The following is a 72,089-nucleotide window of genomic DNA, read 5'->3' on the forward strand; positions in this document are numbered from 1 at the left end:
TAGCCAACAATGTTTTTTTATTTTTATTTATTGGGGTAGGTAGCCCCCAAAATATTGGGACAAATAAAAAATAAAATAATACAAAGAATCATTGCACTTGACTTGAGTACAAGAATGTATGTTTGATGGTGGTATAAATGTCTATTCTGCACAAGGTATAGACAAGTCTTGTGGGATCCAAGCCTGGTTCATTTTAATGAACGTGAGCTTGTCCACGTTGGCTGTGGACAGGCGGCTGCGGCTGTCTGTAATGACGCCTCCTGCCATTCTAAATACACGTTCAGAGAGTACACTGGCTGCAGGGCAGGCCAGCACCTCCAAGGCATACAGGGCAAGCTTTGGCCATGTGGACAATTTGGAGACCCAGAAGTTGAATGGGGCAGAACCATCAGTCAGTACGTGTAGTCGTGTGCACAGGTACTGTTCCACCATGTTGTTCAAATGCTGCCTCCTGCTAACACTCTCCATATCAGAAGTTGGGGCCGGTTGTTGCGGCGAGGTGACAAAGATTTTCCACATGTCGGCCATGCTAACCTTGACTTCTGAGGTGCTGGCACTGTCACAGCTGCATTGGCGACCTTTTCCTCCTCCCCTGCCTTTGCCTTGTGCTTCAACTTGTCTCCCGGCATCAGTCGGTAATGCTCTCAGGAGCGCGTCTACCAGCGTGCGCCTGTAGTCGCGCATCTTCCGATCACGCTCAAGTGAGGGAATTAAGGACGGCACATTGTCTTTGTAACGGGGATCCAGCAGGGTGGCCACCCAGTAGTCGGCACACGTTAAAATGTGAACAACTCTGCAGTCGTTGCGCAGGCACTGCAGCATGTAGTTGCTCATGTGTGCCAGGCTGCCCAGAGGTAAGGACAAGCTGACCTCTGTGGAAGGCTTATCGTCTGCGTCCTCCGTATCCCCCCAGTCATGCACCAGTGATGGGCCCGAGCTGCATTGGATACCACCCCGCTGTGAACATTCTTCATCCCCATCCTCCTCCTCGTCCTCCAGTAATGGGCCCTGGCTAGCCAAGTTTGTACCTGGCCTCTGCTGTTGCAAAAATCCTCTTTCTGAGCCACTTCTAAAAGACTGGCCTGAAAGTGTTAGAGATGACCCCTCTTCCTCCTCCTCATCCTGGGCCACATCCTCTTCCATCATCGCCCTAACTGTTTTCTCAAGGAGACATAGAAGTGGTATTGTAACGCTGATAACGGCGTCATCGCCACTGGCCATGTTGGTGGAGTACTCGAAACAGCACAACAGGACACACAGGTCTCGCATGGAGGCCCAGTTATTGGTGGTGAAGTGGTGCTGTTCCGCAGTGCGACTCACCCGTGCGTGCTGCAGCTGAAACTCCAATATGGCCTGCTCGCACAGTCTCTCCAGCATGTGCAAGGTGGAGTTCCACCTGGTGGGCACGTTGCATATGAGGCGGTGAGCGGGAAGGCCAAAGTTACGCTGTAGAGCAGACAGCCGAGCGGCGGCAGTATGAGAACGCCGGAAGCGCGCACAGACGGCCCGCACTTTATGCAGCAGCTCAGACATGTCGGGGTAGTTGTGAATGAATTTCTGCACCACCAAATTCAGCACATGCACCAGGCAAGGGATGTGCATCAAACTGGCTAGTCCCAGAGCTGCAACGAGATTTCGCCCATTATCGCACACCACCAGGGCGGGCTTGAGGCTCACTGGCAGCAACAGTCGGTCTGTTGTTCTATACCCCGCCATAACTCCTGCGCGGTGTGGGGCCTGTTCCCCAAGCACATCAGTTTCAGAATGGCCTGCTGACGTTTACCCCTGGCTGTGCTGAAGTTGGTGGTGAAGGTCTGTCGCTGACCGGATGAGGAGGTAGTAGAAGAGGAGGAGGAAGCCGAGTAGGAAGAGGAGGCAACAGGAGGCAAAGAATGATGTCCTGCGATCCTTGGCAGCGGAAGGACGTGCACCAAACAGCTCTCCGCCTGGGGCCCAGCCGCCACTAAATTTACCCAGTGTGCAGTTAGGGAGATATAGCGTCCCCGGGCGTACTTACTGGTCCACGTATCTGTGGTTAGGTGGACCTTGCCAGAGATGGCGTTGCGCAGTGCACACTTGATTTTATCCGATACTTGGTTGTGCAGGGATGGCACGGCTCTCCTGGAGAAGTAGTGGCGGCTGGGAATGACGTACTGTGGGACAGCAAGCGACATGAGCTGTTTGAAGCTGTCCGTCTCCACCAGCCTGAATATCAGCATTTCAAAGGTCAGCAGTTTAGAAATGCTGGCATTCAGGGCAAGGGATCGAGGGTGGCTAGGTGGGAATTTATGCTTTCTCTCAAAGGTTTGTGAGATGGAGAGCTGAATGCTTCCGTGTGACATGGTGGAGATGCTTGGTGACGGAGGTGGTGTTGTTGGTTGCACATCCTCTGTTTGCTGGGTGGCAGGTGCCAACGTTCCTCCAGAGGCGGAGGAAGATGCCGAGGCAGCAGCAGAAGAGGGAGCAGGAGGGGCCTGAGCCCTTTCTTGGTTCTGAAGGTGCTTACTCCACTGCAGCCCGTGTCTCGCATGTAGATGCCTGGTCATGCAGGTTGTGCTAAGGTTCAGAACATTAATGCTTTGCTTCAGGCTCTGATGGCACAGCGTGCAAACCACTCGCGTCTTGTCGTCAGCACATTGTGTGAAGAAGTGCCATGCCAGGGAACTCCTTGAAGCTGCCTTTGGTGTGCTCGGTCCCTGTTGACGGCCAGTAGCAGGCAAACTGTTTTGGCGACGGCTGCTCTGCTTTTGCACACTGCTCCCGCTTTTGCTACGCTGTTGGCTCGGTCTCACCACTGCCTCTTCCTCCGAACTCTGAAAGTCAGTGGCACGACCTTCATTCCATGTGGGGTCTAGGATGTCATCGTCACCTGCATCGTCTTCCACCCAGTCTTCCTCCCTGACCTCCTTTTTGGTCTTGGTGGGAGATAATGTGAACGTGCTAGATCCACTGTCGGACACCCAATTGACAAGCGCCTGTACTTGCTCAGACCTTACCATCCTTAGAACGGCATTAGGCCCGACCAAATATCGCTGTAGATTCTGGCGGCTACTGGCACCTAAGGTAATAGGTTCAGTAAGATGTGCAGCTGTGGCAGAACGGCCACGTCCTCTCCCTGCACCAGAGGCTCCACCAACACCATGACCATGACCGCGTCCCTTATTAGATGTTTGCCTTATAGTTAGCGTTCACAAAGCAAAGTAAAAAGTGGTTAAGTATGTTAAAAAGAATTAACCGCCAATATAAACCCTGATGTAGGGTATTGCATTCTATTTATTTTTTTTAACTCTATATGACAGCGGTATTTGTGGCCTAACTGTGTGACACTCACTTATGCACGTCTTATCACAGATGTGCAGTATATTAGAGGGTTTTTTCACCCCATTATGCCAAAGCCGTATTTATGGCCTAAATGTGACAATGACTTATGCACGTGTATTCACAGATGTGCAGTATATTAGAGTTTTTTTTCACCCCAGTAACCAAAAAGCTGTATTTCTGTCCTAAATGTGACAGTGACTTATGCACGTGTAATCACAGATGTGCAGTATATTAGAGGGTTTATTCACCCTAACCAAAAAGCTGTATTTATGTCCTAAATGTGACAGTGACTTATGCACGTGTAATCACAGATGTGCAGTATATTAGAGGGTTTTTTCACCCCAGTAACCAAAAAGCTGTATTTCTGTCTGTCACGAACCGGCAGGACAGATAGTGAATCCTCTGGACCAGAGAGGCGATGGCGCGGGTTGTACTAGAGGACCGGTTCTAAGGAGTTACTGGTCTTCACCAGAGCCCGCCGCAAGGCGGGATGGATTTGCCGCGGCGGTAACTACCAGGTCGTGTCCCCTAGTAACAACTCGACCGCTCTGGCAGCTGATAAGGCATGGTACACAGGGAGAAGGTAAGAGCGTAGTCGGACGTAGCAGCGGTCAGGGCAGGCGGCAAAGGTTCAAAGGCGAGTGGACGGTAGCAACGGGTACGGCAACAGGTAAGGCAAACTAACATCGTAGGGAACGCTTTCTCTGAGGCACAAGGCACAAAGATCCGGCAGAAGGCTGTGAGAGGAGAAGGTATAAATGGGCAGTGCACAGGTGCAGCCTAATTAAGTCAGCACTGCCTCTCACAACCTTAACCCTTAATAACCCCTTTGGACCAGGCACCAATCACTGGTGCACTGGTCCTTTGAATCTAAGAGTCCCGGCGCGCGCGCGCCCTAGAGAGCGAGTCCGCACACGCCGAGACGCTGGAGTGCTGCCTGGGGGCATACGCTGTGAGCGCTCCGAGGCCAGCAGGGGACCCGGAGCGCTCAGCGTAACAGTACCCCCCCTCCCTTTGGTCTCCCTCCCTTTTTGGTACCGAAGAACTTGCGGATGAGACTGCGTTCCAGGATGTTCTCCTCCTGCTCCCATGACCTCTCCTCAGGACCGCAGCCCTCCCAGTCGACCCAAAAAAATCTTTTCCCCCGGGAGATCTTGGTCGCCAAGATCTTCTTGACAGAGAATATATCGGAGGTACCGGCGACAGGGGTGGGAGAAACAAGCTTGGGAGAAAAACGGTTAAAGACAGCAGGTTTAAGAAGGGAGACATGGAAGGAGTTATGGATTCGGAGGGAGGGAGGAAGATGGAGCTGATAAGAAACTTGATTGATATGACTCTTGATTTTATAGGGTCCCAAGAAACGAGGGCCCAACTTGTAACTTGGGACCCTAAATGGGATGTACCTAGAGGAGAGCCACACCTTGTCACCCGGACGAAATTCCGGTGGAGATCTGCGTCTCTTGTCAGCTTGAACCTTCATACGGGCGGAAGCCCTGAGGAGAGCAGCGTGGGTTTCTCACCAGATGGAGGAAAAATCCTGTACAAGACTGTCAACGGCAGGTACAGAAGAAGGAGTGGGAGACTGCGGCAGAGGTGGAAGAGGATGACGGCCAAAAACTACAAGGAAAGGAGACTTGTTAGAGGCAGAGGATTGTTTGTAGTTGTAGGAGAACTCCGCACAGGGAAGTAGATCAGCCCAGTCGTCATGGCGTGAGGATACAAAGTGATGCAGATAGTCACCCAAAATCTGGTTCACCCGTTCTACATGGCCGTTAGACTGAGGATGGTACGAAGAAGAAAAGTCCAATTTGATCCCGAGCTGAGCCCTCCAGAATTTGGAGACTAATTGTACCCCACGATCCGAGACAATATGTTTGGGAAGGCCATGGAGACGGAAGATGTGTTGGAAAAATTGTTTGGCCAACATGGGTGCAGAGGGTAGACCGGGAAGGGGTACAAAGTGAGCCATCTTGGAGAAGCGATCCACCACGACCCAAATAACGGACTTGCCATGGGAGGAGGGAAGATCTGTAATAAAGTCCATGGCGATGTGAGACCAGGGAACTTCAGGAACAGGTAGAGGCAAGAGGAGACCCGCTGGTTTCTGGTGAGGCGATTTATCCCCGGGCGCAAATCGTACAGGCCTGGACGAAGTCCGAGACATCTTTCTACAGAGAAGACCACCAGTACCTTTGGGAGATTAGTTGGAGAGACTTTAGCACCCCTGGATGACCGGCAAAAGGGGAGGCGTGGCCCCACTTGAGAATTCGCAGCCGCTGACGTGGAGGTACGTAGGATTTGCCAGGAGGAAGAAGGCGCAGGTCCACGGGAGCGACTGTAATAAGGCGTTCTGGAGGTATAATATATTGAGGTGTTAACTCGTCGCCCACCACATCAGAGGAGCGAGACAGGGCAGCTGCCCTAATGTTCTTACAAGCCGGACAGAAATGGATCTCAAAGTTAAAGCGGGCGAAGAACAGAGACCAACGAGCCTGACGGGGATTTAATCTCTGAGCAGACTGGAGATAAGCCAGGTTCTTGTGGTCCGTGAAGATGTACACAGGATGTGTGGCGCCCTCGAGTAAATGTCTCCATTCCTCCAGTGCCAATTTAATAGCCAGCAGTTCCCTGTCCCCAATAGAGTAATTTCTCTCTGCGGAAGAAAATGTTTTAGAAAAGAAGCCACAAGTTGAAGTCTTGCCCCGGGAAGACTTCTGGGTGAGGACAGCTCCGGCTCCTACCGAGGAGGCATCCACTTCAAGAGAGAAGGGCTTGGTGGAATCTGGTCTAGAGAGAACGGGTGCAGAGGCAAAGGCGGATTTCAGGGACTGGAAGGCTTCCTCGGCTTGGGAAGGCCAGGATTTGGGGTTAGCTCCTTTTCTAGTAAGGGCCACGATAGGAGCTACCAGAGTGGAATAGTGAGGGATGAATTGCCTGTAGTAATTCGCAAAGCCCAGAAATCTTTGTATGGCTCGGAGATCAGAGGGACGTGGCCAATCCAGAACCGCCGAGAGTTTGGCTGGGTCCATTTGAAGTCCTTGGGCTGAGATAATGTATCCCAGGAAAGGCAGGGAGGTCCGTTCAAAAAGACATTTTTCAAGTTTAGCGTACAGGCGATTTCTCCTAAGACGAGTAAGAACTTGTTGCACATGGACCCGGTGTTGATCCAAATTGGAGGAAAAGATGAGGATATCATCCAGGTATACGACCACGCAGGTGTAAAGTAAGTCCCTGAAAATATCATTGACAAATTCCTGGAAGACAGCAGGTGCATTGCAGAGGCCTGAAGGGCATCACCAAATACTCGAAATGGCCGTCCCTTTTGTTAAAGGCGGTCTTCCATTCGTCTCCCTCATGGATACGGATCAGATTATAGGCCCCTCAAAGGTCCAATTTAGTGAAGATCTTAGCCCCTCGGAGACGATCAAATAGCTCAGAGATTAGAGGCAGAGGGTAATGGTTCTTGATGGTAATTTTATTAAGACCTCTGTAGTCAATGCAGGGGCGGAGGGAGCCGTCTTTTTTAGTCACGAAGAAAAAACCGGCCCCAGCAGGAGAAGAAGATTTTCTTATGAATCCTCTCTGTAGGTTCTCACGTATATAGTCGGACATGGCAAGAGTCTCAGGAGGTGAGAGAGGATAAATTCTGCCCCGAGGTGGAGTAGAACCGAGTATCAGGTCGATCGGGCAATCATAGGATCGGTGAGGAGGAAGAACCTCAGCTTGTTTCTTGCAGAAGACATCCGTGAAGGAATGGTATGGCTTGGGCAGCCCAGAAGGCGGAGAAACTTGCTGGATCTGTTTGACCAGAGCAGGCTTGAGACAGCGGTACCGAACAGGAGGAGCCCCAACGCAGGATCTCACCGGTGGACCAATTCAGGACAGGGCTATGACGTTGAAGCCACGGCAGACCGAGGAGGAGTTCGGAGGAACAGAAGGGAAGGACAAAGAACTCTAAAGTCTCGGTATGAAATATTCCGATGTCCATCTGCAGAGGCTGGGTACGGAACTGCACGGTGGCTGAGAGTCTCTCACCGTTAACAGTAGAGATGAAAAACGGCTTGGGTAGACGGATTACTGGAATACGGTACTTGTCAACCAAGGAGGCGTGAATGAAGTTGCCAGCTGAACCGGAATCCAAGAAGGCGGCTGCGGAGAAAGAGGACTTGGAAGAGATGATCAACTGCACGGGTATGATGAGACGTGGAGAGGAAGAATCCACACCTAGCAACGCCTCTCCCACGCTTACTAGGTGCGAGCGTTTCCCGAACGCAGTGGACGGAGAGGACAATCTCTAAGGAAGTGCTCGGTACTGGCACAGTACAGACACAGGTTCTCGTTTCTGCGGCGGCTTCGTTCTTGCGGAGTCAAGCGTGACCGATCCACCTGCATGGCTTCCACGGCGGAAAACCCAGTAGCGGGTTGGGGTGGATGCGGAAAAACGGGAGCCAGACGAGGAAAGCGTCTAGGACGAGCTTTTTCCTTTTCAAGGAGGAGTTCCTCTTGTCTTTCGGCGAAATGTTTGTCTATCCTAGTGGCCAGCAAGATGTGGTCACTAAGAGTGGAAGGAAGCTCACGTGCAGCCAGAACGTCCTTTACTTCACTGTTAAGTCCTTTCTTGAAGGTGGCGCAAAGGGCTTCATTGTTCCAGTTCATCTCAGAGGCCAGGGTGCGGAACTGAATGGCATAGTCACCCACGGAAGAACCTCCTTGGGTCAAATTTAGTAAGGCAGTCTCTGCGGAGGAAACCCGGGCAGGCTCCTCAAAAACATTCCGGAACTCTAGGCAGAAGCTCTGGACGGAAGCGGTGGCAGGATCTGCGCGGTCCCATAGTGGTGTAGCCCAGGCCAGGGCCTTCCCGGACAGTAAACTGAGAATAAAGGCTACCTTGGCTCGCTCAGAAGGAAACTCGTCAGACAGAAGCTTGAGGTGGAGAGAGCACTGCGACAAGAACCCACGGCACTGCTTAGGATCTCCGTCATATTTGTCTGGTAAGGACAAACGGATTCTGGAACCGGTGGTAAGTGCAGGCGGAGGTGATGCAGCAGGAGCAGACGGAGGAGCTGGCTGTTGCAGAGAAGGCAGGAGCTGCTGCAACATAGCGGTCAACTGGGCCAGCTGTTGACCCTGCTGGGCCACAATGTTGGTGAGGTCCTCCAGGCTTGGCAGGGGAACATCAGCGGGATTCATGGCCGGATCCTACTGTCATGAACCGGCAGGACAGGTAGTGAATCCTCTGGACCAGAGAGGCGATGGCGCGGGTTGTACTAGAGGACCGGTTCTAAGCAGTTACTGGTCTTCACCAGAGCCCGCCGCAAGGCGGGATGGATTTGCCACGGCGGTAACTACCAGGTCGTGTCCCCTAGTAACAACTCGACCTCTCTGGCAGCTGATAAGGCGTGGTACGCAGGGAGAAGGTAAGAGCGTAGTCGGACGTAGCAGCGGTCAGGGCAGGCGGCAAAGGTTCAAAGGCGAGTGGACGGTAGCAACGGGTACGGCAACAGGTAAGGCAAACTAACATCGTAGGGAACGCTTTCTCTGAGGCACAAGGCACAAAGATCCGGCAGAAGGCTGTGGGAGGAGAAGGTATAAATGGGCAGTGCACAGGTGCAGCCTAATTAAGTCAGCACTGCCTCTCACAACCTTAACCCTTAATAACCCCTTTGGACCAGGCACCAATCACTGGTGCACTGGTCCTTTGAATCTAAGAGTCCCGGCGCGCGCGCGCCCTAGAGAGCGAGTCCGCACACGCCGAGACGCTGGAGTGCTGCCTGGGGGCATACGCTGTGAGCGCTCCGAGGCCAGCAGGGGACCCGGAGCGCTCAGCGTAACACTGTCCTAAATGTGACAGTGACTTATGCACGTGTAATCACAGATGTGCAGTATATTAGAGGGTTTATTCACCCTAACCAAAAAGCTGTATTTATGTCCTAAATGTGACAGTGACTTATGCACGTGTAATCACAGATGTGCAGTATATTAGAGGGTTTTTTCACCCCAGTAACCAAAAAGCTGTATTTCTGTCCTAATTGTGACAGTAACTTATGCACGTGTAATCACAGATGTGCAGTATATTAGAGGGTTTTTTCACCCAAGTAACCAAAAAGCTGTATTTCTGTCCTAAATGTGACTGTGACTTATGCTTGTCTAATCCCAGATGTGCAGTATATCAGAGGCTTTTTTCACCCCAGTATGCCAAAGCTGTATTTCTGGACTTGCAGATAGCCTATGCTGGTGCACTATCGTTGCATAAAATGGCTGCCGATCATGTATTGTTATTGACTAACTGAAGAAAAAAAAGTTTGTTTTCAGCTGTAGTTGGCTCAGGGCAGGGTTAAAAAAATTGTGCACCGCACCCACAAAACACTTTTTCTGTAGATCGCTGAGTACATAAACCAGTTCTTGATCACATGCTGCAGTTGGTCAATCACAGCCATGCCAATAGTAGGCATGGCTGTGATGGCCTTTTTGGGCAAGTAGTATGACGCTTGTTGATTGGCTGCTTTGCAGCCTTTCAAAAAGCGCCATAAAAATCGACGAACAACGAACCCGAACTTTTACGTAAATGTTCAGGTTCGGGTCCGGGTGCTGAAAACCCTAAAGTTCGGTACGAACCCGAACTTTACAGTTCGTGTTCGCTCAACTCTAGTGACAAGCCCATACTACTTGAAAAACATCATTAATCCAGTCATTGTGGCTATGCATGAACAACACAGGCCTAATTTTATCTTCATGGACGACAATGAGCCAGCTCATCAAGGTTACATAATTAGGGAACGGCTGCTGGAGACTGGGGTACCTCACATGGAGTGGCCTGCACTTTCTCTAGACCTGAATTCCATTGACAACCTATGGGATCAGCTGAGTCACCGTATAGAGGCTTATAACTCTGTACCCAAGAACTTCAATGACCTGAGGGCTGCCATTCAAAATGAGTGGGATGCCATGCCTCAGTGAATTGGGAACAGCATGAGACATTGTTGTCAAGCTGTAATTGATGCCAAGCCACATGACAAGTTATTGAGACACTGAAATTTTTGTGGGTGTATACCCACCACTGTTGTTGGCTTTTGTTTTAATAAATTATGTGAGATGAGGAAATTACGATTGCATGCTTCTATTTAAATGCTCTATGTTCATGATATAACAGGGGCATTGCTAGGGTCTGAAAACATCCGGGGCACAAGCTCACGTGAAGCCACGTCCCCATCACATGAAGCCACGCCCTCATTGCCACCGGGGGGGCGCCTTCACAGTAGTTATTAACCCCTTTCAGCAGTCCCCCCTTCAGTGAATGGGGGACTGCTGAAAGGGCTTAATAACTACAGTGAAGGGCCTAGCCGTCTGGGCAACCCCACAGATCATCCTAACCTATGGTCAGCCTAATTTCAAATTAAGCAAACCCCCCAACTATAAACTAATCACAGAAGTTGGAACCCATCAACCCCCCTTGTACAAGGGGGGTTGGGGGATGATCTGTGGGATTGCCCAGACGGCTAGGAATAGCTTAATTTTAAAAAAAATCCCGAAAGGGGGGGCGTGGCCTGACCGAGCTAGATGGCGGCTGCTTGAGAGCGGAGCTCCCGCCACTAGATTCCCTACAGCCTATTTAATAGCACTACCCGTGAGCAGAAATGAAGATCCAACCTAAGGACTCTGCTAGAACCACCACAGACCAGAAGCGGGATCCTCCGCAGCAACCCGATATGGAGAAATACTTCCAAAAATCGACTCCCCAGACACCCGCACGCACAGGCAAGATGGCGCAGAAGCGGCATGGGGAAGACGGCGCATCTGGGGACCTGAGTCATGAGGCTCAACGTACAGAAATGGGAGAGGTATGTGGGGCATGTCCTGGAGACGATTCAGCATTACTCACCCGAAACTTTCTGGAGGAAGCACTTCACAAAGCGCTGGCCCCGATTGCAGCAGACCTCGCTACCATCAAGGCGGATGTACGCCATATTGGAGATAGAGTGGAGTCCTTAGAGCAGGTGCAGGAGGCCATGCTGACTTTCGATACAGCGGTTAGAGACACCCTGGGGGCACATACTAGAGCTATGAACAGTTTACTCCTACAGATGGAAGACCAAGAGAATAGGAGCAGACGATGCAACATCAGAATTAGAGGATTGCCAGAGGCTGAGGAGAAGGAGGATCTTATGAGCTCCATGGGCCTGCTCTTCACTTCACTGCTGGGGCCTGAGAGGGCCAAAGGTGTCATAGTAGAAAGAGTACACAGAGCCTTGCGGCCAAAACCTGGATCAGCGGAAAACCCTAGAGATATTATCTGTGGTTTGCTGAGCTATAGGGACACAGAGGATATCCTGCAAAAAGCAAGGGCTAAAGGAGAAATACACCTGCAAGGGAGAAGCATTCAAATCTACCAAGATCTAGCGGCCTCCACGCTTCAGAAGAGAAGACTACTTAAACCGCTAACTGACCTTCTCCGGTCCTCAAAACTGCCTTATAGGTGGTTGTTCCCATTTGGCATTTTGATCACGGCGGGTAACCGCCGGTTCACGGTCAGGACACCTGCGGACTTAACACCAGTTTGGGAGATGTTAGACCTGGCACCGGTGGATGTACCTTCTTGGCTACCCGTGCCCTCAGAGGAAGAGCTTCCACCATTACCTCTAGCCTCTCCCTGGCAGAAGCCGAAGCAACAGAGAACCGGTCGCAGCAGGAAGATGGCGAATAGAGATATAGACACCTGATGCTGAAGACGTGAAGCAGACGCTTACGATCCAGTAAGTATGAGGGGACAGTGTTTATTAAGATACTTCTTCAATGCAATTCCCTTCTCCCCCCCCCCCTCTTCTCACTTATGCTCTATATATGCTCTTTATATCTTAATATGTGCGCATATGCTTATGAATCTACTATTCATTATTTCACTAATGTAATCGTTTACTAGGCAGTGATATTGCCCTCATGGCAGTACTATGATTGGGTAGATAAATTCACCTTTACTATCTGCAAAATAGGCTAGTAGGAGAGTCTAGGCCGATCAGGGTTTACTGATGTTACTTAGTTCCTTTCCCCCTACTACTACTAGGAACTCATTGAGGGTTTCCTATCCTGTTTCATGTATGCAGGTTTCATGTTCAGTTAATAATTATTCTCAACTAATGTTTTGTGCTCCACCTTCTGGTCATACTTATGCTTGCAAGGGATTTTATATCATTATATTGGCACATGAATGGCACCTTTAGTTTTAAATATCGCCACATACAATGTGCACAGCTGCAACAACCCAATTAAAAGGAGCCGTGTGTTCCGGAGTATTAAAAAAGCAGCGATTGATGTTATTATGCTGCAAGAAACTCATTTTACGGCCCGACATATTCCAAATCTGAGTAACACTTCCTTTCATCATTGGTACCATTCTTGCTCCGATAATGCCGCTTCCAAGGGAGTGAGCATAGGGATTAATAAGAATGTTCCATTCACTCTCTACTCACAATTGGCGGATCCTGGAGGCAGATACCTCCTGCTAAACTGCGAGAGAGGGCATACTAAATATACGATATGCAATCTATATGCACCGAATATAAAAACAGTCCACTGGCTCATAGAAACCTTGGATAAAGTAGCCGCGTTTGCCTCTGGTGGGTTAATTATTGGAGGAGACTTTAATTTGACCCTGAATCCGTTATTGGACTCCTCATCCAAGAAATCGGCTATATCGTTCAGGGCACTGAAGTCCTTACAGACTCGCCTGCGGGATATTCATGTAGTGAATGTTTGGAGGTCGATTCATGGGGATAAAAGAGATTACACCTTCTATTCAAACCCTCATAAATCGTACCAGAGACTGGATTATATTATGATCCAGGACACGAGTCTGACATTGGTACAATCGGCTGATATAGATTGCATAGCGATTTCTGATCATGCAATGGTACAATGTGCCTTACAGGTCCCTAACACAAGAGGGAAGGAATGGTCATGGAGATTGAACCATACGTTATTGGACACCCAAACTGAGGTAAATACTATCATTAAGAAACTGCAGGAGTACTTTGATCTCAATGTGAACACGTGGGAAGCACATAAGGCGGTTATACGAGGTGAATTTATAGCTTTAGGGGCGCATCTAAAAAGAGAAAGGACAAAGCAACTGACTGAGCTACTGACCCGTATCTTCCAAGTTGAGAGAACCCATAAAAGATCTTTGGCAATTAGAGATCTAGAGACACTTATAAGGCTCAGACAGGAACTTAAGACACTGCTTAATGTTAAAGCGGCAAAAGCCTATTTAAGGGTGAAGCACAAACACTACATACATGGGAATAGAGGCAGCAAAGTCTTGTCCGCCATGATCAAAAAACGAACTGAGCAGACCTTTATTAAGCAAATGGTGACTCAAACAGGGAAGACCACAGTAGACCCTGGAGAAATTTCTAATGTGTTCACTAAATACTACCATGAACTGTACAACCTGCGGAAGGGGGAGACTAATGAGGAACAGCTAGTTAGGCAAGGGAAGACAGATGCCTTTTTACAGGAATTAGGATTACCGTCGTTGTCTGAGAGGAAAGTGAGAATTTAATTGCTCCAATAACGCTTCAAGAGGTAGAGAAAGTCCTAAAATCAACACCTAAAGGGAAAAGCCCGGGACCTGATGGGTTGACGGTAGCATACTACAAAAAGTTCTTTCCAATATTAGGCCCTCATATTGTCTCTCTCTTTAACTCATTGTTAAATGGAACCCCACTACCTAAGCAGGCACTAGAAGCCCATATTACAGTCTTGCCGAAGCCAGGGAAGGACCCTAACCTGCCTTCTAGCTACAGGCCAATTTCATTGCTTAACGCTGATGTTAAGTTATGGGCAAAGGTTCTGGCCTACAGAATCTCCCCCCTTCTCAAGAACTTGATCTCACCGGAGCAGTCGGGCTTCGTGGGTGGAAGGGAGTGCAGGGATACACCTTTCGGGTTATAATGGCACAACAATATGCTTTGTCACATGGACATAGTATCACGTTATTAAGCACTGACGCTGAAAAAGCGTTTGACAGAGTGGACTGGCAGTTTATGGCGGCCTCTCTTCACAGGTTTGGTTTTCCTCCCCAATTTGTGACCGCTGTGCTATCCCTGTACTCCTTCCCCACAGCAAAAATCCGCATAAATGGTAATCTTTCCGCCCATTTTGATATCAGGAATGGGACACGGCAGGGCTGCCCATTATCACCGACTCTGTTCATCCTTTGTTTAGAAACCTTCCTACAAGCGATTAGACAGGATAATGAGATACAGGGACTTAAGATAGGCCACCAGATGCATAAAGTTGCGGCGTTCGCCGACGACATGCTCCTGTTGTTGTCAAATCCTAGAGCTGCATTTCCTGCACTATTAAGGCAATTAGATAATTTTGGGAATATGTCTAACTTCAAGATAAACTTAGCTAAATCTGTCACATTAGGGGTTAACACTCCGCAGTCGACTATAACTCATCTTAAAGCACATTACCCCTTCCAGTGGAAAGTGGAGAGTATAGATTATCTTGGAGTTCAAATAACGAAGCACCCGGATCAACTCTTCTCCCAAAATTACCCTAAATTACTGGAGAGTATTAAGCTGCAACTAAAAGAACTTAAAATACCTTTTCTGACATGGTTAGGGAGGAAAAATGTTATTAAAACTTATATTTTGCCCAAATTATTATATTTAATGCAGACTTTACCAATAGCACTACCCTGTCAATTTTTAGGTCAGATAAGAAGAACCTTTACCTCGTTTGTGTGGAATCAGGCTAAGCCCAGGATTGCATATAAGCAATTAATACTTCCCAAACATAAGGGTGGGTTTGGATTGTCGGATGGGAACAGTTATTATAGAGCAATTCAAATGAGGTTACATTCTGAGATCATAAATCTAAAAGTGGGAAAGATGGACTGTCAAATAGCGAGGAAGCTGTTAGGACCCAGAGGACTAGCTAATTTGTGGGCCGTTGGTCAAAAACACCATAAGGGTCATAATGTTCCTACAATGCTTAAAGGTGTGGTTGACTCTTGGCACAAATTGTCTGAATTTTTGCATCCCACTAGTTGCATCTCCCCCTTGACGCCCATCAAATTTCTGCCTTACCTGATTAAGGCGGACTTCAGAGATGATATGGGAATGTGGGCTGTTTTAGGGGACGTAGCAATAGGAGATCTGTTAGTAAATCGTAAGATCCCAGATCTGTCATCTATGAAGGACACCTTTCGGCGAGTACCCTGGACCTTGTCACAATACTCGCAATTTAACAACATATGTCGACAATATTTGTGCACTACACCCAGTAATTATATCCCTTCGTGGTATGATGGGATATGGTCTCCGGCAGTCGGCAGGAAGGGGGCAATTTCCCGAATTTATAATAAAGTTCTGGAGATAGGTTCTGGTGCTAGACCTAGATTTATTGACCAATGGGCTTCTGAGATGGGCCTCACGATTAGCGACGATACCTTAGAGAGAATACTTAAACACTCGCACGGCTACTCGCGCTGTATAAAAATACAAGAGAATGCTTTTAAAATAGTTACTAGATGGTATAAAACTCCTGATAAGTTACATATCATTTCGCCCGCCTATTCTGCTGACTGTTGGAGATGTAGGGAAGCCATAGGGACCATGTTCCACATTTGGTGGGCCTGTCCAAAAATCATGAAGTTTTGGGACATGGTGTCGGAGAAAGTGCAAAGTATATGTAAGATTAATTTTTCTATCACCCCCTCAGTAGCGATACTAAATCTGCCAGACGGCAATTATAAATTGGCAGTACATTCTTTGGTGGTACAACTAATAGCAGCCGCAAAATTACTAATACCAAAATATTGGTTATCTAAGGAAGTGCCGATATTACGGGAATGGATGTACAAGGTTCAGGAGATATGCCAGTTAGAAGAAATGACAAGCTGGGAATCCTTATCTCATGATAGGTTTCTGGTGAATTGGAGTAATTGGAAAGAATGGTATAATTCCGCTTCTGTGTCTGATTCGTAAGGAGAATAAAATGCCCATAAATCTGAGTCTAATAGAAATGGGTAAGATTGTGATCCAGTGGGGAAAAGGCTTATCAGAGGAGTTAGATGCGAAAGCTATACCAGTACGGGTAGATAAAGTGGTTCACATAGGGTATATCGCAGTGTGCATTGTACTTTAGATGGTAGGTGATTTTCAAGTGCCTTTATACATGTGTTAATTTTTCATACAGGTGTTAAATTATGCACTTTATTCACTTTAAAGTCTAGATGTGATGATCAAATCCTTGCATGTATCTCTGCATTTATTCATGAAACCAGATATGTTTTGTTATGGAGCAATTATTGTTTTTGTGGTTTTCACTTGTACTTGTCATATGATGGAATCTCAATAAACAAAGATTTGATTAAAAAAAATAAAAAAATCCCACCAGCATAGGCGTGTGCAGCCTAAAGCACAAACACACACATACCGTGCGCGCATATGTATGTATTACACATACACACACGCACACATATATATACACAAATACACTCTGCATACATACAGACCCGCACTATCAATATAATGAAGGGAGAAGATATCATTTTTAAATGTACACGTATTTTTTGCCCTATAAGATGCTCCGGCCCATAAGACGCACCTAGGTTTTAGAGGGGGACATTAAGAAAAAAAAAATTTCATTACACCTGAGATCAGACCCCCAATGTTAATCAGGCCTCAGCTGACAGCCCCAATAAGACCCCCAATGTTAATAAGATCTCAGATCAGACCCCAATGTGAATGACCACCAATCAGACCTCAGATAAGAACCCCAGTGTCTCATATCAGACCCCCAGTGCCTCATATCAGCCCCCCAGTGCCTCATATCAGCCCCCAGTGCCCCTCTTCAGCCCCCCAGTGCCCTTCTTCAGCCCCTCAGTGTTCCTCTTCAGACCCCAGCAGCCTCATATCATCAGCCCCCCCAGCAGCCTCATATCTGGACCCCCCCCTCTAGCCCCGAATGTTTTGACCTAATGACGCCCATGTGATATAATATCACTGTAGCGTGAATTTTTCCATAAATTTCACCTGAAAGCCAAATATCCCAAACTTTTTGTGAATAGGGTATGTGTGCAGACTTTGATACTGCATGTTTCATATGTATTAGGTATGTACACCAAGATTTTACCCCTCACCCACGACAGCACCACGAGAGAGGATGGATCCGCCCCCAAAGACAGGAAACCTGCGACACAAAAAGGCGGAGACTCTTCTCTGCCCTCAGTATGGTTTCCTGTCTTTGAGGGGAAGCCTGTGGTTCGTCCTCCTCTCCCTAGGCTGCCCTGTTACCTGCGGTCCCCCGTTCTTGTGCGGCACGCGGTGCAACGGGGGGGGCGAGCAGAGGCGCGATGGCTCAGCGTTCCTGAGCGCTGGAGGGCACGATGCTTCGGTGCGATAGCAAGCACCAGTAAGCATCCATCGGAGACAGAGGACAGAAGATCCGGCCAGGGAGAGGAGTCTTGGCTGCGCTCACATGATCCACCGTCCGGGTTGAGAGTGAGGCCTGGAACGCACGGATGCACAGGCACATCACGTGCGGAGGGGGAGTGGTCAAAAAGTTACTGGAACCCGGAAATGGCTGCCGGCGTTTGTGAGACACGTGAGGGCTGACAGTGTGTCTGGAGACAAGAGCTGCAGCATGAAGGAAGAAAGAAAAGAGGCTATGGAGGACCAGGCGGCCAACCCGACCTCGGTACCAGGTAGGGGTGAGAGGCTTGTGTAGCCACATGTTTTATGACCATCTTTTGATGTACAAATATGTATGTGTCTTTGCAGGAAAAACCTAAAAAAGCATTATCTAAGAGGTGTCACAAAGAATGTGCCTAATGAAAATGTTCTCTGGCTTCTGACTATAGCAAGAGGTTTTGCCAGCAATGCATAGACAAAACGGTGCCTGAGGAAACTCCATCCTTTTATAGTTGTCTGCAAAATTTTGCAAGAGCTGAAATTAACGCTTCTTTATCCAATAAGCCTGATAGTTCCATAGAAGCTAAATCGAAGAAAAAGGAAAGAGTTTAAGGCGGTTTCATCGGGCTCAGATGGGGGGGGGGAGGTCCAGTCTTTCTGTTTGGACTCTGACGCTTCGTTCCTCTCTTCAGATTCCAATAATAATAATTAAGAGAGCTTTCTTTCCCGTGGAGGGTGTGGATAAACTCTTGAAAGCAATCAAAGCAACCATGGGAATAGAAGACGTAAAAGAGGCTAAATCGGCAGGGTATATTATGTTTGGCGAGCTGCAGATAAAACAGTCTAGGTCTTTTCCCTTTGCATAAAAATGTATCAATGGCGTAAACCAAACAAACGAGTGTTTATTTCAAAAAATTTAAAGAGGAAATATCCTTTTTCAGAGGACGTAGCCGCTATTTGGAATAAAGCGCCAAAGATTGACGTAGCCATATCTAAGGAAGCTAGGATGTTGGCTCTTCGATTCGAAGACATGGGGTCCTTAAAGGATTCCTTAGATAAAAAAGCTGAAGGGTTCCTGAAAGGAGCTTGGGAGGCCTCAACATCTTCCTTCAGACTTTCCATTGCCTCCACCTGTACTGCCAGGTCCCTTATTATGCGGTTCTCAGATCTAGAGGAACAAATAAAGAACAAGAGCCCTAGAGAGGACATTTTAGCTAGTCTTCCTAGTATTAAAAAGGCAGTAGATTTTTTAGCGGATGCATCTGCGGACACTATTAGATTGTTCACTCGCACGGCAGGACTATCTAACTCCGCTCGCAGGGCCTTATGGCTAAAAAAATTGGAAGTGTGACCTACAGTCTAAGAAAAGACTATGTGCAGTGCCTTGTGATGGAGAGTATCTATTCGGATCAGCTCTGGATGACCTGCTAGATAAGGCTGCTGACAAAAAGAAAAAAATTCCTACACAGGGCGCCTTTTTTTCCAGGGAAAGGTCCAACCAATCCTTTAGCTCCTTCTATTCCTTTCGGAATAACAGAGAAAATACTAAGGAAGAAAAGACTTACAAACCAAGATCCCGGAGAGAAGGAGCAAGAGGTTTTTTCTTCAACAAACAAACCAGAGGAGATAAGAAATCTGAACAGCAATGATGCCAGGGACCATGTAGGGTGAAGGTTAAAACACTTTCTTCTTGCATGGACCCAGATTTCCAGCAGCCCTTGGATTCTGGACACCATAAAAGAGGGATTCAAGCTGGAATTTCGTTTAAATCCTCCTTCAAGATTCGTGGTTACGGAAGCAGCGCAAAAAGATGGAGGGGCGATCAGGTCAGAAGTTCAGGTTAATAGAATAGGAAGTCCTAGGGGCAGTTCCAAAGCATGAAGAAGGAGCGGAGTTTTATTCCTCTCTCTTTTTAGTAAAAAAGCCAGATGGTTCCTACAGAACCATAATCAATTTAAAGAAACTAAACCACTTTCTCTTAGAGAAAAAGTTCAGAATGGAGACCATTAATTCAACTATAAACCTACTCTTCCCAGGGTGCTTCATGGCTGTTCTGGACTTGAAGGACACCTATCTTCATGTTCCAATCCATCAAAATTATCTGAAATACTTGAGATTTGCAGTTCAGATGGAAGGGGTATTGAAACACTGGCAGTTCCGGGGCGCTCCCATTTGGATTAGCAATGGCCCCCAGAGTCTTCTCCAAAGTGATAGTGGAAATGTCAGCTCACATCCGGGAAAAGGACATATTGTTTATACCATATCTCAACGATTTCTTGATTGTGGCAGAAACAGAGAAAGCTTGCGAGTTGGCAATCTTGGAAGTAATCCGCATCTTTAAGAAGCAGGGTTGGATTCTGAATGACAAGAAGTCAAGGCCAAGGCCTATTCAACGTCAGCAGTTCCTGGGCCTAATCTTGGACTCCAGATCATTCCCGGATCACCTTGAGAAAAGGTATGTCGATCCTGGTGAGTTTAACTTCCTGCATCCCAGCTGTCACTTGGGCACAATTCCATTTAAGAGAGCTGCAGTGGGAGATTCTAGAGATTTGGCAGAAGGTCTTCCTCTAGATATGAAATTCACGATATCTTCCCAGACCTTACTCAACCTAAGGTAGTGGTTGAAGACAGACAATTTAAATCAAGGTCTTCCTTGGCTAAAGAACGAGATTGTTTGTTTGACAACAGACGCAAGTCCATGGGGCTGGGGGGCCCACATTCAGAAGCTATCTTTTCAGGGGCGTTGGGAGGGAAGCTTGATAAAGGCTTCCTCCAACATGAAGGAGCTCATGGTGGTGAAACAGGCAATTCAGAAATCTCTTCCACTGTGTATAGGCAAGGATCTAACAATTATGTCCGACAATACAACAGTTGTTTCCTACATAAACAAGAAGGGGGGGACCAGGTGTCAAGACCTAGTGCTAACACTAAGTTCCATCCTCCAGATGGTAGAAGGCAGATGCAGGTCTATTTCGGCAGTTCACATCAGGGGAAAGGAAAATATCCAGGCAGACTTTCTGAGTCGCCATCAGATTTCCTAGGGGGAGTGGTGTCTGGACCACAAGATCTTCATCCAGATCTCGGAAAGCTAGGGTCTCCCATTTATAGACCTTGTAACGGCATACAAGGGAATGCTCCAAACTCCGAATGGAACCTCACGAATAGCTGTTAGCAGACGAATAGGAAACGCACCCTAGCGGCTTACACTCCTAGCAATCAGTCTCTAACAGTATACAGTGAATCCCTCCAGCAGTGGTCACCCAGAGCTGTGCGTTTATTGATCTTATATAACATTGGTACACATCAGTACCACCCACAGGGTTTAGTAAAAACAACCAATAAACACGTACAATACAGTAAAACACTCCCACACAAAATCCTCCCCTCTGCCTGTGATACAATGGGTTGATGTAATTATCACAAGCAGGAGAATACACAATGTCTTCTGTCCTGGAGACAACCGAGGAGTAATTCAATTATCTCTCAGGACAAAGGGAAATTGCCAATACACACGTGGGGACAATAGGACAGACATCACTATTTAAATATACAATGTCCCAACCATTACAGTAACATAGACATTTAACATATCCCCAGATGGCTTGGATCTGAGCGCTCAAAATATCCAAACAGCGCTCAGATGCCACAAACACAGTCAAATCGCCATGGGGTTTTAGTTTAGCATGGGCTGATGAGAGGGCCCATAATCCTGGGGCAAGAGGCTGGCAACCAAGCCCCTCCAAAACCCAGTGGCGAGGTTAGTTTCGCAACAGACCTGTTTGCCACGGCTCAGAACAAAAAGGTGAAAAGGTTATTTTCCCTGTCTCTAGAGGGATCCCCCTGTGGGTTGGATGCTTTCCTCCACAGGTGGGATTTTCCTCTGTCCTATGCCTTCCCTCCTTTCCCTCTGATTCCCCGGGTCCTGAGGAAGATCAGGGAAGATCAGGCAAGGGTAATACTAATCGCCCCATTTTGGCCGAGGAGGCCATGGTGTACATGGCTAAGGAAGTTATCGATTTAAGATCCTTGGGTGCTCCCGGCAACTCAGGATCTTCTTTTTCAGGGTCCGATTTTCCATCCGCAGGTGGACAACCTCCACCTGACGGCTTGGAACTTGAGATGCAGTTGTTGAGGAGTAAGGGATTTTCTGTCAACTTAACAAATACCCGTTTAAGAAGCAGGAAAAAAATAACTGTCTATTTATGCCAGAACCTGGCAGAAGTTTTTGTCTTTCGCAGGTCTTCAGTTTAAAAACCTTCCCGGCTCTCCTCCCTTAAATAAGGTGCTAGAGTCCCTTCAGAGAAGGCTAGAAATGGGTCTCTCTCCAAGCACTCTGAAAGTCCAGGTGTCTGCTTTGTTGGCCCTCTTTAACGAATGCTTAGCGTCAAATCCTTGGGTTATAGGTTTCTTTAAAGCCGTTTCCATATCTTCCCTTAGTGTTTTCCAGAGAATAGCCCCTTGGGACCTAAATCTGGTTCGGCAGGCCCTGACCATATAATATTTAAAACCGCGGCACTCGTATTAATAGATAAATAGTAATTATTTATTATTATCGATCCAGGAAATTAATAAATAAACACTAGCCAACGTTTCGGTCTCATCCCAAGACCTTGTTCACGGCCTAAGGCAAAAATGAAAGTATAAATGTATATATAACCATATAAACAAATTAAATTCCCGGATAGTAGAAATATACATCGAAATACATTGATTGAATAGGGTATACAAGACATAAAGACAAAAGCAGAAATTCAAAAATCAAATGCAGAGGAGACTCATTGAAACTCAAGGAGATTGGTTGTCAAAATATGGTGAGACATCATATACCTAAAGGAGGTCGCTATGTTATACAGGTTGCAGAGTAACACAAGTGTCAGAGGAGTCCTATTACATATAGTCAGAACCTGGTGAGTATAGAAGAAGTAGTTATGTCTCTGGATTAGTATGGATTAGTCCTAATTTCAGTAAAATATAGATAATATTTATGTGTAAATGTATATATATATCTGTATTCACATGCTAATAATTGATCACAGTATATTGCCACAAGGATCAGTTAGCGGTATATCAATAGAGATAGCAGGACTATAGACGTGTGACGTCATCGCGCATGCGCATAAACGCAAAAGGGGCAACTAAGGGCACTGGCAACAGGCGCTTATGCTGGGATAATGGAGAACAGTGATACAGATAACAAATTATGCAAATATTGATTGGCACTACTGAAATAGCTCTGGAGGAACATGGATCAGTATATCCAAATAGGATATAAGAGCCAACATGGCACCAGGGGGATAAAAAAGTGAATATAGATATATATATACAAGACTAATACTCATATATATAGTATAACAAAAATTCAGTCTATACGATATGGAGTCACGTACTACCTGTCGTTGTACTTTGGAAGTCATTTTTTCTGTAGGGAGTGAAGAAAAAAAGAGAGAGAATATTATTAATAATGAATACAACATGATATCAATAATTGTAATTACGAAGCAACATTTTGGCATATAACACGTATATCATAAGTCAACGATAATCAAGGTAGTATGCTAATGACCTATATGTATAAAATTGAGTTATAGAAAAATATAGTCTATATGATTTTTTGGACACAAATTCTATGTAAGCAGGATTGTGGGATACAAAAATTGAAATACCTATTCATTCCGTATGGTGACAAGGTGTTTAATTCAAAAATCCAAAAGGATTCACGTTGTTTTAAACGTGCAATTGGGTTACCTCCTCTTCTTGCCATCGGTACATGTTTCAAAACTTGAAATTGAAGTTTATTGATATGATGCTTCGCAGAAATAAAATGACATGGGATAGGAAGTTACATTTTTTGGCAACGAATATCAGACTTATGTTTCGAGATGCGATCTCGAACGTTCTGGATAGTCTCACTCACATAGGCTAGTCCGCATGGGCATTTAATCAAATAGACTTCATAGGAAGAATTGCATGTGAAGAAATCTCTAGAGTGGTACACTTTGCCTGAGTGTGGATGTATAATTCTATTGCCTCTAATCATATTAGTACATTGGGCACAATTAAGACAGGGGTATGTACCGGTTTTTTTTGGGTGCTAGAGTGATTTGTCTGAGTCTAGGTTTGAGTGGACCTATATCGGCACGTACCGATTTATCTTTTAAATTAGCCGGTCTCCTGTAGCACATGCAGACAGGGTGTTGGAATTTAGTGACGCTTGGATAAGATTGTTGTAGAATGGGCCAGTGTTTTTTGACTATAGACTGAATTTTAGGCACAAATAGATGGTAGGTAATTACCAAGGGAACACGTTGGGGAGATGTCGATTTTGGTATGGTGGATGAAATAGATTGAACTGAGGAGAGTTCCTGTTGGAGAAGTGTAGTAGGATAACCTCTCTCTTGGAATTTATGTGCCATTTCAGTCAAGCGCTGATTCTTGAGCACAGGATTTTCAACAATTCTAGCTACTCGTTTAAATTGAGAGCAGGGGAGGGACTATTTGGCATTTTTAGGATGGCAACTAGAATAATGGAGTAGTGTATTACGGTCCGTAGGTTTTCTATGTAGATCCGTGGTGAGTGTACCCGTTTGTGTTTTAATGACTACGGTGTCCAGAAAACTAATGGATTGTAAATCAACATGAGAAGTAAAGGTTAGGTCTGGGTCCTGTCTGTTGATATAATCAAGGAAATCCGAAAATTAGTTTAAATCCCCTTTCCAGATACAAAAGACATCATCTATATATCGATGCCAGGTTAGCGCATGTTTGGAAAAGTGGATGTGGATAAATAAAATCCTCTTCAAATTTAGCCATAAAAGTATTTGCATATGGCGGCGCTACGTTTGCCCTCATAGCGGTACCTCGTTTCTGGATGTAGTAATCATCCCCAAACATGAAATAGGTATTTTGTAATACATACTGGAGCAATGTCACATAGAAAGATTGTGCATTTGGAGAATAGTTTGAGGTGGCCAGGAGTGATGAAACAGCCTGGACGCCACTATCATGAGACATTGAGGTGTACAGGCTGTTAAAATCTAATATGACTAAAAGGAAATCGGGAGTAATATCAACCAGGTTGGAAATAATTGACAGAAAATGAGAGTAAAAAAGACTGTGTTTGTTTCACAAATGGAGTAAGGATTTTTTCCAGAAAAATTTAAATTGGAGACAGGATGGAGTCTGTTGAGGCCACAATTGGTCTACCTGGAGTATTAGTGAGATTTTTATGTATTTTCGGCAGTGTATAAAAAACTGGGGTAACTGGATTTTCGTTTATGAGAAAAGTGTATGTAGCCTTATTGATAGTAACTAAAAGTAGATGGTAATCAAGTAGGGTGCTTATTTATTTTTTAATACGAAAAATGGGATTACAAACTACCTTTTCATAGGTAGATGTATCGGCTAACTGCCTATTGATTTCAGATATGTATACCGAGGTGTCCATAATGACAATTGCCCCGCCCTTTGTCAGCTGGTTTTATGGTAATAGTATTGTCCACTATTAGTATAATGAGTGCAATATGTTCTTCACTCTTCAGGTTACGGGGGGTGTGTATGGTCCTACTTTTAAGTTGTTTGATGTTACTATTGGTGACGGACTGAACTGTCACTGGGGCTGCTGGAGAAGCCTGAGGGCCAGCCTCCTTCCTACAGACTATGGACCGAGAACTATGGAGACCCTCTAAGACTTTTTGGGGTTACAAGGAACTATGAACCCTGATTTATGTGTGTAATTTATATGCCACATATTTCCTATGGCCCATTAAAAAGGCATGGTGTGGATTCAGCAACACAAAAGAGTTAACTCTGCACTGAGACTCCCACTGATTGTGTTAGTGATGGGATTAAGATAGTTGATTATAATAGCATCTTACTTGCAGATTAGTAGATCACCATATGATACACTCAGGAGATAATCCCATCACATGTGTTTCCTCTTCCCATTCATTGATTATGGAGGGGGTGAAGATGTCTGTTTGCATGCTCATTGTTGATTGCGTCAAAGACAATGCCAGTGTGTTTGTTAATTGCGTCACAGACAATGCCATTGTGTTTGTTGAATAGGGTTAGTTTTTGTGTTTAAACTGTACAGGATTGGCTGCTATGTCATGTCCTTAGTTCCCAACCAGATCCATGGGGGTGGTACCCTTGTTGTAAAATGTGTATATAAGTCAATGCTGTGTGTTCAATAAATAGTTCCTGTTTTACCCTTCATCATGTTGAGGCTGGTGTTTGGGTAACTGATCGACACTGGGGATTGCTATACGCTGAAGATTTGCTATACTCCCCTGGTTATAACTACTAGCTCTTGTAAGAGCTGTTCCAGTTACTTGTTCCTGCATCGCTCTCTGAAGGAAGAGAGGTTCACCCACTGGAGCCTTGTCGTAGGTCCAGGGTGGGTAGGAGACGGCGAGACCTCAACCAAGCTTCGGCGGTTCGTGAGGTTTGCAGTGCTTAATGTGTCGAGGGGAGTGCTTGGAGACCTCAGGAAGCGCTAGGAGCATCCATCGACGGAGATACCCGGTCGGGGTGCCAGGAGATCCGTTACATTGGTGGCAAGCAGTGGGATGGCGTCCTAGTGTGAGGAGAAGCAGCTCGGAGACACCGTTCATGGAGTATATTGAGGGCAACGCTAGTATCCGTACAGCGCACCTGGCTACAGCAGGATGGAATCGGCTAGTCTTCGGACAGCGTTCCACTATGAGGAAGAGGATTACCTGGACTGGAGGGATGCAGTCCAGAAAGGCTTCTGGCACGAGGCCCTGGAAGATGTACAGCGTCGGCGGGGCGAGATTCTCCCCAGTGAGGAGCAGCAGTTGCGGATGCGAGTGGCCCTGTGAATGCCCCTTCTGGGAGAACAGCCCCTGGATGAGTGGGTGACAGAACTCGAGAGCCTGGTATGGAAGGAGCTTTGGCTAGACGACGCCTACCAGGCACTCTGGTGGTATGTCATTCGACACTCCCCCTGGATGGCTGAGCACGACAGACCCGAGGGTGAGGATTATGATGGCCCTGGCCTGTTTGAGTCCTTCGCAGAACCGGAGTTCAGAGATGCTTGAGAGTCCCGGTTCTGGGATATCTATGACTACAGGGAGGCTATGCATGATTGGGCTACAGGGAGAGAGGTGAGACAAGACCTGGCATCTCTAGTGACAATGGAGTGGGAGCTGGAGCAGGATTACCAATACTTCCTCAGCTCAATTCGGCCCCAATATACACTGCCGGAGAGCTGGGTGGCAGACCCAGGTCCAGAGCCCTTCAGCTGGGAGGATATTGTGGAGGTTTACTGGGAAGAACCCCAGGTGGCTGGTGGAGGTGGGACCGAGGTCTCTCCACCGATCCTGCAGGGAATTGGGAGGCCAGTCTCCATTCCCCAGCGGCAGGCTGAGTTACAGGGGGAAGAGACAATCAGTCCTGTCCCCCAACAGCAGAGTGTCCTACAGGGAATAGCGAGCCCAGTCTCCTTTCCCCAGCAACAGGACACTGTATTGGGAGCGGAGACAGTCGGTCTCCCTCCCCAGAGACTGGAAGTATGTATGGGAGAGGAGCTTGCTACCCCGTCTACCCAGCGGCAATGTGATTTATTGGGAATTGGGAGCCCAGTCTCCATTCCCCAGTGGCAGGCTGAGTTACAGGGGGCAGAGACAGTCGGTCCTATCCCCCAGCAGCAGAGGGTTTTATTGGGAGAGGAGAGCTTTGTCTTCCCACCCCAGCGGCAGAGTGTCCAGCAGGGAATAGAGAGCCCAGTCTCCTTTCTCAAGCAGCAGGACACGGTATTGGGAGCGGAGACGGTCGGTCGCCCTCCCCAGCGGCTGGAAGTATGTATGGGAGAGGAACTTGTTACCCCCTCTCCCCAGCGGCAGCTTAACATACCAGGGGGAGACAGTAAGCCCCACAACAGTGGAGATGGGACCGAGGTCTCTCCACCGGCTCTACAGGGATGCTGGGCAGTTGGCCCAGATCCCCAACGGCAGCCGGATTTTCAGGGAGTAGGGATAGTCGGTCCTGCTCCCCAGCGGCAGTATGTTTTGCAGGGAGAGAAGAGTATCGTCTTCATTCCCCAGCGGCAGTGTACCTTGAAGGGAGAGGAAACAACCGGTTTCTCTCCCCAACCACAGGGGGACAGCACCCCTAACTCCGATGGTGCAGATGGGACCGCAGTCTCTGCACCAGGCCTAACGGGATGCTGGTCGGCCGGTACAGATCCCCCACCAACCCCGCAGGAATGCCAGGAGGAGGAGGTAAGCGCTACATCCTCTCCACAGCTGATCCACAACAAGTTCCTGGGGGTAGGATTCCATAACCCAATCCCAGCGGAAGATCTGGCATCTGGGCAGAGTGCAGTTGGCCTCTGCCCTGCCCTATCCTCTTGTCCAGACGCTAACTCCCCACAGGCTACCCCAGCGGAAGAGCTGGCATTTAAGCAGAGCGCAGTTGGCCTCTGCCCTCCCCTATCCTCTTGTCCAGAGCCTGACTCCCCACTGGCTACCCCAGCGGAAGAGCTGGCATCTGGGCAGAGCGCAGTCGGCCTCTGCCCACCAAGTACCCACAGCTCCAACAACAATGAAGCAAGGAGTAGCAGATGCCCACTCAACAGCTGGGGACATGCAGGACAGAGCCAGGCCCCAGAGTTCAAAAGGACCAGTGTTTTTTTATGGGTGGGCTACTCGACTAACTCAGGCACCGACCGACAGGAGGTCAGGTACCGGGTTAGTCTACTGTTGGGAGGGGAGAAATGTGACGGACTGAACCGTCACTAAGGGCTGCTGGAGAAGCCTGAGGGCCAGCCTCCTTCCTACAGACTATGGACCGAGAACTATGGAGACCCCCTAAGACCTTTTGGGGTTACAAGGAACTATGAACCCTGATTTATGTGTGTAATTTATATGCCACATATTTCCTATGGCCCATTAAAAAGACATGGTGTGGATTCAGCAACACAAAAAGGGTTAACTCTGCACTGAGACTCCCACTGATTGTGTTAGTGATGGGATTAAGATAGTTGCTTATAATAGCAGCCGACTCGTAGATGAGTAGATCACAATATGATACACTCAGGAGATAATCCCATCACATGTGTCTCCTCTTCCCATTTATTCATTATGGAGGGGGTGAAGATATCTGTTTGCATGCTCATTGTTGATTGCGTCAAAGACAATGCCAGTGTGTTTGTTAATTGCGTCACAGACAATGCCATTGTGTTTGTTGAATAGGGTTAGTTTTTGTGTTTAAACTGTACAGGATTGGCTGCTATGTCATGTCCTTAGTTCCCAACCAGGTCCACGGGGTGGTACCCTTGTTGTAAAATGTGTATATAAGTCAATGCTGTGTGTTCAATAAAGAGTTCCTGTTTTACCCTTCATCATGTTGAGGCTGGTGTTTGGGTAACTGATCGACACTGGGGATTGCTATACGCTGAAGATTTGCTATACTCCCCTGGTTATAACTACTAGCTCTTGTAAGAGCTGTTCCAGTTACTTGTTCCTGCATCGCTCTCTGAAGGAAGAGAGGTTCACCCACTGGAGCCTTGTCGTAGGTCCAGGGTGGGTAGGAGACGGCGAGACCTCAACCAATCTTCGGCGGTTCGTGAGGTCTGCAGTGCTTAATGTGTCGAGGGGAGTGCTTGGAGACCTCAGGAAGCGCTAGGAGCATCCATCGACGGAGGTACCCGGTCAGGGTGCCAGGAGATCCGTTACACTATTAATGTCTTGTTGTGCTAAATTGATGAAGGCTTCTGCTGCATGATAGTGTTTTGTGGGCATAAAGCTACTTTTATTTGTTAAATTAAGTGATTTAATTGACTAGCCTATGTGGGTGAGACTATTCAGAACGTTCGAGATCGCATCTCGAAACATAAGTCTGATATTCGTTGCCAAAAAATTTAACTTCCTATCCTATGTCATTTTATTTCTGCGAAGCATCATATCAATCAACTTCAATTTTAAGTTTTGGAACACGTATCGATGGCAAGAAGAGGAGGTAACCCAATTGCACGTTTAAAACAACGTGAATCCTTTTGGATTTTTGAATTAAACACCTTGTCACCATACGGAATGAATAGGGATTTAAATTTTTGTATCCCACAATCCTGCTTACATAGAATTTGTGTCCAAAAAATCATATGGACTATATTTTTCTATAACTCAATTTTATACATATAGGTAATCAGCATATTACCTTGATTATCGTTGACTTATGATATACGTGTTATATGCCAAAATGTTGCTTCGTAATTACAATTATTGATATCATGTTGTATTCATTATTAATATTCTCTCTCTTTTTTCCTTCACTCCCTAACGAAAAAATTACTTTCAAAGTACAACGACAGGTAGTACGTGACTCCATATAGTATAGTCTGAATTTTTGTTATCCTATATATATATGAGTATTAGTCTTGTGTATATATATATCTATATTCACTTTTTTATCCCCCTGGTGCCATGTTGGCTCTTATATCCTAGTTGGATATACTGATCCATGTTCCTCCAGAGCTATTTCAGTAGTGCCAATCAACATTTGCATCATTTGTTATCTGTATCACTGTTCTCCATTATCCCAGCATAAGCGCCTGTTGCCAGTGCCCTTAGTTGCCCCTTTTGCATTTCCGCGCATGCGCGATGACGTCACACGTTGTGACGTCACTTGCATAGGCGCGCTGACGTCAGACGCACAGCTGTATACGCCGTACGCTCTATTTCTATTCCCTGGGAAGCGGCCCATTCTCACCAAGCCATCCAGCACACCAGATGTCTTTTACACTAAGGTATACCCCATATGGATTTCTTCATGGCGTTCTATAGTCCTGCTATCTCTATTGATGCACCGCTAACTGATCTTTGCGGCAATATACTGTGATCAATTATTAGCATGTGAATACAGATATATATACTTTTACACATAAATATTATCTATATTTTACTGAAATTAGGACTAATCCATACTAATCCAGAGACATAACTATGGTTATATATACGTTTATACTTATGTACTACATCTTTCATTTTTGCCTTAGGCAATGAACAAGGTCTTGGGATGAGACCGAAACATTGGCCAGTGTTTATTTATTAATTTCCTGGATCAATAATAATAAAGAATTGCTATTTATCTGTTAATACGAGTGCCGCGGTTTTAAATATTATATGATCATTGAACTTTCCGCTGAGCACCGGAACAAATCAAAAGGAGTGCCGTCCAAACAACTTTTACGGCAGGCCCTGACATTGAACCTATTCATCAGAATAATATGAAATTCCTTTCTCTAAAGCTATGTTTATTAGTGGCCTTAACTTCAGCACGTAGAGTCTCTGAAATCCAGGCGATTTCCAAAAATCCCCCGTACACAACTATCCTTCAGGACAGAGTCATTTTAAAACCTGACCCGGCTTTCTTACCTAAAGTGGCTACTAAATTCCATAGATCACAAGAAGATATTCTTCCTTCCTTTTATGATAATACATCTTCAGAAAGGGAGGGAGTTTTCCACTGCCTGGATGTCAGATGTCTCATTTAGTACCTGGAGTGGAGGAAATCTTCCTTGCTATTTGTTCTTTTTCAGGGAAAAAAACAAAGGACATCAGGCCTCAAAGAAGACTTTGGCAAGATGGATCACGTCAGCTATTTCTCTGGCATACTCTTCCTCGGGGAAGGAACCTCCTGAGGGTCTGCGTGCACTCTCCACAAGGGCTGTATCAACGTCATGGGCTAAAAGAGCGGCGGTCTCTATTGAGGACATCTGTAAAGCTGCAGTTTGGTCTTCTCCTTCTACCTTCTTTAACCACTACCGGTTACTATTAAACTCTCCTGATTTATTCTTTGGAGCTTCGGTGCTATCTGCTGTCATCCCACCCTAGTTTCCTTGTCTCTCTCTCGCGTGGTGCTGTCGTGGGTGAGGGGTAAAAGGAAAATTACTTACAGGTAATTGGATTTTCCTGAACCCACGACAGCACCCTTATTTTTTCCCTCCCTTCTTTCTTTTATCCTGGGTGGTGGAGTGTTTTCAGGGGTGTCGCAAAAAAAAAAAGAGTAGAAAAGTAAACTAACTACGACGGAGTTCCTCAAATCCGTGGAAACGTCATACTGTGGGAAGAGAGGAGTCTCCGCCTTTTTGTGCCGCAGGTTTCCTGTCTTTGGGAGCGGATTCATCCTCTCTCGTGGTGCTGTTGTAGGATCAAGAAAATCCAATTACTCATAAGTAATTTTCATTTACTTTTCTAAAGATTTGTTTTATTAGAGGTCTGCTAGGGTACAATTTATGTTGACAAAATTTTGCAAAATTTCAACATAAAATAATTGATACAAAGTGGCAAAAGGGCAGTTTGGAATGTGAATTATTGATAGTTGATAGTGCATTTTGATAGTTGCCAATTTTGTGCTTTCTACATTATGGTATTATGGAAGATGTTTGAAGTATCTATAATATTTTATTTTATTTGATTTGCATATGAAGACCATTGTTGTTTCAGCCTTTTTATAAAGCTCTTATGAATGTAGATATCTGGTATTTATGAATTTTTCACAACTTTATGTATGTCAGTTTTAGTCACAAAGGTAACTATATTTCCCTACAATTCTTGTTTTTCTCTAGAATTCTGCCTAAAGGTAATCATGACTATAAGAAAGCCTTTTACATTTTTCATCTGCCTTCAGGAAAAATAAAAGTTGTGTGGGTAACTAATAATCTTTATCTTAATCTTTATTTTCTACTAAGTTGTTTATTTATTTATTTTTTGCAGTGTTCAGCTCTATTCTGAAACAGCTTTTCTCAGAACTATTGGTTGTGTGGTTTCTCTGTTATTCTTTGCTGAAATGCATGAAGTTCTGAATTGCATTTATACAATGTGAAAAGTATATAGGCACGTGGTCCTAATATAACATTTAAATTTTATAATTCAGGTTTAAATTGTAAAAACTAGTGGCTGTGAGAGATTGAAAACAATTATTGTATTTTTCGAACTATAAGAAGCACCTGACAATCAGCTTTCCCTCCCCAGTTAAGACAACAGGAAATAAGACAATAAATATTTTCTACTAATAAAAACTTCCCTGGTAGTTTAATAAAGTGTGTGCGTGTGTGAGTGGGGGAACGTGACTGGAGGAGTTTGCAATATTACTTAGTTTAATAGTCTAAGATAGGGTTAATAGGTTGTAGTCAGCTCCGGTTAATCCTACTGTGTCATCTTTTGACACAAGCAGCAAAGGTGCATGTGGTCACATTTAAGGAATATAATCATCACAATAAACATCACAAGTTACAAAAATACATCTCATCCATTTGATCGCGGAGAGGCAGTCACGGCCATCTTGATTAAAGAAACCACACAAAATCAGTGATCACGTCACCACGTCTGACCATCGTTAAGAGGCCTGGGCAAATTAATAGGGTATGTATTTTTTTTTACGCAGATTAACCTCTGAAAGTCCTCCATTTTAACATCAGATGCCACAATCCGTAATGAACGTGGCATCTGGGGTGGTTCAATGAAGGGGGGTCATCGCCATTTCCCATCATTGTGCCCCCTACTTACAAAGGAATGCTATTTGTGGCAAAGTAATTTAAATTTATTTGTGTAATTTGGCGAAGCAGACGAATTTAATTTTTCATAACTTCGCTCATCACTTATAGTACAGCTCTCATTGATCCAGCAAAGCTCTGTATAGGCACTCTGCTGGATCATTAAATAGTATCTGTCACCCCAATTTTGGACCATTTTCTGCAGTAATACATGAGCAGTCCTTCAGATAAGGAGTCCAGATCACTATTTTGTATTTTCCCCGGCACCTCCACAACGGCACTGACAGGAGGGTATCCCCGCCCCCAGGACAGGAAACAACGCAGGAGCACATGATTTAAAAGGCTTCCTCCCCCTTACCTATCCAGCTGTTGTTTCCTGTCCTCAAGATACGTAGTAGCCGCTCTTGCAGTGCCAGGAAGATTCTCATCTCGCTCAGCCTGGTTTAGTTCCCCTCGCTGTGGGAGGGCTGGTGCAGAGATCGGGTTTCCCGGGGACGCGCGTGCCTCCCTTTCCCGTCCCTCGGAGTAAGATTTTTCCCATGAGAAGAGGGAAATTGTATGGTATCTATGTCGTCACCAGGCGAGATTCTCCTTGGGCAAGAGAATCTCGCAAGATTTCGGCTTACTTCCGGGAATAAGAGCGGGGCTGAGATGCCAGCATTTGCGATGAAGCCGGCCATCCAGCTCACGCTCACCACTTGCTGCCATGCTCGCTTCAGTAGAGGACGCCGCTAGAAAGCCTGTTGATCCCGCTGCCTCTGCCCTCAGTCCGGTAAGCCTCCTCCCCTGGGGGATGATTATGCTAATCTAACCCTGTTGTTTGAATCACTATTGGGAAAGTATTGTTATGGGAAACATTTTTCACTCTGGTGAGGTGGTGGCCCTAAGTGTCGGGTTTATGGTCCTACTGCCCTTTATTTTCTCTTTTAGGGCACTGAGACAATGACTCCCAAGCCAGCCAGTGGGGAAGCAGGACACAGAAAATGCACCATTTGCAAGAAATCCTTTACCTCAAAAAATAAAAAACCCTTGCGCCAGAAATGAACAGAAAAGGTGTTTTCTGAGGAGTCGCCCTCCCTCCTAGAGTCCCTGAGAGCGATTATTAAGGAGGAGGTTAATACGGCTGTGGACTTAAAAATTGCGTCTCAATCTCCACGACCATCCACATCCCAGAGATCCCATACCTCTGAATTGCCTTTTGATCTTGATGAGGGAGAGTTGGTTTCTTAATACAATTCGGCCTCTTCTGATGATGGCTCAGGCAGGCCCTTTTTTTCTCCCAGAAGAAACTGACGGTCTCCTAAAAACCATCCGTGCTACTATGCACATAGAAGATGTTAAAAAGTCACATTCAATTCAAGACCATATGTTTCAGGGTCTGGGAGAAAGGCGTAGAAGGGTATTCCCAATCCATAACAACATAAAATCTCTAATATCAAAAGAGTGGAAAGACCCGGAAAAAAACAACGGTCACAAACTCTTTTAAAAAGAATTACCCCTTTGAAGAGTCCGAAACTAATTTATGGGACAAAACCTCTAAAGTAGATGCACCGGTTGCTCGCATCTCCAAAAAATCTTCTCTCCCGTTTGAAGATATGGTCCTTTTACGGGATCCCATGGATAAAAAATCTGAGAGTGTACTGAAAAAGGCTTGGGAAACTAACACAGCCATGCTACTCCCTAGCATTGCCTCTACTTGTACGGCCGGAACTCTATCGATTTGGCTTAATCAGCTAGAAGAACACATTGCTGCGGGAACCCCTAGGGAAGAAATCCTTACATCCCTACCCATGTTAAAAAAAGCTTCAAACTTTCTAGCGGATGCCTCTGCCGACTTAGTCAAATCTTCCGCTAGATCAGCTACACTTTCAAACGTGGCCCGAAGAACTATTTGGCTTCGATCCTGGTCAGGGGACGCAGGCTCAAAAAGTCGCCTGTGTTCCATCCCCTGTGAGGGGAACAGATTATTTGGTTCTGGGTTAGATGACATCCCTGAAAAGGCGTCTGATAAAAAGAAAGGATTCCCCCTGGAAAATAGGTACTTTTATCAGAGACGGTCATTTCAGAACCAAAGAAAGGCCAGAGTGGACCCCAAAAAGAAAGAGGGCTCCATAAAGTGGCAAAATTCCAAAGGCAAGGGTAGAGGGTTCTTAACCCCGAAAGTTCTTCTCGCCCCACCCAATGATGCCTGAAGTCGGGTAGGAAGCAGGTTAACGGGCTTCATTCCTGCTTAGGAACAAATCCATGCCTCCCCATGGGTAATAAACACTCTAAAGGAAGGATTAAAACTGGAGTTTTTATCCCCTCCATTAAATCAGTTCACAATAAACAAAAAGCTGTCTCCTCTACAAAAACAACTTTGTCTAGAGTCAGAAATCTCCTCCTTAATAGAAAAGAAGGTACTCCTTCCTGTCCCAAAAGATCAATACGAAAGGGGGTTCTATTCTCCAGTCTTTTTAGTACCAATAAATCTAAAATCCCTAAACAGGTCGATTATATACAAAAAGTTCAAGTTGGAAACTATAAAAAACTACCGTAAATCTGCTCCCTAAAGATTGTTTCATGGCAACAATAGATTTACAGGACACCTACTACCATGTTCCAATATATCCACCCCATCAAAAATATTTACGAATCGCTGTTTTCATGGGAGAAAATTTGTGCCACTTCCAATTCAGAGCCCTTCCGTTCGGTCTGTCTTCAGCTCCAAGACTGTTTTCCAAAATCATGTCCGACGTCATAAAACACCTACATCTCCAAAAAATTCTAATACCATATCTGAACGACTTCTTAATAGCATATCGCTCAGAAGAACTCCTCAGACTCTATCGCTCCCTGGTTCAGGACTGTTTCACCACCCTGGGGTGGATCATAAACTTCAAAAAATCTGATCTGTCCCGAGACAGAAGAAAGATCTTCCTTGGGGTTCTATTTGGACTCTTATCTACTAATGTCCTTTCTACCCACATAAAAGAGGACCAAGTTGTTACTGGAGATCTCCTGTTTCTGCAGTCTAAGGACTGCCTCTCTCAGGAACATTATTACAGTTCTGAGCCTTCTCACTTCCACAATTCCATCAGTCAGATGGGCTCAGAGCCATACTCGAGTGCTTCAGTCCTTCCTTCTTTCCTAGTGGCACGGAACAATCTCTACCCTAGAAAAGAAGATTTACATCCCCAATTCTGTAAAAAAAATCCCCTCATGTGGTGGAAAGCAGGAAAAAACCTAAACACAGGGGTTTATTGGAGACAAAAAGATCAAATGATAATCACCACAGATGCCAGCGGATCAGGGTGGAGAGGCCATGCAAATGGGAAGATAGTACACGCAGATGGGGCCCAGATATGTTAAAAGCCTCTTCAAATCTAAAAGAGCTTATGGCCATTTACAAAGTCATCACTTCTCTACACACGCCCTCATCCTCAAAACACGTAAAAGTGTTATCGGACAACACCACAGCGTTCTCTAAAAGTGCAAATATCTGCCCTCAGTGCCTTCTTAGATAAAAAATTAGCTTACTCACCCTTTATTAAGCGCTTCATTAAAGGGGCCACAAGAAAGTTACCAACTGTCCATTCTGTAATCCCACCATGGGATCTAAACTTGGTCCTCTCAGTATTGATGGTGCATCCGTTCGAACCAGTGGACAAAATTTCCTTGAAGCTACTAACCTACAAAACTGTATTTTTTGTGGCAATAACCACCGTGAGAAGGATTGGGGAAATACAAGCCTTTTCCTGTAGACCACCTTACCTAATTATACTGGACATCCGTATAATCCTAAGGCATTGCCCTTCGTTCCTTCCCAAAGTGGTGTCTAGATTTCACTGTGATCAGGAGGTCTCGTTGCCTTATTTTGTCCACACCCAACTACCGAAAAAGAGAAGAACTTCCACAACCTGGATGTTAGGTGGACTGTGTTGGCTTACCTAAAAGCCACAGAGTCCTTCAGACTCTCAGATCAACGTTTCCTTCAATACCAAGGTGCCAACAAGGGAAACGGGGCCAGCAAGTCATCTATAGCAAGATGGATTAGAGATGTCATTGCAACAGCTTATATCAAAAAGGATCTCCTTCCTCCTACAGGACAAGAGCTCACTCTACAAGGGCCGTGTCATCCTCTTGGGCATAGTCGGCCTCGGTCTCCTTAGACCAGATCTGCAAAGTGGCCAGGTGGGCAAGCCCTATGACCTTCTACAACCATTATAGACTTGATGTTCAAAAAAATCAAAACTTAGCATTTGGTCGTAGAATTCTTGCTGCTGTTGTCCCTTCCCCCCCCCCCCCCCCCCCAGTGGATTACTCTGTTAATCCTCTTGTCAGTGCTGTTGTGGAGGTGTCGGGGAAAAGTAGAAATTACTCTTACCGGTAATTGTTTTTTCCAATAACCTCCACAATGGCACTGAATTTTTTCCCTCACTTGTGGATTTATATTATGTGATGTTATGCTTATATTATGTAATCCTTTTGTCAAATAATGTAATTTGATATTTAACACAATTTTTCTTTTTGCATCACTTCCGAGTCTCTCTTACTGACTGGATAGGTAAGGGGGAGGAGGCCTTTTAAATCATGTGCTCTTGCATTGTTTCCTGTCCTGGGGGCGGGGACACCCTCCTGTCAGTGCCATTGTGGAGGTTATTGGAAAAACCAATTACCGGTAAGAGTAATTTGTACTTTTCTTACCACCCCCAATCCCAAGCTGTCAGTGATATGCATTCGTACATAAGTCCTCTCCATTATGTTAAAACAGCATAGCGGTCGAGACAGTGTATTTCTCCACGGTTTTGAGAGAGAACAGCAGAGGAACGGCGGACAGTAGGAAAATAAAAAAATAGTTATCTGGAATTATCTGCAGGACTACTTATGTATTACTTCAGATAATAGTCCAAAATTGTGGTGACAGAGTCCCTTTAAGAAAACAGTTGGTGTCATCTGGCTCTGCTGGAGCTCACTGTCTGCAGACTGAGACATAGGCAGCTTTAATCAAATTGTTTTCCTTCTTAAAAGTGGGTATTATAGTTACAAAAACAGTGTATCTGTTATATATTATTAGTATTATTAATAATATTATTCTATTAACTTTTATCAGCTACAAGAGAATATCAATAATACACTACAGTACTGTAGTTTCACTGTTGGCATATCAATAAGTAATCTGCCTATTGATATTTATGGTCACCCACAGATTTTTAATGGGATATACACTACAGGCAAAACAGACAATAGTCTGCTGACAGCTATAGAGAAATTCCATTTGCACCTCACCCTGGCTGGCCTGCTCTATTATAAGAATGTTTTAATTCCAAATTGACAAAGCAGATAATAACACTTAGAGGAAATATTACAATAAAAGTCATGTGTTAACATGTATACACACACCTATAACAATTGTTTATTTTCATCATTTACTTTTCCAAAATAACAAAAAAGGAAAAGGACCACAGCTAAACTTTGGACACCCTGCATGGTTAGTGCCCAGTAGCACCCTCTTTGGCAAGTATCACAGCTTGTAAAAGCTTTTTGTAACCAGCCAAGAGTCTTTCAATTTGTTTGAGGGATTTTCATCCATTCTTTCTTGCAAAAGTCTACCAGTTCTGTATGATTCCTGGGCTTGCATGCATTGCTTTTTGAGGTCTATCAACAGATTTTCAATGATGTTCACATCAGAGGACTGTGAGGGCCATGGTAAAACCTTCAGATCGTGCCTTTTAATGTAGTTTATTGTGTATCATTATCCATTTGTAGAAGCCATCCTCTTTTCACCTTCAGCTTGTTTATAGTTGGTGTTATATTTGCTTCCATTTGCTGGAATTTCAGTGAATCCATTCTTCCCTTTACACCTGAAATGTTTCCCATGCCATTGGCTGCAACACAATTCCAAAGCATGATTGATCCACCCTATGCTTAATAGTTGTAGAGGTATTCTTTTCATAAAATGATGTGCCCTTTTTTCTCCACACACAGGGGTGGATTGTCCATAGACCTTACAGGCAAATTTCCCAGTGAGTCGATGCCAAGGGCGCTGCCTGGGTCCTCCTCATGGCCGTCAAGTTTTCGGGGATGTATTTTGTGCTGCTGGTAGTATTTTATGATGGACAAAGAGTTCTATTTTAAACTCATCGGTCCACAGGACTTTTCCAAAATGCAGGATTCCTTCCAATTCCAATTCCAAGCAGGAGTTTTGATTTGCATTTCTAGCAATCCTACAAGTAGCTGTCTGAAATCTTTCCTGATCGTCCAGACCTGCATACCCTGCATGCATTGTTGGAAGAACACAGGCTGGTGGTAGTATTTTATTAAACGTATGGTTCTGGCATAATCCTGTGGCCTTCAATAAATGTGTCTTGCTCAGAGTTAAAGGGATTTTCTGAGATTTTTATACTGATGATTTGTTCCACAGTTTCAGGTATTGAAATCTGCACTGAAATTCTGTTGCAAAGTACAGTATCACATCATGCTACAAATAGCCTAGTAGTAGCTCAGCCCCATAGAACTAAATGCGGATGAGTGTGGTACCAAGTACAGCTGCTATACTATGTACAGCGCTGTGCTTGGTAAGCTGTGAGAAAACAGACCGGGACCCACCATTTCTCATTTGTTAGGAGATGGTGGAGATACATAGATAACATCTTCCTCCTCTGGACAGGTTCGACACAACAATTGGATGAGCTTTTTCATTTTCTTTATCAGATTGACCCAAACATTAAATTCACCATGACGAGTTCAGATACTTCGATTCAGTTTCTGGACACCATGGTGTATAAGGTTCAACTGGATCAACACAGCCTTGTATTAGCAAGGGTGTACCTCCTTATTATATATACCAACAAAAGAGAACCGGTACTAAATGATACCCAATAAAATTAAATCTTTATTATAACATAAAAACATACGGACAAATACACATTTGCAGAGACCATACAGAGTGCCTACAGGGCACTCTGTATGGTCTCTGCAAATGTGTATTCGTCTGTATGTTTTTATGTTATAATAAAGATTTAATTTTATTGGGTATCATTTAGTACCAGTTCTCTTTTGTTGGTATACCATGGTGTATAAGGAAGGAGACAAGTTACGGACAGATTTGTTTAGGATTCCTACTGAAAAAATCTTTTTGAAAAAATGTTTTACTTTATCAGAGTTGCCATCCTAGACCTATCATTAACTCTTTGCCTCTTAGTCAAATGTACACAATGCCTTGATGAGATGAGCTCTAGATTTAGATGTTGTGGGTATCCCCACCATTTGATTGAAGCTCATTGACATAGAGTATTTGAGCAGGTTGATTTGTCTTCTACATCTAACAATCAGTCCCCCCAGATAAGGATTCCCTTTGTTTCAACATATGGTAAAATTAGTGGATGAATTTAATCTATAATACATTGGCAGATGGCAATTATTTTGGGGATGTTCCGGAATTTTCTCTTCCAGCACTATTTTTATACACAGACAACCCAGTAATTTTCAGGATAGTCTGGTACATGTCGATATTGGTCCAAGTTTTAGTCAATTACAATCTTATTTGTCTTCTATGTCTAAAAAAACGTTGTTTTACTTGCCTACATTACAACTGCACATTGATGTTGAAGGAATATACTTTTTGTGATCCTTGTACATCTCAGAAATATACAATCAGACCTTACTTGTAGGCCCGATTATGTTGTTTATGTTTTGGTCTGTCCATGTAATTTATATTGGTGAGACTACCACTGAACTGAGACTGCATTTGAATAATAAAAAATCTTCAATACACAAGGAGCGGATAGATCTTCCAGACATTTTAAGGAAGCAAATCATAGGGTTAACCAGCTTAGATTCTGCATTTTGGACCATATCCTGCTCTTGCAAAGGGGTGGTGATAGGGAGTTGAAATTGAAGAGACATGAAGCAGAATGTGTTATGCAAGTGGGTGGGGACCCACTGTGCCACTGATCAGTCAGGGCAAGCAACGATCAAGCAAAGTCTATAATCAAAGTCCAAGGTCAGTGGCAGGCAGCAACGTCTGTTTAATTGAGAATCGGGGTCTGGTACACAGTAAATCAGAAACTTACCAAACACCTTCATACAAGGGACTAAACTAGCTAGTAGCAAAGATTGCTCAGGTGCCTTCCTAAGGCAGGAAGCGCCATTAAATACAGGCTGCAACCCAGCCATAGTCTGGGGAGATAAAGGGCGTACATGTGCTGCCTCACAAAAAGAGGAGAGACATGCCCACACATGCCCTAACAAACAGTACAGGACTCTAAGCAGGAAGGAGGATGCCAGAGACACATACCTGCACTCGTGCCAGCAAGGAAGGAGGTTCCAGTATGGGGGCAGATACAACAGATTGTCAGCATGGCGCATGGCAGCAGGAGGGAGCCTGGTGCCCGTGCCCATGTGTGGGACAGCAGCACAGTCACAGAGCTCTGGACTAACAGAATGAGCAAACCTTATTGCAGATGCAAAAAGGGGGGACATGGTGTCATGAGCCCTCAATTGGCATGTGCAATTAGGCAGTTGTTATGTTGTATTACTTACCTTGGTTGCAAATGCCATGGTGCAGTCTGAGATCCTCAAGTTGCTGAAGAAGAAGCTGATTGGAGATTGGAGTAATGATTAGCACGAGTTACCTGTTAAAAGAGAAGCAGCAGTTAATTGAGGCACAGTCCTGTAAGGCACACTGAAGAATCCAGATCTACGCCAGTCAAGACATGGAATAATTACTTAAACAACTAATAGAAAAAGCATCCACACAAGGAGGGTAAGATTGGTTACGCTCCTGCTTACAGAGGGACAGTGAAGCCAGCGCTCCGCATCAGCAATCCATTAATTCAGTCTGCGCTGCTCATATTACTGAGAGCGCAGAGCTGGAAAGGATGACCGAGATCATCGCGATACCAGACGCCGGCGAAGCTCCTCCTCCATCTCTACCCAAAAAGAGAGTCCGCAAAGAGAAGTGGACTTTCTCTCCATCTCTACCTAATAGTAAACGCAGACAAACAATTTTGTGGCTGCGCCACACAGTGCTAGAAGCAACCAACAACATCGGCACCATACCTGCCAACGATCTCCAGAGCGAACGGCTGCAAGACAGCACGCACCAGCAACAGTAAAATCAACTGTCAACTCTCAGGAGGGTGAGCAACATTATACTGCTTTAGGCAGTGAATGTGCATTGCAGGGCACTGACAACACAATTAGTCACAATAGTAACCAAACTGAACATATTTCCCAAGAAAACATACACTATTTAGGTAGTTCATGGCATTTATGACTCAAAGGGATTCTGCTAATGTTCAAGAAACTGCTTGGTCTTTAACTAGCAGTGTTTATGGATCTGATTGATAACATTCTTTTACCATGACTGGAAGGGGGCAGTGGAATTAAATAAATTTCCTTAAAGGAACCCCATTGGGTTTTCATTTAAACAAACAAATAAAAGAAACAATATGCAGCTACTGCAGGTAAGAAAAGGCCTCATGATCACATTCGCTTAAATAGTCAATTAAAAGCTGATTCTTTCTATGTGGTTAAGTTTCTTAGACAATTTCAATGGCAGATCATTGTGGCAAGAGGAATTTGTCGATTCTGATTCTCTGAACGTGCATACTGACCCTGCTGCATCGATAGGTTACGGTGCTATTTACAACAGACAATGGTCAGCCGAGAAATGTCCCGTAGAATGGTTAGATAAAGCATTTATGAAAAACATACATTTTTTTGAAATTTTCCCAGTATTGGTTTCACTAACGATATGGAAAGAACTGTCTAAAAATAAATGCATATTATTACTTTCAGACAATAAAGGTGTAGTGTTCGCAATAAATTGTTTATCAGCTAAATCTGTAATAGTTATTAACATATTGAGACAAATTGTCTTATTATGTTTAGTTAAGAACATATGGATTAAAGCGAAATTTGTAGAAGGTAAATCAAACATAATTGCTGATTCTCTATCTCAACAGAACTTTTCTCGGTTCAGAAAACTAGTGCCAGATGCCGAAAGAAGAGGAATTCCATGTCCATCAGAACTATGGAAGTCGATTGGTCCATCATCAGCAAATTAATAAGTAAAGCGTTAGCTCCAAATACATGGGCCGCTTACATGGCTGCATGGAAGATGTGGAATACTTTTTTGTTCAATGCATGATTAGAAATGTTTTGACAAGAACCTTATCCCAGCCATACAATGCATTAACAATCTTGCAGGAACAGGCAAGAGAGGAGTTTACATCCAAAAAATCTTGAAGGGAATATCCTTTTTTCAAAATGTTGGATGTGTCCTTATTTTCCAATAATTTTTTATTCAAACAAATTGTTAAAGGAGTAACCAAAAACACTCCTAAAACTCATAGAACTAGACCTTTATTATTAGAATTGCTATTAAAATTCATAGAATACTTACAGTTTATCTGTTCTTCCAGTTATGAAGCTTTGCTATTTAAAAAAGCGTTCTTGATAACGTTCTTTGGCGCACTCCGCATTAGTGAAATCACAGCTAAAAACAGGATATCGGAGGCGCCATTACTATTGAAAGACGTTATATAATATCCAAATAAAATATGCATTCACATAAAAAGATCAAAAACTGATCAATCTGGTAAAGGAACTTGGATCATTCTTAACAAGATTCCCAATCTGAAACTATGGCCGGTCACAGCATTAAATTAATGCGTTAAAATTAGACACAAATCACAAGGCCCTTTATTTATGCATCAGAACGAATCACCTTTGACTAAATATCAATTAAATTTTATGCTCGCAAAATGTAAAATACATTTCAAACTAGAGGAAGAAAAAAATTTCAGCTGACTCATTTCGTATAGGTACAGCTACTCATGCACATAGGATCGGACTTCAGTAAAAAGCTATTAAAAAGATTGGCAGATGGAATTCAGACAGGTAAAAATTATACATAAGACCTGATTTATTGTATTAACTTTCTTTCAGAATTGATGATTATTTGGATTTTGGGGTCCGAAATTATCTTGGCAGCGTGTAATCGCTCAACATTCAGGTTTAATTTGGATAACAGCGGATCCGTCTGCTGTCTGCACAGACGGATCCGCTCCTATAATGCAGACGTTTGGATCTGTTCAGAACAGATCCGTCTGCATTATAGTTTAGAAAAAATTCTAAGTGTGAAAATAGTTCAGACGGATCCGTCCAGACTTTACATTGAAAGTCAATGGGGGACTGATCCGTTTGAAAATTGAGCCATATTGTGTCAACTTCAAACGGATCCGTCCCCATTGACTTACATTGTAAGTCTGGACGGATCCGTTTGCCTCCGCACGGCCAGGCGGACACCCGAACGCTGCAAGCTGCGTTCGGGTGTCCGCTTGCTGAGCGGAGCGGAGGCTGGACGCTGCCAGACTGATGCATTCTGAGCGGATCCGCATCCACTCAGAATGCATTGGGGCAGTACGGATGCATTTGGGGCCGCTTGTGAGACCCTTCAAACGGAGCTCATAAGTGGAGCCCCGAACGCTAGTGTGAAAGTAGCCTAACCTTGGGTTTGGTAATAAGGTAATTGTATTTTGGAGAGGCATCCAGGACACGCATGTAAAGGACATATACGATTTATGTTCACATTTCAAAAGGATTTGGCCACTACCGAATTTAGTAATCATTCATATAGGTTCCAACGATTTAGGTAAAATAAAAACACATTTACTTATTAATGAATTAAAAATCTATTTCTTAAATATACAAAAACGTATCCCTAAGGCAAGATTAGCATATTCTGAAGTTATTCCGAACTGGGATTGGAACAATTTTATGGATAAAATTAGAGTAAACAAAAATATTGAAAAATATATGAGAGACCACAATGGTTTGTCTTATAGACACTGCGAATTGGAAAGATTTGTGTCGGGCTTATATGCCAAGGGAAAACAAGCCTTGTCAGATATTGGCCTGGACATTTTTAATGTCGGGTTGCAGAACTTGGTAGAATGCGGCTGCAGTGTAGGCTAGTAATGTTTAGCCTTTTGGGCGTTGGGGTAACAGTCACTATAGGAGCGGACTAAATATGGATTGTCATGTTATGATTAGTAAAGTTTTGGATAATTACAGAATTGATGGTATTAGTTGATAATATTAAATTGACATAAGTTTTAATAACATAAAACACTGTGGCCAATTATTGCCATTAAAGATTAACAATAAACAATAAAATGTTAATAAGTAAGTTGGTGGTCTGGTCTTATTTTATTCACTATCAAGGTATAAAAAGATGGGTAAATGTGACTGTGGCGAAAATAACCTCGCCACTGGGTTTTGGAGGGGCCTGGTTGCCAGCCTCTTGCCCCAGGATTATGGGCCCTCTCATCAGCCCATGCAAAACTTAAACCCTATGGCGATTTGACTGTGTTTGTGGCATCTGAGCGCTCAGATCCAAGCCATATGGGGACATGTGGGGTTTTGAGGTGTGTGACAGAACCATCTGTCTGTGTAATTGTATTGTATGTTATGTGATGGTACCCAGATAGCTAATTTTATTGTATTTGTGTATTCTGAGTGCTATTCACCTAATGATATGCACTCAGACTTGAGCTATCTGGGAATATGTTAAATGTCTGTGTTTGCTGTGAGGGTGTGACATTGTGTGTTTGGGTGGTGATTCCTGTCCTTTTGTTCCCACATGTGTATTGGTGATTTCCCTTTGTCCTGAGAGATAATTGAATTGCTCCTCGGGTGTCTCCAGGGCAGAGAGGAGGAAACCATGATGCATTGTGGGGATGTGTTGTGTCTGTGTATCCTGAGTGCTACGTGTCTGTCCTGTGTCACAGTCTTCCTTCTGGTCACCTAGGGGCATGTACACCAGATGGGGACCTGCATAAATACGGGCGGGTAGCCCTCAATAAAGTGTTCCTGTTTTACACTCAACATAGAGCCTCGTCTCATGTGTGTGGGGATTGCTTTACGTGTATACTCCCCTGGCTATTACTCCTAGCTCTTGTAAGAGCTGTTCCTGTTCCTGGTTCCTGTGGTGGTATCGGTGTCGAGCGGAGTGCTTGGAGTCCTCGGGAGGCACTGGAGGTACCCGGTCGGGGTGCCAGGAGATCCGTTACAGTGACACCATGGATTAGTAGACTGGGGGGGGAATTTGCATCTATAAGGTCTTAATATTGATTATTTGCTACAAGCATTTATTTGATCATTACCCAGATTGATGCTTTTAACCTGCTATACTTTCCTCAGCATGATATGTGTTGATCTTTTTATTATAACTTGATTTTAATTTGTTCTTGTTTCTTTGGTTTTTCCGACACTAATTTTAATTCTGAATGAGGTGTTCACAATGTATTGGATGAGATGGATGGACCTTATCTAGTGCCTGTGATTCCAACCACTCCAACATGATTGTCTTTTTATAGGAGTGTTATTGTTTGTAAATTGTTTTAAAATAAAGTAGGGTTATGACTAGGGATGAGCGAACCCGAACTGTACATTTTCGTAAAAGTCTGGGTTCGGGTTCGGTGTTCGGCGCTTTCTTGGCACTTTTTGAAAGGCTGCAAAGCAGCCAATCAACAAGCGTCATACTACTTGCCCCAAGAGGCCATCACAGCCATGCCTACTATTGGAATGGCTGTGATTGGCCAGTGCAGCATGTGACCCAGCCTCTATATAAGCTTGGGTCACGTAGTGCTGCACGTCACTCTGCTGTTACAAGTGTAGGGAGAGGTTGCAGATGCGACGTTAGGGCGAGATTAGGCAGTGATTAACTCCTCCAATACACTTAAGACAGTGATCGATCTACAGCTGTGGATCATTGAACTGCTGCTATTCAATTGCTCACTGTTTTTAGGCTGCCCAGAGCGTTTTTCAGTCACTTTTTTTCTGGGGTGATCGGCGGCCATTTTGTGGCTTGTGGTGCGCCAGAACAAGCTGCCACCAAGTCCATTTAACCATCAATAGTGTGTTTATTTTTTGCTATATCCTACATCAGGGGCAAGCTGTCACCAAGTCCATTTAAACAATCAATAGTGTGGTTATTTAAATCTAACTCTAAAAGGGTATATTAGATTCAAGGTGCTGATAGGGTCTTTCTCAATAACTTCACACACACGATAATGTGCATATCCAAGTCTAATTCTGTCCGTAAACGTATACCTGTCACCCAGCGCCTAAATAATAGGCCTCAAATTTATATTCAGCTAAATCTGTGGCTATTGCTGTAGCTGCTCAAGTTATTTTGTGTCCGTCAAAGCACAGTTTTTGTTCTGGGTTGAAATACAATTCCCAACCTAGCAATTTTCTAAATTAGTGGTTTCTGCTGTATCAGGCCTACTTTAAATCTATCCCTAAAAGGGTATATTAGATTCAAGGTGCTGATGGGGTCATTCTCAATAACTTTACACACACGCTACTGTGCATATCCAAGTCTAATTCTGTCCGTAAACGTATACCTGTCAACCAGCGCCTAAATAATAGGCCTCAAATTTATATAATCCTACTCAGCTTCCTCCTCCTCTTCTTCCACCTGCTCATCCAGTCAGCCACACCACACCTTCACCACCAACTTCAGCACAGCCCGGGGTAAACGTCAGCAGGCCATTCTGAAACTCATATGTTTGGGGGACAGGCCCCACACCGCACAGGAGTTGTGGCGGGGTATAGAACAACAGACCGACGAGTGGTTGCTGCCGGTGAGCCTCAAGCCCGGTCTGGTGGTGTGCGATAATGGGTGAAATCTCGTTGCAGCTCTGGGACTAGCCGGTTTGACGCACATCCCTTGCCTGGCGCATGTGCTGAATTTGGTGGTGCAGAAGTTCATTCGCAACTATCCCGACATGTCAGAGCTGCTGCATAAAGTGCGGGCCGTCTGTTCGCGCTTCCGGCGTTCACATCCTGCCGCTGCTCGCCTGTCTGCGCTACAGCGTAACTTCGGCCTTCACGCTCACCGCCTCATATGCGACGTGCCCACCAGGTGGAACTCCACATTGCACATGCTGGACAGACTGTGCGAGCAGCAGAGGGCCACAGTGGAGTTTCAGCTGCAGCACGCACGGGTCAGTCGCACTGCGGAACAGCACCACTTCACCACCAATGACTGGGCCTCCATGCGAGACCTGTGTGCCCTGTTGCACTGTTTCGAGTACTCCACCAACATGGCTAGTGGTGATGACGCCGTTATCAGCGTTACAATACCACTTCTATGTCTCCTTGAGAAAACACTTAGGGCGATGATGGAAGAGGAGGTGGCCCAGGAGGAGGAGGAGGAAGAGGGGTCATTTTTAGCACTTTCAGGCCAGTCTCTTCGAAGTGACTCAGAGGGAGGTTTTTTGCAACAGCAGAGGCCAGGTACAAATGTGGCCAGACAGGACCCACTACTGGAGGACGAGGATGAGGAGGAGGTGGAGGAGGATGAGGATAAAGCAGGTTCACAGCGGGCTGGCACCCAACGCAGCTCGGGCCCATCACTGGTGCGTGGCTGGGGGGAAACGCAGGACGATGACGATACGCCTCCCACAGAGGACAGCTTGTCCTTACCTCTGGGCAGCATGGCACACATGAGCGACTACATGCTGCAGTGCCTGCGCAACAACAGCAGAGTTGCCCACATTTTAACGTGTGCGGACTACTGGGTTGCCAACCTGCTGGATCCACGGTACAAAGACAATGTGCCCACCTTACTTCCTGCACTGGAGCGTGATAGGAAGATGCGCGAGTACCAGCGCACGTTGGTAGACGCGCTACTGAGAGCATTCCCAAATGTCACAGGGGAACAAGTGGAAGCCCAAGGCGAAGGCAGAGGAGGAGCAAGAGGTCGCCAACGCAGCTGTGTCACGGCCAGCTACTCTGAGGGCAGGGTTAGCATGGCAGAGATGTGGAAAAGTTTTGTCACCACGCCACAGCTAACTGCACCACCAACTGATACGAAACGTGTTAGCAGGAGGCAACATTTCACTAACATGGTGGAACAGTACCTGTGCACACCCCTCCACGTACTGACTGATGGTTCGGCCCCATTCAACTTCTGGGTCTCCAAATTGTCCACGTGGCCAGAGCTAGCCTTTTATGCCTTGGAGGTGCTGGCCTGCCCGGTGGCCAGCGTTTTGTCTGAGCGTGTATTTAGCACGCAGGGGGCGTCATTACAGACAAACGCAGCCGTTTGTCTACAGCCAATGTGGACAAGCTGACGTTCATAAAAATGAACCAGGCATGGATCCCACAGGACCTGTCCATCCCTTGTGCAGATTAGACATTAACTACCTTCCCTTAACCATATATTATTGTACTCCAGGGCACTTCCTCATTCAATCCTATTTTTATTTTCATTTTACCATTATATTGCGGGGCAACCCAAAGTTGAATGAACCTCTCCTCTGTCTGGGTGCCGGGGCCTAAAAATATCTGACAGTGGCCTGTTCCAGTGGTGGGTGACATGAAGCCTGATTCTCTGCTATGACATGAAGACTGATTCTCTGCTGAGTCGCTAACATGAAGCCTGAATCTCTGTTATGGGACCTCTCTCCTCTGTCTGGGTGCCGGGGTTGAAATTATATGACAATGGACTGTTCCAATGTTGGGTGACGTGAAGCATGATTCTCTGCTATGACATGAAGACTGATTCTCTGCTGACATGAAGCCAGATTCTCTGCTATGGGACCTCTCTCCTCTGTCTGGGTGCCTGGGCCTAAATATGTGACAATGGACTGTTCCAGTGGTGGGTGACGTGAAGCATGATTCTTTGCTATGACATGAAGACTGATTCTCTGCTGACATGAAGCCTGAATCTCTGTTATGGGACCTCTCTCCTCTGTCCGGGTGCCGGGGCCTAAAAATATCTGACAGTGGCCTGTTCCAGTGGTGGGTGACATGAAGCCTGATTCTCTGCTATGACATGAAGACTGATTCTCTGCTGAGTCGCTGACATGAAGCCTGAATCTCTGTTATGGGACCTTTCTGGGTGCCGGGGCCTAAATTATATGACAATGGACTGTTCCAATGTTGGGTGACGTGAAGCATGATTCTCTGCTATGACATGAAGACTGATTCTCTGCTGACATGAAGCCAGATTCTCTGCTATGGGACCTCTCTCCTTTGCCTGGGTGCCTGGGCCTAAATATGTGACAATGGACTGTTCCAGTGGTGGGTGACGTGAAGCATGATTCTCTGCTATGACATGAAGACTGATTCTCTGCTGACATGAAGCCAGATTCTATGTTATGGAACCTTTCTCCTCTGTCTAGGTGCCGGGGCCTAAAAATATCTGACAGTGGCTTGTTCCAGTGGTGGGTGACATGAAGCCTGATTCTCTGCTATAACATGAAGACTGATTCTCTGCTGAGTCGCTGACATGAAGCCAGATTCTATGTTATGGGACCTCTCTCCTCTGTCTGGGTGCCGGGGCCTAAATTATATAACAATGGACTGTTCCAATGTTGGGTGACGTGAAGCATGATTCTCTGCTATGACATGAAGACTGATTCTCTGCTGACATGAAGCCAGATTCTATGTTATGGGACCTCTCTCCTCTGTCTGGGTGCCGGGGCCTAAAAATATCTGACAGTGGCCTGTTCCAGTGGTGGGTGACATGAAGCCTGATTCTCTGCTATGACACAAAGACTGATTCTCTGCTGACATGAGGCCAGATTCTATGTTATGGGACCTCTCTTCTCTGTCTGGGTGCCGGGGCCTAAATTATATGACAATGGACTGTTCTAATGTTGGGTGACGTGAAGCATGATTCTCTGCTATGACATGAAGACTGATTCTCTGCTGACATGAAGCCGGAATCTCTGCTATGGGACCTCTCTCCTCTGTCTGGGTGCCGGGCCTAAATATATGACAATGGACTGTTCCAGTTTTGGCTGACGTAAAGCCTGATTCTCTGCTATGACATGAAGACTGATTCTCTGCTGACATGAAGCCAGATTCTATGTTATGGGACCTCTCTCCTCTGCCTGGGTGCCGGGGCCTAAATATCTGACAATGGATTGTTACATTGGTGGGTGACGTGAAGCCTGATTCTCTGCTATGACATGAAGACTGATTCTCTGCTGACATGAAGCCTGATTCTCTGCTATGGGACCTCTCTCCAATTGATATTGGTTAATTTTTATTTATTTTATTTTTATTTTAATTCATTCCCCTATCCACATTTGTTTGCAGGGGATTTAACTACATTTTGCTGCCTTTTGCAGCCCTCTAGCCCTTTCCTGGGCTGTTTTACAGCCTTTTTAGTGCCGAAAAGTTTGGGTCCCCATTGACTTCAATGGGGTTCGGGACGAAGTTCGGGTCGGGTTCGGATCCCGAACCCGAACATTTCCGGGAAGTTCAGCCGAACTTCTCGAACCCGAACATCCAGGTGTTCGCTCAACTCTAGTTATGACCTTTTTGGTATTTAAATATTATATTATTGGTGAAACATACTTATCGGTGTTATCACTCTCTAGTGCTTGTTTTAGCAATGTCTTTGAGCCATATGCACATTAGGAATGGTCGTCGTGCCTGAGAGAGGCAGATCTCCTGCACTGAGTAGTGGGTGCATCGATCCACCCTGAGATAGCACTACGTTTAATAGTACCAAGCCTTTTTTAGTCAATTTTGGACATTTCTCCCTACTATCTACGGGTATATGGATTTGCCCTTTTGTATGTATATTTTTCAAGCTTTTAAGATGGTGGCTCTACACATCCCGAGAACCTGACAAGCAGGCACGGTTGTTCGGACGAGGTGCAACTGAGATTGGGTGATGTGTCTTGTGCGACTTTTCCCCCTATGAACATGCGCACTGGGTTACCCTCTTTAGATATCTGACAGGATTCCGGGTGGTGCTTCTGTTGTGTAGCATGTGGTGTGGCCGGATCTATGGACACAAACCTGACTTGGATATGGGAACCTTTTTCAACTCCTTCCTCTTCCCTTTTTTGCATATTCGTAAATGGTGAGCGCTTCAACAGATGTTTTAAATTATCGATTAGCGATTAGAGGTTTTATGCACTTTGGCTCTTTGGCCATGCACATGTTTAGAATACATTTGGAAACATGTATGAATTTTGTTATGATCATGTTTTATGATTATATGTTTTTTTTATGTAATGGAGAATCATGTATTCTTGTATATTTTTTTTTATTAGACTTATGGATGTTGATTGACTCTTTATGTGAATATTGATTCTTAAAAATGGCTAAAACGTTGCTGTTCTTCATTGGGTGAATAAAACTTTAACACCAAAGTGTTGCCTGCTTTGTTGTTTTTGTGGATTCGTGAGTAGAGTTGAGCGAACACCTGGATGTTCGGGTTCGAGAAGTTCGGCCGAAATTCCCCGAAATGTTCTACTCAGTGCAGGAGATCTGCTTCATGTCATCCAGCTTCATGTCAGCACAGAATCAGTCTTCATGTCATAGCAGAGAATCAGGCTTCACATCACCCACCACTGGAACAGGCCACTGTCACACATTTAGGCCCTGGCACCCAGACAGAGGAGAGAGGTCCCGTGACAGAGAATCTGGCTTCATGTCAGCACAGAATCAGTCTTCATGTCATAGCAGAGAATCAGGCATCACGTCACCCACCACTGGAACAGGCCACTGTCACACATTTAGGCCCTGGCACCCAGACAGAGGAGATAGGTCCCGTAACAGAGAATCTGGCTTCATGTCAGCACAGAATCAGTCTTCATGTCATAGCAGAGAATCAGGCTTCACGTCACCCACCACTGGAACAGGCCACTGTCACATATTTAGTCCCCGGCACCCAGACAGAGGTCCCGTAACAGAGAATCTGGCTTCATGTCAGCACAGAATCAGTCTTCATGTCATAGCAGAGAATCAGGCTTCACGTCACCCACCACTGGAACAGGCCACTGTCACATATTTAGGCCCAGGCACCCAGACAGAGGAGAGAGGTCCCGTAACAGAGAATCTGGCTTCATGTCAGCACAGAATCAGTCTTCATGTCATAGCAGAGAATCAGGCTTCACGTCACCCACCACTGGAACAGGCCACTGTCACATATTTAGGCCCAGGCAGAGGAGAGAGGTCCCATAACAGAGATTCAGGCTTCATGTCAGCAGAGAATCAGTCTTCATGTCATAGCAGAGAATCAGGCTTCACGTCACCCACCACTGGAACAGGCCACTGTCACATATTTAGGCCCCGACACCCAAACAGAGGAGAGAGGTCCCGTAACAGAGAATCTGGCTTCATGTCAGCACAGAATCAGTCTTCATGTCATAGCAGAGAATCAGGCTTCACGTCACCCACCACTGGAACAGGCCACTGTCACATATTTAGGCCCAGGCACCCAGGCAGAGGAGAGAGGTCGCGTAACAGAGAATCTGGCTTCATGTCAGCACAGAATCAGTCTTCATGTCATAGCAGATAATCAGGCTTCACGTCACCCACCACTGGAACAGGCCACTGTCACACATTTAGGCCCCGGCACCCAGACAGAGGAGAGGTTCATTCAACTTTGGGTTGCCCCGCAATATAATGGTAAAATGAAAATAAAAATAGGATTGAATGAGGAAGTGCCCTGGAGTACAATAATATATTGTTAAGGGGAGGTAGTTAATGTCTAATCTGCACAAGGGATGGACAGGTCCTGTGGGATCCATGCCTGGTTCATTTTTATGAACGTCAGCTTGTCCACATTAGCTGTAGACAGGCTGCTGCGTTTGTCTGTAATGACGCCCCCTGCCGTGCTGAATACACGTTCAGACAAAACGCTGGCCGCCGGGCAGGCCAGCACCTCCAAAGCATAAAAGGCTAGCTCTGGCCACGTGGACAATTTGGAGACCCAGAAGTTGAATGGGGCCGAACAATCAGTCAGTACGTGGAGGGGTTTGCACAGGTACTGTTCCACCTTGTTAGTGAAATGTTGCCTCCTGCTAACACGTTCCGTATTAGGTGGTGGTGCAGTTAGCTGTGGCGTGGTGAAAAAACTTTTCCACATCTCTGCCATGCTAACCCTGCCCTCAGAGGAGCTGGCCGTGATACAGCTGCGTTGGTGACCTCTTGCTCCTCCTCTGCCTTCGCCTTGGGCTTCCACTGGTTCCCCTGTGACATTTGGGAATGCTCTCAGTAGCGCGTCTACCAACGTGCGCTTGTACTCGCGCATCTTCCTATCACGCTCCAGTGTAGGAAGTAAGGTGGGCACATTGTCTTTGTACCGGGGATCCAGCAGGTTGGCAACCCAGTAGTCCGCACACGTTAAAATGTGGGCAACTCTGCTGTCGTTGCGCAGGCACTGCAGCATGTAGTCGCTCATGTGTGCCAGGCTGCCCAGAGGTAAGGACAAGCTGTCCTCTGTGGGAGGCGTATCGTCATCGTCCTGCGTTTCCCCCCAGCCACGCACCAGTGATGGGCCCGAGCTGCTTTGGGTGCCACCCCGCTGTGAACATGCTTCATCCTCATCCTCCTCCACCTCCTCCTCATCCTCGTCCTCCTCGTCCTCCAGTAGTGGGCCCTGTCTGGCCACATTTGTACCTGGCCTCTGCTGTTGCAAAAAACCTCCCTCTGAGTCACTTCGAAGAGACTGGCCTGAAAGTGCTAAAAATGACCCCTCTTCCTCCTCTTCCTCCTGTGCCACCTCCTCTTCCATCATCGCCCTAAGTGTTTTCTCAAGGAGACATAGAAGTGGTATTGTAACGCTGATAACGGCGTCATCGCCACTGGCCATGTTGGTGGAGTACTCGAAACAGCGCAACAGGGCACAAAGGTCTCGCATGGAGGCCCAGTCATTGGTGGTGAAGTGGTGCTGATACGCAGTGCGACTGACCCGTGCGTGCTGCAGCTGAAACTCCACTATGGCCCAGCTGCTGCTCGCACAGTCTGTCCAGCATGTGCAAGGTGGAGTTCCACCTGGTGGGCACATCGCATATGAGGCGGTGAGCGGGAAGGCCGAAGTTACGCTGTAGCGCAGACAGGCGTGCAGCAGCAGGGTGTGAACGCCGGAAGCGCGAACAGACGGCCCGCACTTTATGCAGCAGCTCTGACATGTCGGGGTAGTTGCGAATGAACTTCTGCACCACCAAATTCAGCACATGCGCCAGGCAAGGGATGTGCGTCAAACCGGCTAGTCCCAGAGCTGCAACGAGATTTCGCCCATTATCGCACACCACCAGGCCGGGCTTGAGGCTCACCGGCAGCAACCACTCGTCGGTCTGTTTTTCTATACCCCGCCACAACTCCTGTGCGGTGTGGGGCCTGTCCCCCAAACATATGAGTTTCAGAACGGCCTGCTGACGTTTACCCCGGGCTGTGCTGAAGTTGGTGGTGAAGGTGTGTGGCTGACTGGATGAGCAGGTGGAAGAAGAGGAGGAGGAAGCTGAGGAGGAGACAGGAGGCAAAGAATGTTGCCCTGCGATCCTTGGCAGCGGAAGGACGTGCGCCAAACAGCTCTCCGCCTGGGGCCCAGCCGCCACTACATTTACCCAGTGTGCAGTTAGGGAGATATAGCGTCCCTGGCCGTGCTTACTGTTCCACGTATCTGTGGTTAGGTGGACCTTGCCACAGATGGCGTTGCGCAGTGCACACTTGATTTTATCGGACACTTGGTTGTGCAGGGAAGGCACGGCTCTCTTTGAGAAGTAGTGCCGGCTGGGAACAACATACTGTGGGACAGCAAGTGACATGAGCTGTTTGAAGCTGTCTGTGTCCACCAGCCTAAATGACAGCATTTCATAGGCCAGTAGTTTAGAAATGCTGGCATTCAGGGCCAGGGATCGAGGGTGCCTAGGTAGGAATTTACGCTTTCTCTCAAATGTTTGTGAGATGGAGAGCTGAACGCTGCCGTGTGACATGGTTGAGATGCTTGGTGACGCAGGTGGTGGTGTTGGTGGTACATCCCATGTTTGCTGGGCGGCAGGTGCCAACGTTCCTCCAGAGGCGGAGGAAGAGGCCGAGGCAGCGGCAGCAGCAGAAGAGGCCGAGGCGGCAGCAGCAGAAGAGGTAGCAGGGGGAGCCTGAGTGACTTCTTTGTTTTTAAGGTGTTTACTCCACTGCAGTTCATGCTTTGCATGCAGGTGCCTGGTCATGCAGGTTGTGCTAAGGTTCAGAACGTTAATGCCTCGCTTCAGGCTCTGATGGCACAGCGTGCAAACCACTCGGGTCTTGTCGTCAGCACATTGTTTAAAGAAGTGCCATGCCAGGGAACTCCTTGAAGCTGCCTTTGGGGTGCTCGGTCCCAGATGGCGGCGGTCAGTAGCAGGCGGAGTCTCTTGGCGGCGGGTGTTCTGATTTTGCCCACTGCTCCCTCTTTGTCTTTTGCTACGCTGTTGGCTCGGTCTCACCACTGCCTCTTCCTCCGAACTGTGAAAGTCAGTGGCACGACCTTCATTCCATGTGGGGTCTAGGACCTCATCGTCCCCTGCATCGTCTTCCACCCAGTCTTGATCCCTGACCTCCTGTTCAGTCTGCACACTGCAGAAAGACGCAGCAGTTGGCACCTGTGTTTCGTCATCATCAGAGACGTGCTGAGGTGGTATTCCCATGTCCTCATCATCAGGAAACATAAGTGGTTGTGCGTTAGTGCATTCTATCTCTTCCACCCCTGGGGAAGGGCTAGGTGGATGCCCTTGGGAAACCCTGGCAGCAGAGTCTTCAAACAGCATAAGAGACTGCTGCATAACTTGAGGCTCAGACAGTTTCCCTGATATGCATGGGGGTGATGTGACAGACTGATGGGCTTGGTTTTCATGCGCCATCTGTGCGCTATCTGCAGAAGACTGGGTGGGAGATAATGTGAACGTGCTGGATGCACTGTCGGCCACCCAATTGACTAATGCCTGTACCTGCTCAGGCCTTACCATCCTTAGAACGGCATTGGGCCCCACCAAATATCCCTGTAAATTCTGGCGGCTACTGGGACCTGAGGTAGTTGGTACACTAGGACGTGTGGCTGTGGCAGAACGGCCACGTCCTCTCCCAGCACCAGAGAGTCCACTAACACCACCACGACCATGTCCACGTCAGCGTCCCTTACTAGTTGTTTTCCTCAATGTTACTGTTCACCACAATAAGAAAAATATTATTCGGGCCAATGTGTTGAATTAAAATTCAGGCCTTTTTTTTACAGACACCTAACACTGTCTGGCTATCTATTTAGGTACCGTATTACACTAATACAGGCACACAAGTAATGACAGATTTGGTTGAATATAAATGTGAGGCCTATTTTTTACGCGCTGAGTGACAGATATACCTTTAATCACAGAATTAGACTTGTATCTGCACTGTAGCGTGTGTGTTAAGTTTTTCAGAATGACGCTATCAGCACCTTGAATCTAAGATATCCTTTTTGGGATAGATTTAAAGTAGGCCTGATATAGCAGAAACTACTAATTTTGAGAATGGCAAATTTGGGAATAGTTTTTCAACCCAGAACAAAAACTGTGCTTTTACGGTCACTAAATATAACTTGACCAGCTAAAACTGTACTGATTTGGAGGAATAGAAATGTCAGGCCTATTTTTTAGGCGCTGAGTGACAGGCTCAACTTGCCCCTGATGTAGTATATGGCCAAAAAATAACCACACTATTGATGTTTACAGGGAGTGCAGAATTATTAGGCAAGTTGTATTTTTGAGGATTAATTTTATTATTGAACAACAACCATGTTCTCAATGAACCCAAAAAACTCATTAATATCAAAGCTGAATATTTTTGGAAGTAGTTTTTAGTTTGTTTTTAGTTTTAGCTATTTTAGGGGGATATCTGTTTGTGCAGGTGACTATTACTGTGCATAATTATTAGGCAACTTAACAAAAAACAAATATATACCCATTTCAATTATTGAAAGGTGTCTTCCAGAAACTGGCAGTAGGACTGGGAGTTGAGCTTGACTCCATCCTCAACCCGAAAAGGCCCCACAAGCTCATCTTTGATGATACCAGCCCAAACCAGTACTCCACCTCCACCTTGCTGGCGTCTGAGTCGGACTGGAGCTCTTTGCCCTTAACCAATCCAGCCACGGGCCCATACATCTGGCCCATCAAGACTCACTCTCATTTCATCAGTCCATAAAACCTTAGAAAAATCAGTCTTGAGATATTTCTTGGCCCAGTCTTGACGTTTCAGCTTGTGTGTCTTATTCAGTGGTGGTCGTCTTTCAGCCTTTCTTACCTTGTCAATGTCTCTGAGTATTGCACACCTTGTGCTTTTGGGCACTCCAGTGATGTTGCAGCTCTGAAATTTGGTCAAACTGGTGGCAAGTGGCATCTTGGCAGCTGCACGCTTGACTTTTCTCAGTTCATGGGCAGTTATTTTGCGCCTTGGTTTTTCCACACGCTTCTTGCGACCCTGTTGACTATTTTGAATGAAACGCTTGATTGTTCGATGATCACGCTTCAGAAGCTTTGCAATTTTAAGAGTGCTGCATCCCTCTGCAAGATATCTCACTATTTTTGACTTTTCTGAGCCTGTCAAGTCCTTCTTTTGACCCATTTTGCCAAAGGAAAGGAAGTTGCCTAATAATTATGCACACCTAATATAGGGTGTTGATGTCATTAGACCACACCCCTTCTCATTACAGAGATGCACATCACCTAATATGCTTAATTGGTAGTAGGCTTTCGAGCCTATACAGCTTGGAGTAAGACAACATGCATAAAGAGGATGATGTGGTCAAAATACTCATTTGCCTAATAATTCTGCACTCCCTGTAAATGCACTTGATGAAAGCTTGACCCTGATGTAGGATATAGCAAAAAATAACCACACTATTGATGGTTAAATGCACTTGGGTGACACAGGCTCAGCCTGCACCTGATGTAGTATATGGCCAAAAAATAACCACACTATTGATGGTTAAATGCACTTGGGTGACACAGGCTCAGCCTGCACCTGATGTAGGATATAGCAAAAAATAACCACACTATTGATGGTTAAATGCACTTGGTGGTAGCTTGTGCTGGCGCACCACAAGCCGCAAAATGGCCGCAGATCACCCCAGAAAAAAGTGATATAAAAACATTATGGGCAGCTTAAAAAAAGTGAGCAATTCAATATCAGTACTTCAATGATCCACAGCTGGAGATCGATCACTGAATTAAGTCTTTTGGAGGAGTTAATCTGCCTAATCTCGCCCTAACGTCGCAGCAGCAACCTCTCCCTATGCTTGTATCAGCAGAGTGACGTGCAGCGCTACGTGACCCAAGCTTATATAGAGGCTGGGTCACATGCTGCACTGGCCAATCACAGCCATGCCAATAGTAGGCAAGGCTGTGATGGCCTCTTGGGGCAAGTAATATGACGCTTGTTGATTGGCTGCTTTGCAGCCTTTCAAAAAGCGCCAAGAAAGCGCCGAACACCGAACCCGAACCCAGACTTTTACGAAAATGTTCGGGTTCGGGTCCGTGTCACGGACACCCCAAAATTCGGTACGTACCCGAACTATACAGTTCGGGTTCGCTCATCCCTATTCGTGAGGATTTGGAATTGATCTCTCTGGAGGCTTGCACCCATTTTACTTCTTTTTTCATTTGGAATTTCACAGTGCTGCTTCAACTGTAGCTTGTTACTCTGGATATTAGCTGGTGTTCATAATAATGTGACTCAACTGTGTATATTAGAGTATAGATAAGCAAATCTTTTCTAAACAAATCAGTTTCATTACAAATTTCACAGAAATTTGTCCACCAAAAAGCCAAAGCTTTTGCAATTTTTCAGAGTGAATCATGTAAAAACGCCATCCAGAGTCATTTTACTATGAATAATGGTGGGGAAAACCATGAGGGAAGAAAAGGGGGATCACATGACACTGAGGAAGTGGGGGGTGGGGCTACCCTGATTGACTCATACTCAGAGGTAGACAGACAGCCTGATCTCAGACATCCCAACCTGCAAAAACTTATTTCAGGGAGGTTTTCTTTGACAAACTTTTTATTATATTTTCCAAACATATGCAGTATCTGCACACTTTGCTCTATGGTGTGGAGGACCGGGCTCATTACCCTGCCCTAAATGATCATATTTATGTATATGATTAAAGGGATTCTGTCCCCACCTATAAGCCCTGTGAGCTAAACATATGCTCATGTCCACGGCAGCATTCTGATTTCTAAGGTGGCCTTATAAAAGCTATTTGTGGCTTTATTCTGCGGAAAAACAGGTTTTACTAATCATTGAATTAAGGTGCCCAAGCAGGGGAGGTCTGTGGATGCATGGTTCCCGGCCGCACGCATCGCCGTTCGTGCCCAGCGCCGCCTTCTACTCCTCAGTGCCGCCTCTCCCTCCCTCCCCCTCCTCCCGCTTTGAGATTCCGCGCGTGCGCACAGGCTCCGCCTGATGCGCCGTTGCGGACTGCTGGCATCGGCTTATTCTTGCACTGTGATGCATGCGCCGAGAAGGGGACACTGCTACAGGTTGCCGGAAAGGTTTACTGCGAATGAACTAGAGATGGGAAGTTCGGATCTTTCACATGAATCGGTTCATTTTAATCAGTTCATTCAAATGACCAGATTCATGAATCGAATCTTCGGTTCATTCGCTGAGCTGACAAGAAGCAAGTGAACCGAAGCTTAGGTTGCGCAATGCGCATGTGCGGATGCTTCGATTCACTTGCTGACTCGCTGAGTCGGCTCTTGGTCTGAGTCAGGAAGTTTATTCTTTAAAACCCTGTGTGTAATTATCTACCCCACTGTAGGAAACAAACAAGCATCCATATAATTAAAATGGAGGGTTAAATGTGTAAATGTATTTAAAAAAAATACATCTCTCTCAATAGTTATATAGCTACTGAATGAGACAGAAGAAGGGATGCCTTTAACATATATTTCTCCTTAAGAAGCCAATTTGACCCTAAAGGGTTGTTAATTCAACCTGTAATGTAAACTCTGTGTCCTGTCACTTCTCTTATCTCTCTGCTCTGCTATCAGTAAACCTTTCCGGGATATATTGTTTCACATGCGGGTGTCAGGGAGCCGCTATCTAATAGCGGGAGACTCCCTGAACCTCCGGGAGACTTGAGATCCCTGTGATCTGTTAATCAAAGGCATCGGGGTTGCTAAGGAGGAGATGATTAATTATTTCAGTGGGAGGCAGAGCTAGAAAGAACTGGGTCCTCGGGCACACTGGCTAGAATGGCAAGATGTATGCTTGATTGCTTACATAATGACAGGGGTGATGGATTATTGGATAGCCATGCTTTTAGACCCTTGCTATCAAATAAAAATGGGAGAATGTTTTCCTCTTGCTGAAAGGGAGACCAAAGGACTTTATTACCAAGAAATTCTGTGTATGCAGCTTACCACAGCTTTCAGTGAGCAGACGTCTGATGCACATGTCTAAGGCTCCTCTCTGCCCCCCCCCCCCTGCAGAGTTACCCACCTCCTGCTGTCTCTGCTACCACAAGCAGCATAAGCCAGAACAACCAGTTAAGTATCATTATTATGATGGAGCAATTTTTTTCATGGGTCCTCCCAGGCTGAGGCAAATCAGAAAACAGACACCTACCACCTTAAAGGGTTTCTATCACTTGGTATCACATATTTAGCTGTCAGACACTAGCGATCCGCTAGTGTCTGCTCTAACAAACCATCCTAATATAATAGGTTTTGGGGCAGCCGTTTCGCTAAAATAAGGACTTATATCTATATGCTAATGAGCCTCTAGGTGCTATGGGGGCGTCATTAGCACCTAGAGGCTCCGTCTACCTTCCTAAACTGCCGCCGCCCAGCGCGTCCCTCCAGCCCGCCCATCTCCTGCTGAATGCGATCCTCCCCGTACGCGTCTCTGTTCGGCGCATGCGCAGTGAATGTCTGACCGCTTCTCTGCTCAGACATCTCCACTGCGCCTGTTCCTCGGAGCACTATGATGTCATCTGCGCAGGCGCAGTGGAGATGTCTGAGCGGAGAAGCGGTCAGACATTCACTGCGCATGCACCGAACAGAGACGCGCACAGAGAGGATCGCATTCAGCAGGAGATGGGCAGGCTGGAGGGACGCGCTGGGCGGCGGCAGTTTCTGACGGTAGACGGAGCCTCTAGGTGCTAATGACGCCCCCATAGCACCTAGAGGCTCATTAGCATATAGATATAAGTTCTTATTTTAGCGAAACGGCTGCCCCAAAACCTATCATATTAGGATGGTTTGTTAGAGCAGACACTAGCGGATCGCTAGTGTCTGACAGCTAATTATGTGATACCAAGTGATAGAAACCCTTTAACAATCAGGATCAGTTTTACCTGAACTTTGGCTTTTTCCCAGTGCATTCTGTGTTCCCTGACCCCATGGACTTCTGGACAGGCACGAATTTGCCCATTATTCTCTCTCTGTTCATTCTTGCCCAGCCTCCAGTGTCATCCCAGCCTACAATCATCTTCTATACCATCTGGCTGCTGCCACCATCATGCCCTGCCACTGTCTGCTTGCCTACCATCATGTTCTGAACCATATCACTGTTGCTGCCATCATGCCACTGCCGCTGTCTGCCTGCCTGCCTGCCAACATGTTCCATACCATAGGACTGCAGCTACCCCATGCTGCTAATCCACTACAGCCACTTCCATTATCCCTACTGCCACTACTATTACAACTACACAGTCATCATTACTACTTCTAATATCACCTCTAAGCAGCCACACACACCTCTATTGCCTTGTCGGTCTCGTGCTGTGCTGCTACTACAGCAAGCCCCCGAGGAGCCAGTGCAGAAGATAGGAGTGGTAATGGCTCTGGTGAGATGTTGTATCATGGTGTATTCCCTCCTGATGTTTCTGCATGGGGATTGGGACAGTGTTGCAGAAGAATAAGTGTAACAGTCTCTCTTTACTTAGTGCAGAATATAACTTATGGTACATCCAGCAGTTGTAGTACAAAGTGCAGTTTTGCTCAACTGGTGATGACGTATGGTGGCTGGTTAAATGGTAATAAAAATGGTGCTTGCAAGCACTTATGGATATAGGTGTCCAATATACAGGGTGGGCCATTTATATGGATACACCTTAATAAAATGGGAATGGTTGGTGATATTAACTTCCTGTTTGTGGCACATTAGTATATGTGAGGGGGGAAACTTTTCAATATGGGTGGTGACCATGGCGGCCATTTTGAAGTCGGACATTTTGAATCCAACTTTTGTTTTTTCAATAGGAAGAGGGTCATGTGACACATCAAACTTATTGGGAATTTCACAAGAAAAACAATGGTGTGCTTGGTTTTAACGTAACTTTATTCTTTCATGAGTTATTTACAGGACCACTTATAAAATGTGTTCCATGTGCTGCCCATTGTGTTGGATTGTCAATGCAACCTTTTTCTCCCACTCTTCACACACTGATAGCAACACCGCAGGAGAAATGCTAGCACAGGGATCCAGTATCCGTAGTTTCAGGTGCTGCACATCTCGTATCTTATGAAGGCAATCGTCTATGCTGTGAAGATACGAGATGTGCAGCACCTGAAACTACGGATACTGGAAGCCTGTGCTAGCATTTCTCCTGCGGTGTTGCTATCAGTGTGTGAAGAGTGGGAGAAGAGGGTTGCATTGACAATCCAACACAATGGGCAGCACATTGATCACATTTTATAAGTGGTCAGAAATTTGTAAATAACTCATTAAAGAATAAAGTTACGTTAAAACCATTGTTTTTCTTGTGAAATTCCCAATAAGTTTGATGTGTCACATGACCCTCTTCCTATTGAAAAAACAATAGTTGGATTCAAAATGGCCAACTTCAAAATGGCCGCCATGGTCACCACCTATCTTGAAAAGTTTCCCCCCTCACATATACTAATGTGCCACCCTGTATAATGCAGACTAAGTTAATCTGGCCTGGATGTTATTTTGGTAATGGGTGTCTGAACTGTAGCCCCTTACATGCAGAGTCTGTAAAGCTGTGGTTTTGATGTTCACTATGCTGTCTAGGCATGCTGATGCTTTTTGGAAGCAGTCTTCTTGACTATGACAATCTTCCTGGAGAGAAGGTCTAAGGAGAGCACTAGGTAAAATTCCCTGAAGATGGCGCTGAGACATCAGCTACTTTCCTCTTCATTGTCTCTTAGGAACGGTCCTTCCTGGTAGGAAGTACAACCAGCCCACTCATACCAAAAGGGGAGAAAAAGAGTGGTTGACCTTGTTCCTGCCAACCATTACCAATAAAACCTCATTTGCTAGATTCAATGGCAGAAACAAGGCATAACACAATAAATTACAATAATACATAACAAGTAATTGCAGATACCACAGGGTCTGGGGTACTGCACTACTGTTGCTACTCCTATTGTGACCGCATGCCACTATTACCTTACCCTTTCCATATCCACACTGTACTGATGCTGCTCCCAATTAAAACAGAGAATTTTTCCAGACTCGGTCAGACCGAACCCCTTTCTCTTGTGACAATTATCATGTGTGCATTTATGAGTATTTGGCAGGCATTCTGGCCCCGTTATGGCATAATTTTTGGGTGCTTGTGCTGAACAAGCCACTCTTTCTTCTGACATTAACAATAGTGATGGACGAACATCAGCCGGGACGATCAGCCGGGACGATCAAACCATTCACTTTAATGGCAGGCGAACCTGAAAAAAATTCAGGTCATATTTGTAGCCAGCAAACACTTACTACAAGTGCACCAATAGTCCCCCAACATAGACAGTGATATACTATAGGGGGGTCATTGGCAAAAATTCCCACCCAAAAATATGTATTTTAATCAGGGGCCATTTTTATGCGTCTTAAAGGGAAACTCTTAAAAATGTGCCCTGCTGGAGCCTAGAGGAATTTTATTTAGTCCATTAAAAAAATGCATACTTACCATGGAACTGTATGGTGAATGGATGGCACTGTACAGTCTGAGGCATCTGTTAATGCATACATTTTTGGTATGCATTAAAAGGATGGCAAAAATAGGATGTGAACCCAGCCCTAGTGTCATAATAAGCACCAGTACACAGTGGAGCAGCATGGCAGAGAGGGGAGGCTGCCATGTACTGACAGAGCGCTACCTGGTACTGGTGGTCAGGGATGAGGACTGTGCTTCCCAAGGATCATTTTCTACTGGGATATACAGGGCACAGTATAATACACTAGAATCTATATAATATAACGATATTATCCCTACCCCCGAATGATAATACAATTTGGTAGTCATTTATTATATAGAAATATGTCTATGTTAGGCATATTTCTGACAGATTGTGGCGCAAAGGTCTTTAGCACCGCAATCTGCATATTTTCCCGCTCACGCCAGGTCTAAAAAAGTATGGCGTGGGCAGGGAAAGGGATACAGTTCTGCCCATCCAGTTATTAGATACCACCGCCATACATTGACTGGATAACACCTCTTTACACTGACCGGATAACACCGCCATACTGTGACCGGATAAAAGGGTATAAGAGGGCACAATACAGGAAATGACTAGGGGCACTGCACAGGGTGTGGTAAGAGGGTACAATGCAGGCTATAAGGGAGCATAGTACTGGGTGAGGGGCACAGTACGGAATGTGGGGGGCACAGTCACATGACCCTGTGACATTAGAAGATCCCTAAGGTGAATGCGGTTCATACCCCAGCATAATGAGAGGAAGAGAAGTGAGACAGGGCTGTGATTATGTGGCTTGAGATAAAAAAAAATTAACTGTCAGCCAGTGCAGGCCCCAAAAATTAGGCAAAAGGCATTCAACTGACAGCAAAGAACTTTGGATTATGTGGCTGGAGGTACATTAGGCGGTCAAAGGATAAATATGTAACTGTTGGCCAGTACAGACCACAAAAATTAGGCAATAGTCATTGACTTGACAGCAAAGAACTTTGGATTCTGTGTCTGGAGGTACATTAGGTAGTCACAGGATAAATATGTAACTGTCGGCCAGTATAGGCCTAAAAAATTAGGCAATAGGAATTCACCTGACAGCAAAGAACTTTGGATTCTGTGGCTGGAGGTACATTAGGCGGTCCTAGGATAAATATGTAACTGTCGGCCAGTAAAGGCCCCAAAAAATAGGCATTGACCAGACATAAAATGCCTTTTATGCCGCTGTATATACATAAGGCAAGGACCATTCTTTGTTCTGGGTGGTGGTGGATATGTGTGGGCTGGCATGAGGAAATTCAATTACACGTGGTCATCATAGGTGTTGAATTCCTCCGAGATCCATGCCTTATTAATTTTAAAAAATGTGAGATAATCCACACTGTCGTGAGCTAGGTGAGTGTGCTTATCGGTCACGATCCCCCCCCCCCCCTACTGCGCTGAACGTCCTTTCGGATAGGATACTCGACGATGGGCAAGCCAAGAGTTCCATGGCAAATTATGCCAGATCTGGCCACAGGTCAAGCCTGCACAGCCAGTAGTCAAGGGTTCCTCACTTCTCAGAGCGTCTACATCGGCCGTTAACCCAATGTAGTTGGACACCTGTTGGTCTAGGCGTTCCCTGAGGCTGGATCCAGAGGGCGGCTTTCGATGGGTTGTATGCGAGAATGATCTCATATCCGAAGTGACCAACACATCTTGAAACTGCCCTCTATTTGACGGCGTGGTAGGATTGGTACCTGCACCTGTTTCGCTGTGGTTGGAATTTCCTCTGCCAGTGCACGCAATAGCAGAATGCAGCATCTCTCGCAGCAAGGCCTGGAAATGCTGCATTCTGACAGCCCTCTGTGATGCTGGTAACATGTCCGCCATTTTGTGTTTGTATTGGGGGTTTAAGTACATTGCCACCCAGTACAGGTCCTTGACCTTTATACTTTTTATACGGGGGTCCCTCTTCAAACACTGGAGCATGAAGGCCCCCATTTGCACTAAATTGGAAGTGGTGGAGCGCCCTGGCTCCTGCTCATCGCCCAGGAGAATGTCACCCTTGGTCTCCTCACCGCAGCCATGGACAACACCAAGGATCCCTGAAAAGTTTAAAGCCTCCCCCTCTTGCTCCTTCTCCTCCTCCTCCTTTATGCCACTATCCTCCTCTGACTCCTCTTCAGACTCCTGCTGACTTCTCTCAGATCGAGTAGCCTCACCTGGGAATTCATTCAGCATTGCGACTTCCTCATCTTCTAGCTCCTGCTCTTCGACGGCTTGATCAATGACGCGATGCAATGCACGCTCCAGAAAGGAAGCGTAAGGTTCGATGTCACTGATGGCGCCCTGACTGCGACTGACCAGTTTGGTGAGCTCATCAAATGGCCGCAGAAGTCTGCATGTGTCGCACATGAGCAGCATCTGGTGCGGTGAAAAGAAACCAAGCTCCCCAGAACCTGTCGCAGACTTCGTACAGGTAGTCGTTAACTGCACGTTTCTGTTGGAGCAGCCTATCAAGCATATACAAGGTGGAGTACCAGCGTGTCGGGCAGTCACAAATCAGATGTCTGACGGGCATGGTGGAAGGTGGAGTGGAGGACAAATGGGAGGAGAGAGCAGAAGGAGAAGAGGCAGGACGTGGAGCGCCGGGAGTGTGGCTTTGTGGGTTCTGACACGTTGCTCCCACTGGGCTTGGTGATGGGAGGTCAGGTGCCTTTTTAAGGAGGTCGTCCCTAGGTGTTGGACTTACCGTGACTTGTGCGTTGACAGCACAAGCTGCAGATTGCAACACTATTTATCAGCAGCTGACACGTTTAAAAAAAAGCACACACTGCGGAGCCATATGCCAACATCCTGGGAGCGCCAGATGTGACCGTGCATGGTGGATGGCTCGCTCCAGATTCATTTGCAGTCTGCTTTTTGCCTCCTGTGCACTGCGAGTTCTGACTGCTTCTTCTCCTTCTCCTGCATATCTGCTGCTCCGTCTCTCCCTCTGAACTCCCTCCCACGTGACTTCCATCGACACGTCATCCTTGTCACCTTCACGACCTTTGATAGAGATCTCTGAGTAGGCAGAAACAGCGGGGACCACCCTCCTTGGGCCGATCTTGGTACTGTTGTCAGACCGCTGGGTGGCGGCTGTTGCTACCTCCTCTTCCTCATCCAATGTGAAGAATAGCTGCACATCGGTAAGGTCTGGGAATGGATGGGAAAATAATTCCTCTGACTCAAGTGGAGGTGCTATGGTGGGGGTGTCTTTGGGGGTGCACACAGCAGAGAGTGCAGATACAAAGAATGCAGAGGGTGCAGAAGAGGAAGCCTGAGTGAGCCACTCAACCAACTGTAGTGCGCCCTTTGAATTTATCGCACGCGCCTTCTCCAACTTCCTGCTTAGGCTCCGGCCTGGTGCACCTTCTCGACCCCTAAAATCCCTGTGGAACGGTCTTCCTCTTCCTCTGCCTGTCATTTTCTGAATGACCCTCTGCCTATGTCCATAGAGAAGAGCAGTATTTGGTGAAAGATGGTATTTAGCACCCCTTAATCAGTATTCAATCAGTATTTGGCGGAAAGAGGTATATAGCACCCTTCAATCATTATTTTGTGGAAGAAGGTATATGGCACCCCTCAATCAGTATTTGGCGGAAAGAGGTATATGGCACCCCTCATTCAGTATTTTGTGGAAGCAGGTGTATCGCAGCCCTCAATCAGTATTTGGTTGAAGAAGGTCTATAGCAATTGCACCACTCGATCATTATTTTAGCGGAAACTGGTATATAGCACCCCTTAATCAGTATTTGGCAGTAACAGGTATATAGCAACCCTCAATCAGGATTTTGTGGAAGAAGGTATATGGCACCCCTCAATCAGTATTTGTCGGAAACAGGTGTATCGCAGCCCTCAATCAGTATTTGGTGGAGGAAGGTATATAGCAATAGCTCCCCTCAATCAGTATTTTGTGGAAGAACGTATATGGCACCCCTCAATAAGTATTTAGTGGAAAACAGGTATATTGCACTCCTCAATCAGTATTTGGCGGAAATAGGTATATAGCACCCCTCAATCAGGATTTTGTGGAAGAAGGTATATTGAACCCCTTAAGCAGTTTTTTGGGGGGGCAACAGGTATATAACACCCATTGCAATTAGTTACTCCAATAGCATTTGTCCCTATATCTAGCTGCGGTATCGCAGCAGAACCGCACACAACTGCTGCACAATAAAAATACACGACTTCCAGTAAATTATTTAACCCATTAAAATTAATATATTTTAATAATATTCCTTAAAAATTATCAAATTTATACCGGACAATACTTACTGAGTGTACACTCAGATATTTTGCCGCACAAAGCACCTGCAAGATATATAGGGAATAAGGGAAAGCTGTCCCTATTGTCTCACCCTAGTCTTGCTCAGCCCAGGGACTAACCTGATGGTGGGGACTCCCTGTCCTCGAACCTAGGCTGATCTGAACCTCATATAACCCTGATACAGTGATCCTGGGAGGGTGGAGAGGTAGGAAATGGTGCTGACGTGTGGGCAGATACAAAAAGAAAGAGCATAAAAAACAACAATACCACATATAGCTACCCTAATGATATATAGGGCCTATTAATGGACTGTGTATACAACCCTTATGCTGCTTGTTAATACAGCCAGCTAGGTACACAGTACATTATAGTTGTACACAAACAAACATAAATCATATCCCGACGCGTTTCCCCCACTCTGTGGGATCATCAGGGGGTCAGTACATCAGAGATGCCTAATATCCATCTAGTATTATGGTGTCCTATATAGTACAATTATTGTGGATGCGCAATATCCTTTAAATATTATGATTCCTAAGTTTTGGATATCCATCCACCTTATAGTGTCATATATAGTACAATTGTTGTGGATGTGTGATATCCTTTAAATATTATGATATCCTAGGTTTTGGATATCCATCCACCATTGCAATATCCTATATTCAGATATAGAAAAGATGATAGGAGGACCACAAATTGATAGTAGAGGGAGAGAAGCTATAAGATATAAACAGACGGACCAAGTAAGGCATACAATAAGGCCATAAGTCAGTGTTGATGGGTTCCCGTGTAGACACCTGTGGAGAAAAAGTATGTATGATGTAGGGCAGAATATATATCAAGGCCGCAACCTCCACCAAAATCCGCGGTAAAGAGATGAAACTCAGTCACAGGACCAGCTCCAAATATCCACCAATCTCTTGAATGGCCCCATACAAAAACAATTGCCTAGCCTGTAAAGGGTAAAGATTCCTGGTGACCAAATACAAAAAAGATGGCAAATGTATATAACCCCTTTGCTTCTACAATTTACAAAGTCCATGACCCTAAAGGTCTGCTTGGTTACGGAACACGTAATGGTCTTGGCGGTTGAGAGATATTCACATGCTTTATAGGAGCCACATCGGAAAACGCCTATCGGTTTACGATCTAACCATGTCCCTTTCTTAGCCGGAGGTGTAAAGTGGCTGTGGACAAGACGGTCTTTAATGCTCCTCCCTCTACGGGATGTAACTGAGGGATGTTCCGTAAGGATGTCAAATAGGTCGGAATCCATCTGTAAAATGGGCCAGTATCTCTTCAGGACGGCCATCACTTCATGATTGGCTACATCAAAGGTGGAAATGATACGCAGTGGTTGATGTTTGTCTGTGGTCCTAGGTTTGGGCACCAAGAGGTCTGTACGGTTTTTCTGTTGTGCATTTTTAAACGCCTCTTTTAAGATCGTCTGTGGATACCCCCTCCCCCTGAACCTGTCCTGAAGTTTCCTTGCCTCACTGAAAAAGGCACCACCCTCCGAACAATTTCTTCTTACTCTGAGATATTGACCCCTTGGGATACCCGTTTAAGGGGGGTCGGGTGGTGGCTCTTCCAGTGAAGCAAGGAATTAGTGGCTGTGGCTTTTCTATACATGTCAGTCACGAGTCTATTGTCCTCCTTAGTTACCCGTATATCTAAGAAAGTAATCGTATACAGGTCTGATTCATAGGTAAAGCGAAGGCCGATCTCGTTATCATTAAGTTCAGCAATGAACTTTTTCAGCTAAACCTAGGATATCATAATATTTAAAGGATATTGCACATCCACAATAATTGTACTATATATGACACCATAATACTAGATGGATATTAGGCATCTCTGATGTACTGACCCCCTGATGATCCCACAGAGTGAGGGAAATGCGTCGGGGTATGATTTATGTTTGTTTGTGTACAACTATAATGTACTGTGTACCTAGCTGGCTGTATTAACCAGCAGCATAAGGGTTGTATACACAGTCCATTAATAGGCCCTATATATGATTAGGGTAGCTATATGTGGTATTGTTGTTTTTTATGTCCTTTCTTTTTGTATCTGCCCACACGTCAGCACCATTTCCTACCTCTCCACCCTCTCAAGATCACTGTATCAGGGTTACATGAGGTTCAGATCAGCCTAGGTTCGAGGACAGGGAGTCCCCACCATCAGGGGTTGTCCCTGGGCTGAGCAAGACTAGGGTGAGATGATAGGCACAGCTTTCCCTTATCCCCTATATATCTTGCAGGTGCTTTGTGCGGCAATATATGAGTTTAAGTATCGTCCGGTATAAATTTGATAATTTTTAAGGAATATTATTAAAATATATTAATTTTAATGGGTTAAATAATTTGCTGGAAGTCGTTTGCTTATACTAGACCCCTAGAGATCTTGTTATACTGAACTGCTGGTTTGAAACAATAAAAATACACTATTATATCATTTCTATGTTAGAAAGTATATTATAAGTATATATCACACCTATAGATAGCACACCTATACGAGTCCTTGAAAAGACTTTTGTGGGCCTATTGGCTAACGTTGGTGTCACTAACTGTCCCTGTTCCAAAATACAACCTCTCCCTACACTGGCAAAACACATAATGTAAAATATATTCCAGATTGGGTTCTGTTATAGGGTTGGGGGTGTGTCCATGTGCTGAAATGTCTCAATTTGCTGTCTTGTCCCACCTGATTGATGTGTCATGGGTCAAATTTCGGCGCTATGCAAAAATATATGGCGCGTGCGAATATCGCCATATGTTTCACATGTTCGGCTAATCGCGAACAAGCAAAGTTTGCCATGAAACGACTGCCGGGCGAACCGC

This window comes from Bufo bufo, chromosome 2 (genome assembly GCF_905171765.1).
Source record: "Bufo bufo chromosome 2, aBufBuf1.1, whole genome shotgun sequence".
In the NCBI taxonomy this organism is placed as follows: Eukaryota; Metazoa; Chordata; class Amphibia; order Anura; family Bufonidae; genus Bufo; species Bufo bufo.